Source organism: Pseudopodoces humilis, chromosome 13 (genome assembly GCF_049639895.1).
Source record: "Pseudopodoces humilis isolate 2021_Gansu_Grassland_sample_001 chromosome 13, ASM4963989v1, whole genome shotgun sequence".
In the NCBI taxonomy this organism is placed as follows: Eukaryota; Metazoa; Chordata; class Aves; order Passeriformes; family Paridae; genus Pseudopodoces; species Pseudopodoces humilis.
Window position 1 is genome coordinate 10,889,979 of NC_142212.1, and position 72,089 is coordinate 10,962,067.

General features: G+C 44.5%; 1 protein-coding gene across 7 annotated transcripts; it reads right to left on the reverse strand.

Annotated features, from left to right (window-relative positions):
* Window positions 1–217: 217 nt before the first annotated feature.
* SLC41A3 (solute carrier family 41 member 3) lies at window positions 218–26,647 on the reverse strand. 7 transcript variants are annotated; one of them, XM_014251791.2, is made up of 12 exons: window positions 26,478–26,647; window positions 24,855–24,971; window positions 24,360–24,676; window positions 14,029–14,136; window positions 13,142–13,213; window positions 12,191–12,335; window positions 9,972–10,118; window positions 7,214–7,358; window positions 6,429–6,508; window positions 4,536–4,670; window positions 3,593–3,741; window positions 218–1,145 (listed from the first exon to the last, which is right to left on the reverse strand). In XM_014251791.2, exons 3-12 carry the CDS (start codon window positions 24,648–24,650, stop codon window positions 960–962), a joined length of 1,458 nt encoding a protein of 485 aa, XP_014107266.1. In that variant the 5' UTR covers window positions 24,651–24,676; window positions 24,855–24,971; window positions 26,478–26,647; the 3' UTR covers window positions 218–959. The 7 variants fall into 7 exon arrangements, with proteins under 7 accessions (XP_014107266.1, XP_014107265.1, XP_005522120.1 ...); XM_014251790.2 differs by lacking the exon at window positions 24,855–24,971; XM_005522063.3 differs by lacking the exons at window positions 24,855–24,971; window positions 26,478–26,647 and adding an exon at window positions 25,741–25,844.
* Between the last annotated feature and the right edge of the window lie 45,442 nt (window positions 26,648–72,089).

The following is a 72,089-nucleotide window of genomic DNA, read 5'->3' on the forward strand; positions in this document are numbered from 1 at the left end:
CAGTTGTTAATGAGTGGATGGTGACTGTGGGAGAGGCTTTAATTCTAACCTGAAACATGTGCATGGCAAAAAGTTCTTGGTTAGGAAACACTGATTTTCCTGAAGCCCTGTTAAAATTGTGTTGTCCAATCCTGAATGGATGAGAAAAAAAGCAAGTAGTTCTGCCTGACAAGTTAGAACTAGAAACGGGCAGAGTCATGGGAAGAAAACAGTAACCTGCAAATCCACAGCATTACATTTATTTTTTTTACCCACTTTATTTATGTGTGTGTTTCTATAAACATTTCAACTACTGGACATTTCATAAACCGTAAAAACAAACCTTCCTGCCCTCAAAATGCAATCTAACCAGCTTTTTGGTCAGGCAGCAGCAATGCTGTCAGGGCAGGTAGTATCCCTAGATAACCTTCTGCTGGGCATGAGCCAGCAACTCACTGCCTCAGATCCTGAGCCTCTGAGTGATGGAGAGGAGACAAGTTTAAAGACCTGGTTGCTCTGCTACTCCAGGGATTCAGCAGGAGAAAAGTGGGGCAAATAAAGAATTTCCCTTGATGGAAAGTCAGAGTCCGATGGAGGGATGCAACATCCACTTGCGGGATCAGACGCAGTGACCTCGGCAGGCTTTGGAGCGGCCTCAGGGCTGTGTCAGCGCTGGGGATTGAGACCACGGCCCAGATGCTCCTTCCTTCCCAGCGGCCCAAATGCTCCTTGTTGCCTCGTTTGCCAGGTGCAGGTGTGAGCAGCGGGTGCTTCTTAAAACCATCCTGCTCACTTGCGAGGGCTGTGGGTGCCGATTCCTCGGGGCGGGCGAGCCCGGCTTTAAGGCACGGTGGGGAGGGCAGGGGGGTGTCGGCGTGGCAGGGGAGGCCCAGCCCAGCCGGGTGAGCCGGCGCTGATCCCAGCGGTGCCCCGGAGGAAAGCACCGTATAGCACGAGGGATGAGAGCAGCACGTGGAGCCTCAGTTCCCCAGGTTCATATCTGTGCCGTGGATGAGCCAAACGAGGCGGAAACAGATGGCCAGGAACCCGGTGCCCAGGAGATCACCCAGGGCAGTGAGGTAGGGGATGGAGAAATTATCCGGGTCCAGAGCCTTCCTCCACATCAGGCGCACAATCAGGTCGGCCACGTAGAGCAGGATCCCCACCTGAGGGAGGCAAGACAGCCCTGCTGTGAGGCACAGGAAGGTAACACACAAACCTCGGCTCAAAGACAAAGGGATGGGGCCATGGCCAGGGTACCAGAGCTAACAGGGGGCACTGAGCAGCCACACCTTCCCCAGCAGAGCTGAGCTTCCCCAGTGAGATGGCATGGGATGGCATGGCATGGGATGGCATGGGATGGGATGGGAGTAGCTGCCTCCTACCCTTTGTCATCACATAACCCACGGTGCCAGAGTCCTCTGCTGCCAGCCACAAGTGTGGAGACCCTGCTTGAACTGCTCACCATCACTGCCTGCCAAAACCAGAGCCTGGCCACACCAAAAACATCTCCCAAAGATACGGTTCCTATTCCCATGCCTTGAATGGGAGAGCTCCCACTCACTCCACCAGATGAAAGGTTCCTGTGACTATACAGGCAACCCCAAAGGACAAGTTCATAGCCAGACTTTTTTCTCTTCATCCTTCTTTTTTCCATTAGAAATTCAGATCATGTCTACTTTGTTTTTCCTAAAAGTCTCAGTGGACAACTTGAGTTTGAGGCAGTTTTTACATCAAAGATATCCCAAGCAGAACTGACATGTTAAAAAAAAAAAAATAAGGAAAAAAAAATCTTTGTTTCATCTCGACAGTTTAAAAATTTTTGTTGTGATTTCTTTTAATTCTTATTTCATTCCCAATTCTGATAAACAGATGGAAGAAAAAAATACTTTGGTTAAAGATTAAAGACTGTGTAGTTAATTGAATTAAGAAGGGAGAGAGTATTTGCACCCCACATCTGTGGTCCCTCCATGGGAGACCACAGTACATCAGTAACCAAAGCCTGAGGCAGCATTTCTAAAGGTGAAAACTGCAAGCTGGGTTGGGAGAAAGAGAGGAGGAGAGATGGGGGAAGCAAATTAAATAACAGAATGACAGAAACTAAAGCTGGATGGAAACTCAAAATTTACATAGATAATTTGTCTTCCTCAATTCAGGATCAAATACATCCACATCTTTCCTGATGGAAAATTGGTTTGACTTGTGCTAAACAACCCTCAGAGATGGAGATGCCACACTCTAAGCAATCAGCCCCATGGCTTCTTTTTCTCCATTTTTGTTTTCCCAAGGCCTAACATAAACCTGCCTTTTTCCATCTGAAATCCATGATTTAATGTTTCCTCCGCTAGTGACCACATAGCAAATGTTATTCTGTCCCTCCCTACAGAAATTTGGTAGCTTAAAGGCTGTTAACCTTTTTTCTCAAGACTCTCTACGTAGGACTAGTTAACCCCAGTCCATTCAATCACTCCTCTGAGGTCATGTTTTCTGGGCCTCTGATCTTGGGCTTCCTCCAACTGACCCAAATTTTCCCCCCAACCCTCTTTCTTTCTGTCTTTATAAAGCATAATAGAGGGAATAATAGAGAAAAGGGCCAGGCTAAGTGTATTCTCCTCCACTGGCCTCCATGGGAATCTTCCAGGGGCAGTGGTGTTGCTGGGATGCTGCTCTTTATGCTGTCATTTATTCTTTGTATTTTCATGCTTGGCTTTGGTTGAGGAGTTACCTCAATGCATAAAGAGAAGAATAAATATTTTCCTTTACAACTGTGGCTGTGCTGCTGGGCTTAGGGTTGTGCAAAGGTCAAGAAAAACTGATTGTTTACACACACAAGGAATTCACCCTCAGACACAAGGCTGCTTGTAAGGCAAAGTGAGAGTCAGTCACCTCATCATGCAAATTAATGAATCACTGATTTAAAAGGGCAAGTGAAGTCAGAGCCTCTGAGTTCAGGCAACAGCCACATGCATTTCTGAGTGAGAAAAATAAACTTTACAGGGCAGGAAAAGCAGCAAAAGAGATCAAGTAGATGATCTGCTCATTGCCTACCAGGAACTTTTACTTTTGAAGATGAACTGCACAGGGTCTGGGCTTTCCCTTTGTGTTTTAGCCACATGGCCCTGCCCAGAGGGATTCCCTAGGTCTTCACCACAATATCTGACAGTGGTTTCTAAAATGGGTGAGGAAACCTGCTGGCTGGAGTTCACTGCTCCTCACTTGCCCCTTGCTGGGGTGACTAGTGGCAGCCTGGAAATACTTGGAGCTTAGAGACTCAAGGAGTGAACATTTTAAAACAAGGTGCTTCCTTGCTAAGACTGTCTCTGCACACTTACTGCAGCTCAGTGGATGTTGAGAACTTTTCCTCCTCTCATGCCTGATCCCCCACTCACCCTAAAGCACAGTTGTGCTCATGTGGGAGACTAGAGCCTGGCAATTTGGGTGAAGTATTACTGGACCTACAGAACGTACATGATTCTTGGTAGAAGCACAGCTGAAACGAGAGCTGAAATGAGAGGCTGCTGCTGAATGGTTTACAGTGGCTCCTTTTTAACCTGGAGAATACTGGTTTTATCTTATCTGATAGGTTCCTTTTGGATGAGAGTTTGGGGCTTACCTGCAGCAAAGCAGCAGCCAGATAGAACATCACAAAGGTGAAGGACAGGGATGTGTGTCCTCCCTGCAGCAGATGGATGGTGTAGAGGAACACGAGGTGCCCTGGGATAACCAGGAGGAACAGGACCCGGGCTGACTTGGAATTCACCCCTGCAGAGCACAGAGACAGAAACAGAGGTAACAGCAGCTGGAGAGGGGGAAGGGAGGACAGGACACTGCATATTTTAATGCATAAACCTGGGGCTGCCCCCTTCCACCAACCACATTGCTAATGCCTTCTCTAGATCACACAGACATAGGAAGCATCTGCAGGATGAATCCAGCAGCTTTGTCTAGCGTTGAAACTACATGTCAGAGGCTTTGTGCTCTGTGCCAACCCACTCTGACTCTTGCAGACACTCCTCTCAGCTGCTCTCTGCCTCCCACAACTCCTGCTCTGCAGCACTACAACACATTTTCCCAGCTTATATTTTGATCTAGCACTAACTCTCAACCTAACAGGGAAAATCAACAGGAGCTCTATAAAGACTAACAGACCCAAAATTGAGTTTTGCTGATGCTTAAGTATTTCCAGTGCTGAAGATGGAGGAATTGCTGATTTTCTGCAAGATTATGGTCTATTCACTGCTCTGTCCACAGGTGATGGCTCTAGGCTGGCCATTAGAATTACTTTCTGTTAGATCAAATCTAAGATTCTATTTCAATTACTTTCTTTAGTGCTCCCTGAAGGCCACTTTCTTTGCATGCCAGTGAGCAAATATGCCATAAGCCTTTTTTTCATGCTGCCCACTGCAAAGATGTTTCCTCTCTGATCTGAGTAGTCTCTGTGGAAGGGGAAAGTTCTGCCTTTGAAACCCACCTAGTCCTTCACCAACCAGGCTTGGGAAAGGAACTATCTGTGATGACAGGCCTTGAGACATGGACAACAAGGGCTCAGGGTCTACCTGATGAGAAGAATGTAGTGCATGGGTTGGGCCAGTTCTGCCTCATCTTGTAGGGCAGAACTCCAGGCATGCTCCAGAAGTGCAGGAATGTAGAAATTCGGCTGGCTTGGATGGCAACCAGATTCCCCCCAACACCTGTGAGGACAAAATACAGAAAACCTGTAACCCACCTTCACCACAACAGGAAACATCAATCCAAAATCTAGCCTAAGGTGAGCTGATCTGCATTCACTGAGAGCAGCAGTGAGAGAAAGAGAAGACCTGATCCCTGCATCCCTAGTGGTGCTGCACTATTCACTCTGCAGGAACAGCTCCTAAAAATCAGGAAGGCTCCAGTAATTGTGTTCTTCTGACTGCTGACTGAAAACATTTTCCCTTTCTCCCCAGGGCTGGATGTAAATGCCATGTGGCCTCTGAAGATGATGTAATTGCACCTGGTTTGACACAGTCTGTGAGCAGCACCCGAGGAAAGCAGTGCAGATGCTGCTCATGGCCACTTCTTGGATTTACTCACTCAGAGAACCATTATTGTTAAAAAGACAACAAAACATCACAGAGAGTGATTATATGTCTGTCTGAAGGTACCTAACACACTTGTTAAGTGAGAAAGCATCATGAGAATGAATTAGAACTCAAATATGTTAGCTAATTAAAGTAAATTAATTCCTTCCAGACTGATTAATTGAAGCAAACATTAAAAAGCAGCTACATTTTCCAGTAGAAAATAGAGGATAATGAGCTATGGAGCAAGCTTCCACCACCCTAAGAATTTTCAGGGTGGAAATGCCACAGTAAAGATAATGGTGAGCCAGATGCTGCAGGCTTCTCATACTTTCCCTTCCTTGGAGAAGAAATCATCATTAAATGTGAGATTTTCCAGATGGGAATCAAAGTGAAAATACCCAGGCTGTCTCACTGTAGCTCAAGATGGGACCAGTCCGAGCCATGCAGTGCCACACTTTGCACATGCAGGGTCAAGGGCTGCCTGTGCAAAGACCCAGAGCACCTCCTAACTCTGCCAGCAGCTCTGCCAAACAGGTCACCTGTCCCCACAGAGCCATGCCTGGGGCTGTCACTGCTCTGCTAAATGGCTGCTGACCTTCCCAAGCAGGTTCCTTGACTAATCATGCTGGAAAGGGTTTGTCAGCAAGGTGGCTGTCTTTATGCAGATCCAGGAAGGTGGCAGCAGGGTGACACCCTCTGGCACTGCAACAGGACACCACGCTCTGAGGGTGGCATGAGGCCCGAGGAACCTGGGTTTGCCTTGGAATGGGCCTGTCCTAAAAGTATGTTATATTAGCAGAAAAATAAGATAGTGGATCTTCAGGGATTACCAGGATCCTCTGCAGTTTGTACTGATAGGTGTGTGTATAAAAGCACTGTGAATATAAATATAAATATATATATATAGATATATATATAGGTATATAGATATAGATATACACATAAAATATGTTGAAATATATATAAAAATCCAATTATATCCACTCCATACTTATCATCTTTTAGATACCTATACATATATAATCTTATTATATTAATATTTATCAACGGTCTCTATAGGGGATGATTGCACAGCACAAATTACTGAGTGGAGAGAAGGAAAGAAGGGAAAATGGATTTATTGTGACATCCCAGTAGGTCTGATGTTATGAAAAGTATCAACCTAGCTCTCAGAGATGCTGTTAACCTTTTTTTACAGCTCTGTCCTCGCTGCTATTTTGCTCCAGAGACACTTCAAAACATAACAGGAATGTGATGGGGACCAGGAGCTTCACATCCACTCATGATGGGACTTGAACACTGTGTAGGGGCAATGGTGGATATCAGAACACTTGGGAGGAAGGGGGGGTAAAAATAAAAGTATGCATAGAACCCCCATGCCCAACCTACCATTAATCACAGGTGTGAAAACTGCCATGCCTTCAAAGTTTGGGTCAGTTACAGTTTTGTCCAGGATAAGCCCTCCAATGCTGTTAAGAAAAGGACAGGAAATCAGAGTGGATCAATCTTTTCCCAGGGCAATTGCTACACTGTGAGAACAGCACACTGACATGGGTTACTGCATCTTCTCCATTGCCAGGGCTGGACTGTTCACCATGTACTCATTTTACAGCTCAGTTTTCACCAACAGAAAGCATTACAGGTTTTTTTAATGGTATAATGAGTTCAGGAGGGCTTCTTTGTCCACCCCCAAGCAAAACTGGTAGTACTTAGGAAACCTTTATCATCCTCCCACAAAGTTTTGTTACACTTCTATACTGGCTTTAGCAGTTTTTTAAAATTCTCTTCCAGATCTCAGCTGGTTGTGAAAGATGTTGCACAGGAGGAATTAACTACCTGGCTCTACATTTACCAGTATTTTCTCTTTGCAGCTGAGTAAGAATGAGGCTGAAGTCTGACAATTTGTGATGATCATCATCTGTGCTTTCAGCTTCCTGGCTTTCACCCATGTGGTGCCTGGATGTGCAAGTGAGACTTGGAATGATTTGTTTTTCCAGTCCTTTGGGGGCTTCTTATCTGCTGTCTCACAGCCTGTTGGAGAGTCAGTGGCTGAGAAGCTCTGGGCAAATACCCTTCTGCTGTCCCTCCCAGGGTCACCTCTGACCCTCTAAGTGAGCCCAGGGTCTTTCTGCAGTGTGCTGACAGGGCAGGGCGGGGAGCAGTGCCTCGCTTACCTGCTGATGCTCATGGCAACAATAACCGGCTGCCACCCAGACTTCAGGACTTCGGCCAGGGAAGGACTTTGCTTGGCAATAGCAACCCAGAGAGGGATCATGACAATGAAGACAGCACAGATCAGAGGAGAAAGGTACTTCACATCTGGGAATGTGAATAGGAAAAGAAATCTTGATTTAAATACCCGTAGCTTCACTGGTTGCCAAAATTGTATTGCACAAAGATGGGAAGAAAGGCAGCAGGACTCTTGCTTCAATTGAGTTATGTTAGAGGAAAAATCACATGAAGCATGATAGTCCCCACAAAACCACCTCAGTCCACCACAGAAATCCATAATTAATCCCTGAAATTCACTGCTAGAGGATGCTGTTTGAAAATCAGCAGGATTCAAAGCAAGTTATATTTAAAGACGAAGAACTCTCCAATTCCATCTCCAACTAAGAAAGACAAAAAGTTACAAAATTTCTGGCTTCAGGGTACAAATAAAATAGCAGGGCAAGGGGGAAACTCCTGTGTGGAAGTTGTATCCCACGTAGGGCAGGCACCTCATACGTTCACCTAAAAGTAGAGGTAAGAAGTACTTTAGGAGGCAAGCTAGCAGAATACTGAGCAGCTGGTCTGCTCTATAGGAACAAATGTTCTCTGGCACGTATAAGCCAGTTAAGATCTGGGGTTTCTTTTGTGCTAGCTTGAATGTGTTTCCATTAGGTGCTTTTTCCATTCAGCAGAGGCATAGCCTTGGAGTGATCTTTAGAAGCAAAGAAATTAAAAAATAAGTAGATGTGCAGCACTAAAAGAAAATAAACATGACTCAGAAGCATGAGAAACACCTTCGAGCAATGGGGCTGGTGCCAACCCTTTTGATACAAAAATGCTGCTTCAACAAAGCTCTCCATCTGGTCTCTGAGCTGGGGCCAAAGGCAGCAGGATGTAACGCCGACTTTGCAGGTAATCTGGGAGATGAAGCAGCTCAAAGTGTGCATTTTTAAAAACACCACTGCCAGAGCCTTGGGCTACCTGGATGCGACAGCACTGATGTGATGGCATCCTTTGTGAATGAAAGGCTCTTACACAAAGAGGTGCAACTCCTCACGAGTGGCTTCAGTGGACACTGAAACACAACTCCTGGGGACTTTAGAGTACTGTCAGTGCACTTTCCCCCTGGAGTCATCCAGGACAAGTGGGTTGTACAACAGACAGCTGCTGTACTGGGCCTCTTACCCACACCACATGAAGTTTTGAGCAACTAATTCCTTCTTAAATAATGCAGACACAGAGCACTGGAGGTGATCAAACCTTACCAGAGCCCACAGAAAGACTCCTGGTAGGATGAATGGTCTTCAGGCTCCTCATTCCAGTTCTGCCACATTCTCTCACAGGCAGCCCATAAGCAAGCTGAAACCCTTTGGCCCACTTTGTATCTCCTTTATGCAGGACTGAGAAGGACCAGAGGCAATTTTAAAAAAAATTGAGAATCTTCTGTGGCAAGAGGATAGTCTGCAGAAGGAGAATGTGCTACATCATGTGGCACACAGTACTTCAAACATTACAGACTCTTCAGTATTTTTGAAGGATATATATACATTTTGATAGGACCCAGAAGTTTTTCAAGTGTGACCTGTACCTTTTTACACACTGGGCAGGGAAATGGATTTGTTCAAGCACCATCAGCAGTGCCATCCTCCCACCTGCTTCACTTCATGCTCCCAATGACTTTGTGTCTGTGTGCTGACTATTTTCCCTCTCAAGTGGCTCTTTAAACTACTCTGTCAACCCCAGAAATGCTCTCTGGTCACAGCCACAGAGGTTATCATGTTGTTCTGACCCTGTGCTCCCTGGGAGATATTATCTGAGGCACAGCAACTGAAAGACAGATTAGTTTTATGGAGGCAGGTGTGATGGCATCATGGAAAAATCCTATTTAAAAAAAAAGCACCTCTGAAGCTCAGGGAGGAGTGGATGGAAGCGATTCATAGGCCTCTTCCTGCAGTGTGCGCTCCTTCATTCCCTCACTTGTGCTTGCACATGGAATGAGTTATGCAAACTGAGAACAGCTGCCTCGCTGCTTCTGCTCAGTCTGAAACAACAGTTTGGGTTTCAAATGGTATGGAGTTTGCTGGATCTTTTCATTTTCCCCTTTCTTTTCTAGCTTAGGCATACAGGAAGTAGCCTAACACTTTAAAAGCCACAGACATATATCACCCATGTTTTGAGCCTCTGAGGATCATCAGGTGCCTGAGTCTTTGGCAACCAGCAGCACAGCTAGCCCCAGACCACAACTCCTACTCAGAGTCCTGCAGGCACAAAACACTGCAGACTACTTCCCTCCAGCTGAATACCTCGTTCATCCATGACTCTTCATGTGAGAGGATACAAGAATATTTTACTAGTGCCAAAACCCTGAAATTGTCTTGTGAAGAAGGACCTGCTATTAGCCATGCACAGGCAGTAGATTTGCTTGGCTAGTGACAGATTGAGGAAAAGAATCAGTGTCACATATGTCAGCCTTCTGTTGCAAAGCTGCACCATACATGTTGGTCATTTCTTTGACAAATCCCAGTTGTGTTTATTAGGTTCTGCCTTCCAGTTTGTTACTAAAAGAGAGTCTGGAAAAAGCCTCTTTGGTCATTTTTCTACCCCAGTGGCATGACAGCCTCCATTCTGAAACATACCAGAAATGCTGAGGCTGCCTGCAATAATTTCACAAGGATTTGTGAGCTCCCTTGCTGAGCTGCAATTCCCTGCTGAACACTGTACCTATGTATTTGAAGAGTGTACTGCTGATTCCTGCGAGGAGGGAGAGGGTTATCAAATCTCCAAGGCTCGCTGCTATGGGTGTGGCGACATTGTCTGGATTGATCCCAACTTTCCTTGCTCCGATGATCACACCAATCATCACCAGACCTAGAGAAGACACAGAGCTGGCATTAGAGAAAGCCTTCTGCTGTGTTTTACCCCAGAGCTGCTGTTCTGGTTCCCAGAGGGATGTGGGGGTCTAAGAGAAGCAAGAAGCACATTACCCACAACAGCACCGTGCAGCTGGAGATTGGACACCCCCAGAAATTTGTCCTCTTGTTTTCACCAACCTGAAGTGCATGACTCTGTCCTTATAAACTGCACCAAGGGCCCAGAGGCACACAAGCAAATTCCAGGGATCAAAGGAGATACCAGCAGGCAGCCCAAGTGTAGAAGCTCCCCTCCTGAGCAGCCTAATCTTTGCTGCCTTGAAGCAGGACCAGGCATGAAGCAGACTCATAGATAAGCACACAGAAGGCATGCAGCAGCCTCCTGGTGCCATCCCCTCCTCTGGATTCCACAGCACAAAGATATTTTCCATATTAGACTGAAATTTCTCAAAGTTTGAATCACCAAGGAGCAATGAGCTTCCTTACAGTAGCCTGCATGAGCCTTTCAGGCCAGCCATCAGACTGAGCCCTCATGTCCTAGAGTCTTTGGGGCTGCTTTAATTTGCACTGGGTGGATATTGGTGCAGTGAACAGCTCCAGACTCAAGGGGTGATGGTGGTGGCCCACATCTCTTCCCTTGTCCTCTGAGGTGCACCTGGAATATTGAGCTGCTTTCCAGCATTTTTGGGGAGAAGGGAAGTTTTGCTTGCCCAGGTAAATTTAGGAGCACAACCCCCAAACCCTGATGACCATGTGGGAATCCCTCAGCTATCAGATCTCTCACAGGCCTGTGGAAGGAGCACCTGGAATAAGCCCTGCTTGGCCAGGCTCCACAGCTAAGTAGCAAAGGCAGCCTTGAGACAAGACATAAGACATCCCTTCAAAGTCCTTCTGTGGCTGACAGGCTGCACCAAAGGAAGCCTGAGAAATAGTGATTCCCTCCAGCTCACAACCTCTCAGTGCCTGTCTACACAGCCCCTCCAAAGCTGAGCATGCACAGGAGCATCAGTTGTACCCCAAGAAATGCCACATGTGCATCTTCCTTTATACAACATCCCTTATACAAAAACACATCCTCACACAACATGACATTTCCACAGCAGCCCTCCCAGACACCCACCTTCCCCTCCCCACTGCACAGTTCATGCTGTCCCTCCCTTGCCATAAAACCAGCAGCTTCCTGTCGTGCACACCCACACACAGCCTGCCTGTGACCGTGTCCAGGGGAAAAAATGTCAGCAGCAAACCTGAGACAGTGCAGCAGCAAAGCCTCTCTGTAGCACACCATGCAGGGACATTGTAGGGAAGAGTAATGAAAGCTGAGCTGCTGTTTTTTAACAACTGCCTCATCCCACGTTTTCCATCAAAGGCATCTACAGTCCCACTTCGAGTCCAGCTTTGGGATAAGCACTTGTTCTAACTCGTCCCTTTAATTTAGAAAACTCGCGGTATCCTTTGTGGCAGGCGTCTCTATTCAGGGTATCATGCTGCCCTCCTATGGCAGACCTGCAAACTGGAGATCTTCAGGCCACTCGGAACTACTGTCCAGCCCATCATGTTCCCCTGGAAGAGGAAGAGCCATGGGGAGAGGACTGTCTGGTTCCCAGCTCACAGCAGGAAAGCTACAGGGCTGGCCACTGCCCTGCTCAGGTGTAGGGTGACGCAAGTCCATCTCGAGCATGGTCTGGATTTGTCTGCTGACAGACCCTCTGCTCCCTGTGTGACATTATTTCACCCTCCCCTGGGAAAGGGCCAGTGTAGATGGCTCGTGTGACACCCAGGAGACACAGAGTGGGGGTGTTTGCACACCCACACATAGCTTGGGGCATTTTTCATGTGCCAGCTGAAGGACATTTTGATTGCTGCCTGCGGATGCTGAGGGCCTAGTGAACCACAGATCATGGGGGAATAGAAGCAAAGGCAGGATGCAGAGAGGATGAAAGCAGCAGACACAGCTCCCTGCATCCCTCCTCCCTCTGCCAGACCAGAGAGCTGCCTCCCTGGTGAAAGGGACAGTTCACTCCCCACCTGAGTGCTGCATGTCTCATCTGAGGAACCAGAACCACTCACCAAGGGAAAGTGCAGCTATGAAGGCCGTGGTCACGCTGCTGGCACACAGCACAGCAGCCTGGCTCAGCTCCACAGAGCCCTTGGAGATGGCTCCCAGGATCACAGCAGCAACAGCAGCCAGAAGTCCCACCACAGTGGCCTGGACCTGGGGACCAAAGGACAGCTGGTGAGCACTCGTCCCATCTGCTCCCAGGCAGCCCTGGCTCCACACGACTGCAGCACTGCCACACAGCTTGGAGGGCAAAGCCTGGCACAGATGCTGATTGTTTGAGTATTTAAACAGCATCCCTGCAAGGCTCCACTAGATCAAAAAAGAAATCCAATGTCAAAGTTTGGAGAAAAACTCTGGGGGCCTGCAAAGGGCAGATAACACTTCAGCAAAGGACACTGAGTCCATTGGCATAGGAATAGCCCTGGTTGATACAAAAATGGGCTCCCCATCAGCACTGCACTCCTGGGGAGCTTGGAGCTGCAGAGGGAGATAAGGGAAAGCACACAGACACATGTTGCCAGCCCTGTGGTCTTGCCATGTGCAAACTCTAGGCTGGTTCCTGGATTTTAGCAAGCAGAAGGAGCTACATGAGGCAGTTTCTCCCATCTCTTCCCTCCTGCCCAAGGCTGATTCCCAAACACTGCCAGTAAATGACAAGATTTATCCAGAGGCTGCTGTGGAACAGGGATTGTGCCATAGCTCCTGCTGCAAAAGGAGTTTTATTAGTTCCGTTTGTCCACAAAGACAATGAATGCTTAGATGTGTTTTACAGCTAGACTACAAGCTCTGGGGCCACACAGAGCTTTATTGGAGGTCAAGTCCTGGCTCTGCTTGGCTGTGTTGAGGATACCTGCCCCAAATCACCAGCTCTGCATTCAGCACTGCTGGAACAGATGCTGCTGATCTGCAGCACAGCAAGAGAAAAGGGACTTTTTCATCTCCCAGCTGAAGTGACTCACCTGGATAAGGGCTAAATTGCAGGTGGCCATTTTCCATTGCTTCTGGGCATCATCCATCTGTCCAGTGTTAGCCTAGGAGTCAAGAGAGATACCCTGAAAAGCTGTTTACAGGTACACCTGTTGGTACAGGTGGCTGCTGAAGGCAGTTTCACCTGGTCCCTGGGGGTCAGAGAGGGACAAATGCAGGTCACCATCTTCCAGCCTTCCCTGCACTTCCTTCTTGATACTTTTCTACCAGCCCAGTGTGCCAGGGGCATCAGAGGCTCAGTCTGGAGGTCCAGAGGTGTTGCAGGGCACCCAGTTAAAGGTGGAGTGGGCATATCCACCATAGCACACACACACAAGAAGCTGAACAAATTAAACCATTTTTCAGCCTTTGTTCCCCCTAAATTGCTCTGGTAAGCTACAATTTCTCCTGAGGCATAATAAGAAAAGGCCAAAGTAAACAAAATTGCGTAGGGGACACAGAAGAGATCAAATACAGAGCAGCAAAAGCTGCTGCAGGCTCCAGGAAGCCTCAGTCTGCTCCCCCCGAGGTAGGATTGCTGGGAAACCCTCAAGGATCAATAGGCACAGAAAAGCAATCCAGTACTGAAGCTGACAGCTGTGGAGCCCTGGCTTTGTCTCCTTCATGTGTCACAAGGCCCCAAATATCAGCAAGTGGCCACCCAGGGATTAATTCACCTTCAAAGTGCAGATGGAAATTCTCTGTTCCAGTTACAAAATGAGGGCATACACATTATTTTAATGCTCACACCCCACTAGTTTCTACTTAGCAGAAAAGGGCATCTCTCATACACGGTGTGATTATATAAATGAAGAATCTCCTGATGTTTCCTGCTAATCACCGCCCTCCCAACACCCCCCACCAGCTTGTTAACACTCACAGCAGTGGAGAGCCTGGATGCCAGTGTCATCTCCAGATTACCCTTCAGGCCAACCAAGGCAGGAACCAGGATAAACACTTCTGTAATTGTCCGAAACACATCCCAATGCTGGAAGAAAACAAAGGCAAAGACCTCAGTTTGTGATGCTGACCAGTCCAATGCTGTTGCACCCCAGGGCAGCAGGTTTTTGTCTCACCACCTCCAGGCATCCTGTGCACACAGGGGCAGATGCTGCCCTGATGCATTTTATGTTTTGCATTTTGGGAGTGAAGGAAGGAATTTTCAGCTTGCAGTATTCTTTCTCATCTCATGCACAACAGAGCACTACCCTAATGGGGAAGGATCTTTCTAGGGGCAACAGAAGATTTTGGAAACCCACAAATTAAACTCTGCCTTTAGCACCAGCCAAGACCAACGTTAAAAGTAATTAAGGTTCACAAGCCAAATTAAATAGAGCATGTTCTCCATCCTTTGCACTGACACTGGATACAGGAGACTCTATTGCTAACCAAACTCATAACAAGAAGTTGTGTCTGTCTTTTCCTACCAAACTTCTAGTCAAGCATCTAAGACTGATGGTGGGAGGGAATGGGAATTTTGCATCTCTTCTGCACAAGCAGCTTCTAAATCTTCCTGTTACCAAATACATTCTCATTACAGCTGGAAAAAGGTTTTGAATTAAGGTATCTCATAAGCCAAACTGCCAGGCCAATGTCTTGGCTGTTGTTGCTCCTCAGAAGCTGAATTGTACAAACCTGTTGAATCAGCTGCAATAACAGAGACAATCTGGAAATGTAAGAAACTTTGTTGACTGACATTCCTTCTCTAATTTTGCACTATACAGTGCCTTGGAATAGAATTCAGTCCTCCTCTGTGCATTCAATGGTGTTGGCAAAGTCCTGCTGTAGCCAGAGAGGTTTAAATCAGGATGAAATCACAGAATGGGGCCACTCAGCATGAAGGAAAAGTAATGAGCCCAACATCTAAGAACAGAATACAAGGAAAAAAGGGTGGCTGCAATGAGTCAGATCAAAGGTCCATCTAACCATCCTTAGGTCTGCCAATAATCCAGTCTGGGTGTGTAAAACAAGAATCTACAAAAATGACAAGTAAATGGGGTAATTCCCCTGTGTGTTTTCTGGACTATAACTGTCTACCACAGGGTACTGAGCTGGTGGGGGTTTTCTGCACACTTACCAGTGTTGAAAGGCTTTCCCTTTCAGATCCTCATCCAAACTTCCCCCTCCAACCCATGTGCCATCCTGTGGCAAAAATTTCCATGGTTTAGCTGCACATCACATGAAGAATCAATTTGTTCACTATTTCCAACTTGTCACTGGCTATTACCCACAGTAGTCCTGAGTTCTGGCACTAGAGGACAAAACAACAGCACATCCCTACCCACCTTTTTCACATCCACTGGGATTCTATAAACCTGAATATCCAGGCAGTTGGACAGACTCAACAAATGGTGACACATTCAGCTGCCAGCCTGTTAGGAAATATATACAGGCTGTAACAGCTTGGTGTTTTTCTCTGGCTGTGCCATGGGAAGCTGTGGGAAGCTGTGGGAAGTTGGTGGTGTCTGTCTGCTGGGAAGACCTCACAGCTTCCTTCTCAGACAAGAAAATTGAAACTGGGGCTGAGCCAGTTCTGAGCATGTGGTGCAAGGCACCTCAGAAGTGCAGATCACAGGCGAAATGTTATTATCAGTATAAAAAAGGCACTTTTCCTGGAAGTGGTGACCTGGAAATAGGCACATTTCAAAATGTTTCAAGGTATGTTACTGTTGAATAAACAACCAACAACACAAAAATTGTTCCCTTACTCGACACACTGCAGTTTTGCTTAAATTTGTTAACATAGAACTTAAATACCTGAGAAAAACTAGGGGTAGATATCTCTTTTAAAGATTCATATCCCCCTCTCTCCTCTCTCTTTAATTAAGAATAAAGATCCAAACACATCTCTGAAACCTTCAAAAGAAAGAGGAGAAAAAACAGACTTCATAGTCACAATGTAAAAATCCTCAATCACTTAAAGCAGAGAGGCATGCAGAAATTCATACTTAAGACCTTGCATATTTTGCACATAAAAAGACATAAATAGAAAGCAACAGAAAAACTCAACTGTTTGTATTTTCTGTGCATGTCACCTTTGGGAAATATGACTTTGGTATATCTAGGTAAGCTCCAACCCTTGTGAAATAATAGATTTTGCCCGTCTCAAGCCATCAGAACAGAAGTTTCAGCATCTGAGGTATGATTTTTTGGGACTCTGCCTTACATATAATTACACCTGAAAGCTCTGAACAATTAATAATCACACAACTGTACTAATAAAAAAAAGCTGACTTAATTGCCTCAATTTGAGTCTCATTAGTGACTCACCGAGAGCCTGAGGACAGATTCACAATGATTTCTACCTCAACAGCCAGGACTCCATTGTGCTAGTGACTGGGAAATACAGAATAAACAGATGATGCCTGTGCCATCACCTTGCAGGACTGTCAGCTGGAGGAGTGGCTGAGTGGGGCAGTTTGGAGCCATGCAGGCAAGCAACTACCCGAATGAAGACAACTGGAGAAAGCCTAGGAAATGTTTCTGTCCTTTGAGATGGAAACTGGCCTAGAAAGAACAAAAATATTCCATGCAGCATTGCAAACCCACACAGGGGGACACAGAGACAGAAAGAGACTCTTTCCCACTTCACATTTTCATAATGGAGTTCCAGCCCTATAATTCAGCTCTGAAGAAGCTTGGTGAGCCCCATGTTCTGCCCACAGCAGCTCGATCTGCTCGTGGGGTCCCTCAGAGGAGGAGAGGTTATCGTGGATGCACTGAGCCAGCCCCCCCAGCCTCAGTGCAGCCCTGCTGGAGCTCCTCACACTGTCCTCACAGACCCAACCACGTCCTGTCACCTCCCCAGGACATCCAGCTCCCATGCAGCATCTCAGAAGCCTCAGAGGTTTTCCATTGCTCTGAACAAGTCAACAGAAAGATCAAAATATCCTGGAGTACAAAATGCAAGCCAATTCAAAATCCTTTTCAAAGTAATCATCTCATGGGCTTTTGTCAACAAAGAAAAGAGATACCTTATATCTGTGACTTTTATTTGGACTGTGTCCCATTCCAGTGGCATGGAAAGGGAAAATGAAAGGGAAGCTTTCCTCTAGAATTCTATGGTTTGAAATCTGATCATCCAGCTTCAATATGATTCTTCACCTTACTGTAAAAAAGTGGGCCAAACACTGGCAGGGCCCTGCAAGGTCTCCAGCAATGCTGGCCAAGGATCACTGGAGCAGAGGCAGAAATGTCCAGAAGGAAAAAACCTGTGCCATGTTATCAGCCCTGCAGAGAGTCTGCATCACCTGCACACACACAGGAAGAGACAATGGCAAACATCTGCTTCTTTGGGCATCCTTTTCCTGCAGCATGGGAGACCCAGGTCTGAGCCTTAGAGTCTGGGCTAGATTAATCTCTTCTGCTGATTTTTCTTTTAAACAATAATATGTACAGTTCTTGGTTTCATCCCAGAGCAGATCAGAAACTGCTAAAATCCTGAGAAGTTTGATAGGATATGAATGAGTAATTTACACTTTGTTCTCTTTACAGCAACGTGAGCCTTGCAAAAGACAGCAACAGCTGGACTCACAGCACAAAATCAAGTTATTTCAAGATATTTTGTATGTCATAAAAGAAGGGCAGCGGGATTAAACTCAGTATTATCTATGCTCTAGATACCATCCTTAAGCTTGTCCATATATCTCCCTGTCCAAGGCAGACGCAGAGTTTCCTAAGAATGTTTTGCAGTCACTACAAATAGGGGAAAATGTTCCTTAGCCAGAAGAACCACTAGAAAATGGGCAAATCACACACTCCTGGACTTGAAGAACCTGTAGTTTCAGTATGTGAGCCCTCATGACTGGCAATATGAGTCTTGTGGTACCTGGCCTCAAGCAAACAAACTTAATGTTAGGTTTTTGTTGGACAGGACTGTGAGTTTCTAGCTCTCACACTTGCAGGAAGTTGCAAATAAACAGCTCAAAGACAAAGAAGCACAGAAGAATATCCTAAACCTTTATAGGCTAAGATCTCTGCATTTTCCCAGCTACTGGTTTTGTTTTCAGCTATGGGGTTGTTGGTACCATGGCAGCTCACCACACTAACATCTCTCCTGTGCCAGTTGTGACTCTCAATGCATAGCTAAAAACTGGGCTCCCTCCTCTGGGAGCTGAACCCATGGACTGACGGTTTCTATTTCAACATAGTTCACCAAAATATAAACTTCCTGTGGTTGTGGTTTACACCTGACCCCATTTCTAGGAGTCAAGTGAGCAAATACACAAACTAGATTGCACATTGTTAAAGGACAGGTGCAATGCAGGCATACATGGCTTGTGTTTCCCATTAGTTTGGATACAGTTACATTTTTGAACACAGCTCAGTTCTTAGCAAGTGAATTGATTTCTTCTAGACAAAGACCTATTCACTCCCAGGTACAGAGTGGGTATGTGCTACGTCTTTCTCCTTCTTTGAGACAAATGCTAACTATTAACTTTACATCTTGGGTAGTTTGAGAACTCCTGTAATGCTGCAGGACAGGTCTGTGCATAAGCACGGCACAAGGTGGAGATGACAAACACAGCACAGCAACAGCCTGTGCCACTCCAGTTAACCCTTCTTGATATTCCTTGTGTTGCCTTTAGTTTGACTTCTCTGCCTTCTTTGTTTCTTCCAGAGCAAGGAAAAAAACAAGCAAGGTATTGTCTTTCCAAACATTCAAGTATCCATATTTAGCCCCTCCTGTGGTATTAATGCCAGAGAATCCAATGTACTCCAGTGAGCTCAGAGTGCAGGATATATCCTTGGGAAACTCTGCCAGCCTTTTGATCTGCAAATCCACCAGCACGAGATGCCCAATCTAGATCAAATTTTTCATTTCTATTTGTGCCACTGGTACAAAGGAAAGACAGATGGATGGGATAGATCCTGGTTGTGGGCACAATGGTGTAAACACAGCAGCACTCCCTGGCAGTCAGTGGAACTTATTCTAAATTTATACCCACTTCAGAAACTGCCCAAGAAGCACTCAGTTTGTAGGCAATGCTAATCATTTTATGGTGGCATGCCTCTCATTACAGTATCTAAATGCATTCTAGACCAAAGATTACATTACATTGTTTGCAAAGAACTGAAGGCATGAACTTGCCTCTTAGTAAAACATGTAGTTAATACCAACCCTGACCTAGATCTCATCAGCAATTTTTGAAGAAACGATATCATGCAGCAGGAGAATATGCTGCAGCCTGATCCAGTTGCTTCACAGGAATCTTTACCAAAGTGTTTAGCTCGATAGAGAAAAGGGAGCACCCAGTCTAGCTCACCCAGAGCAGTGTTAGGCAACCATCTGAAAACCAGTATCCCACATTACAAGGAGCCCAGCTACTGATCTAAAGGAGATGGATAGTGTCCCTCCAGCACAGAAAAAGCCTACAGCCACACTGCTGACTGGCTGCTGGGACTACACTCATTAGAAACAAACAAGCACAAATACTCAAGGTCAGAGCCTTAGCCCACCCTCTCACTACAAGTTGCCTAAGCACAGGTACCTACTTGAACAACATCCATCAAGAGGCCAGCAGCTACCATTCCCAAGCCAGCCAGAAGGAACGGCACAAAAATCTGGGAGGCAATGGAGAATGAAGTCTCTGGGAGAAATCCACTGGCTGACCTGGTCAACTTGCAGGTGAAACCTCTCAGCTTCTTGCCGTGGAAGCACAGTTCCAGCTGTAACTGAGTGACCACCATGGTCACACACTGTTACCCCATGCTCAGCAGGAAATGAAGGAAGATCAGGACATCACCCAGATCCTCCTTGTAGCTGTCTCCAAAGTCAGGAGGAATGTTTTTCCTCAAACTACAGCAACGATGCCAAATTCCTTTAGTTTCTTCTCCTCCTAGGAGCACGTCCAGACGATCGCAGCAAGGGTATCCTCCAAAATTGGTTCAGCTGGGTTGAGCCCAGGTGGCAGCAAACTCGATGGACACAATTTCTCTGATTTAGATCCAGGGGGGAATTAAAAAAGAGAAGAGAAGATTGTAGAGATGCCTGTGGACGAATAGAAATGAGCCCACACCCCATTCAGCTCCCACCACTTCGGTAAAAACCAGTAAGACCTGCTCAGGCTACAGCACTGAAAGAGTGACAGGTCATACAAGAATCCCTCAGCGTGCTCAAACACACTGGTGTCCTTTCTCCTCGGGTTACATTTCTTGTCAGAGCGCGGAGTGTGTTTGATATGATGGTTTAATGTGTAAGCCTGCTGCAAACCAGCCCAGCTCCCTCGCTCCCACCACAAGCACTGCTGAACTCTCCTCACTGTCCCGAGGCCCGAGAGGTGGGGAGTTACCAACCACGATCCATTCTGCACTTCTCCAAGGTGAAGAAAGGTCAAGGAAAACACGAGCCCGCGTTTCTCTCAGCTGACGGGATCATGCAGGTCTCATCCCCGGGCAGGTGACACAGCTGAGACAGCTGGTGACACAAGATCTGCCCTTCCAGACCCCAGCCCCTCGTGTCCGCTCCGCGGGCTCCGTGGGGCAGAACAATCGGGCAATGCCAGCTGAACCTCTGAATGACTGGCTCCCAGGGGAAAAAAAAGTTCAGAGAACCAGCCAATAAGCTTCAAAAGTGAACACCCTTATCTGCTGTCATCACTTCAACTTTCTGCTAGTTTGCAAAGGCCAAGATAAGAGTCCTAGCTGGAGCTTATTTAAGGTAGCTCCATAATCTCTCTGCACGACAGGCAAGGGAGAGAAAGGACACGCTGTGAGCTGCTCACCCTTCCTGTTCCAAAGTGAAACACGCTGCACGCTCCTGGGAAGGTACTGTTTTTGAGAGAGGGGGTCTCACCCCAGAGGCTCCACGGTTAAGCAGCTTATACAAGGTCAAAAATCAGAGCTGCACCATGGCTACATACAGCCAAAAAATTGTATCATGCTTTGTAAAGGCTTCAGCTCAAATTCAAGCATGTAGGGAAAAGAGCCATGGTATTATGCTTGGGCTTCTTTCTAATAAGTAATTTGGGCAAACAAATTGAATCAGAGGGTGCAAAAGCTTTTAAATCCACCATTCAGGATGGATCAGCCTCTTCCCTCATTCTCTGCAGAGAGAAAAAGGCTAATATAAAGTTCAGGCTTGTGGACTCTGTCCTTGTGACAGGGTCCCCGGCACTGCGGGGGAGTTGGAGAGAACACGACATGCTTGCAGCTAAATTGGGAACTGAGGAAGCTCTCGGCCATTTAGACAGGGTTTCTTTGGTCTGAATTCACACAAACTGAGGTGACAGAGCAGATCTCCCTGGAAGCAAGGCAGAGTGGAAAACAAATGCGAGCTACAGAGGCTCTGTCCTTCGCTGCTTTCTAGGCTGGTATTTTGGTACAGCCCCTAAAACCTTCTCCACTCCCAGCTGCCTTGGTGTGTACATGTGTCTCCACCACCTAACAGTGGTCCAGTTAGCTGAAAGCTAACACGAGAGCACATTTCAGCTAATCTAAATGTAAAAATAGTCCTACAATATCTGGAAGAGTCAAGTTAATAAAAATCCCGTAATAACCACACAACCCAACCTCTTTATACCAGCTGGGAAGAGAGAAATGACAGCATGAAGGCCCAGTTCTGGTTAGTCATTCACAGAGGCTTCAAGGAAAGAAAAGACAATTTCTGGACAAAATTTCTGGACAAAAACATATGTTTTTAAGTTCCAATAATGTGCCTACCTAGTCCCACATGCCATTGTATCAGCCAACTGGATTGATGACAGGCAGAAACGTTAATGTAAAGGAAATATCAATAAGCCTAAATGACTCAAATAACATTAAAAAACACAGCAGCAACACATCCTGTACTAAAGCGTCAGCCTGACAGGGTTTATGAGTTTATCACGCTCCATCTGTCTCCTTCTAAGCAAGCACCATAAAAAGCCCTCGAGCGGTAAATCAGTATGCAGAGAGGTAATTGGTTCAGGTGACCCATGTGTGTACACTGGGTCATTTTATTATGCATTTAAGGAGCCTCTGATGAAGAGCCATACCATATTTATCAGCAGAGAGATGCATCACATTTTCCTGGCAAAGAAATATACCTTATTTGTCCAGAAAAGATACATCAGGTTTGAGAAGAAAGAGAGCATTGCTCAACAGCGGAAAAAAGATTGTAACTAGCTAGTGAAAAAACTAAAAAAAAAAACCCAACAGCTCATGGCTGTACCACTCCAGATGGCAAAACCTGCAGAGGTGCACTGCTGCCCTTCTCCACACACAGATACACCTTATCCTCATGTTGCCAGCTAGTCAACAAGTAGCCCTGTCCTGGAGGAGTCAAAGCAGAAACAGCCTTTGGTGAGTCCTGACCCTGATCTAGATCCTCCATCCACTGGCACAGTACAAGAAACAGAACAGAAAGATGGCAAGTGTCTGAGAGCACAGTTTTCATACATACCTTGTCATCCCTGCAAAGAAGAGACAGAAATACCCGTGAATGTTCCCACAGTGGGGCAGTGTTAGCAGCAGGCAGCACTGTTCCAACACCAAGGGCTCACTGGGGAACGATGCTTCTCAGGGACTGCACGTCCCAGTGGCTCGAGCACTACCACTCCTGACTCTGTGAGCTGCCTGCTCCATCAAGCAGTGTATTTTTGTTTCTAACATTGCTCTTCTCCTCCCCACTTTAGGAAAGGACAAAGGACTTTTGTGGAAAGCAGGCAGTTGGAAAGTGCCTGGGGCCCAGGGACTCTCAGGGATCCAGTGCTGTCCCACAGAAACAACAGCAGCAGCCAGGCAAAGGCCAGGGCTGGCTCAGGAAGGAAGGGCAGCAGCAAGTCCTTGATGAGATGTGCTCAAGCAGTCCATGGTCATGCCACTGTGCCAATTGCCAAAAGCCACGTTTCCTATGAGATATTGCATGGGTTGCATGGGTTGATTTCCCATACTTTAAACACTAATATGATGGCTTTTAGTGAGCTCTTTATTTGCAAAAACAGAAAACAGATATATGCAGTTTCAGAGGAGAATGAGGTTTGCCTCACATTCTGTTCATATTAGTAGCTCAATTCCTCCTAGAAAAAAAAACCTCCCAGGGAAGAAACATTGAAGGAAAAGTCTTCCTCCAACATTATAAACCCATCTGCAATCCATTTCACACTTTAATAACTCACAGTAGGAAGAAACATACATTTAATGTCACAGATCCATAGGAACAGGCAGCTCTAAAAAGTCTAAAAAATAAAAATGGTGTTTTTATTTGCTCAGTGTTCAAGACTCTTCGGAATAATGTCTAGGGAGACAAAAAGTATTTGACACTGGGTTCTGGATTTGCCTGGTGTTCTGTGATCTGATTAGACATTCTGCTGTGTATCAAGTACATGCTAAGGTCAGTTAAGGATACTGTGTCACTCCTAAGCCTTTATAGCTCTTCTAACTCAGAGAGCTCAGCCCTGGGTTAATGACAAAGGAACACAGCTCCACATTTGTGAAAGTTGTCAATGTAAGCATAGTAGTTTCCATGTCACTGTATCAGATAGGGCAGGGTAGTTTGACCTCACAGACAGTTAGTCAAACAACAAGGTTAACAAAAAGGCACGCTGTTAGAGTAACCCAAAGTGCAAAGGCATGGCAAACTATAATCTGGAAATTAACTGCAGCTTTAAGCTGTCTAAAATTAGGTGATGGTCATTGCCTTAAAGGTCTGTATTGCTGTACCATAGGAAAAAAGGTCGCATCCTGACCACCAGAGAGTCAGAAATGGGACTTAAAGAATTCAAGTCATCTGCTGTGAAGCCCTAGAAAAGGATGTGGTGCACAGGCAGGGCTGTGCTGTTGTATGAAGTGTTAAGGGTGCTGGGCTGGCTGACGCCTTGTGCAAGGAAGCAGCGGGTGCAGGACTGTCCAGAGTGACATCCATGACAGATGTCACCAGCCTATCTCCTGCAGGAAAGCACTGGGCCACCCCAGCCATGAGGCTGCACTCACCCCCCCTCTTCCCAGGACCTAGGGGAGATCTCTGCATAGAACTACACATTCCTAATCATCCTTCATGTACTCTTTAGTACCATGTTCTTTTTTTTATCCACAGGAAAGGAGCCAGAAAAGCACCACACATCTCTTGAGAGCTGCACAGTACATAATAGCTGACTTTGAGGGACATGCTGGCATAGGAAACTGCTGCAAATCCGCCCTTACTATGCCAATCTCAGAGCAAATCCCCTGCCTGGAAGAAAAGTCCCCCACTTATCCCATATCAGGTATGTCAGATGAGTTTCCTTCCCTTACCTGAACATAATCCAAAACCATGCCTGCCAAGACCATGCCAAGCCCAGCTAGGAGGTATGGCAGGAGCACTTGCAGGCAAATTGAGATTGCTGACTCTTCCTGTGACTTTGCCGTGGCTGCTTTCTCCTCAGCCAACAGCTTCTGCTGTGCATGCAGAGAGACATCCTCTGCCTCCTGGCTGCCAAGCCGGCTCTCTCTGTGTTTACCCTTGCTCTTTCCTTTGTGCCTGGATCGCTCTCCGTTCCTAGACCTGCCCTCTTTTCTCCTCTGCCGAACTTCCTCACCTTTCATGGTGGCTTTCTTGAATCACACTTTTTCTGAAAAAAAAAAAAAAAAAAAAGTCAGAAGCAATGAGATAACAAAAATAAGTATCAGGTAGGTGAGAGACAGGAAATTCTTTGGCATTGTGTACACTCCATTAACCTGAAGGCAAACTACCACTTACTCCCCAAACCCAAGATACTCTGCTGGCCCAAGTACTAGTACTTAGTTTACCTTCAAGTTTGTATAGTGTCAAACCAATCTCCCTTTCCGTAGTTGCATCTCTTGCTAGGCCTGTGTTCTGCACGCTGCAGTGATTGCTGTACATCCTGGCTCTTCCCCTGAGAACGCCTAGAAGAATGCAAAAGATGCTGCACATGGCCTGAACTCTTGACCCACCACCTCTCACACTGGGAGACACAAGAACTTACGAGCCCAGTAGAATCCAACCTTTTTCAGAACCTGACCCCTAGCCAAGAAATGGGAACAGCTGACTTCCTCATATCCTAGCATCCCACAGTCCAGCAAAAGGACTAGCATCCAGGTGTGTACTAAGCTTGCTACCTACCATAGCTGTCCACCACTCCTCAATAACAAGACAATTCTTTGATCTTCGTGCTAATCTGGATACTTTTCCTTCTTTTTGTGCCTTAGTTGACACACATGCACTACATGACTCATCTATCTACAGGGAAGTTGCCATGACCCTACAGCATCTTACAAGAAAAAATAAACATGCAAAATTCTAACCAGTAGCCCTTTTGCTGCCATCAGATCTGATTTTTTGATGGAACTGTCACTCATACTGCCTGTCCCGCTGCTGGCCCAGGCAGCGCCCCAAGTCTTTCACCCATCACCTCCTGCCAGCCCTTACCTGGATTAACCCCTGCCAGATAGATGTTCTCTGTCCCTCTCATTTTCAGGATGGACCCCTAACACCCCGGGGCCCTGCGCTATCCCAGGAAGGACCAGTCCTTTTCTTGCCCCAGCATCTGGGGAGCGGAGGAAACAGCTGGGAGGCCCCGATCACGGCAGCGGAGGGGAGGGAGGGAGGATGGGCAAGACAAAGTCCCTCTCTGCGGGAGGAGGAACCGCGGCCCCGTCCCCGCGCGGCGCTTACCGGCTCGGTGCGCTGCCCGTGCCGGGGCTGTCCCCGCCGTGTCCCCGCGGGCGCGGCCGGGCCGATGCGAGCGCGGGAGGCTCCCGCCACATCTGGGCGCGGCGGCCGCGGGTTCGGGCCCGGCCCCCGCCCGCGGAGGCGGAGGCGGCGCCGTGAGTGGCAGCCGCCGGTCCTGCCCCGGCGCCGTGCCCGCAGCGCGGCTGCCGCACGCCCCAGCCCCTGCCGGGACCCCCGGCACGGCGGGGCCCTGGCAGCAGCACGGGGCTCGCTCGGGGGACTGCCCGCGGCAGCCCCGCTCTCCCCCCGCCGCTCCCGGAGCCCGCGGAGGGTGGAAGGGAAGGGAAGGGGTGACAGCTTCCAGCGTGGGCAGCGTAAACAGGAGGCTGCAATTAAGAGCTGCGGAAAGACGTTTCCTCTGTTTGGGTTCGTCGGGATATTTTTTGTTGGCTTGGTTGGCGGGTTTTTTTTTTTTTTCCTCCTCATTTTGGCACTTGCAAGAGCTCGTGTTGCAAGCTTCCTGCTCGAATGCCTGCCCTCCACCAGCGGCAGGGCAAAACTCCTGTTGACTTGGTTCTTCTCCCCCTCCCGTTCTGAACCAGCGTGTTAGAAATGTGATTACAGCATCCATCACATTTAAGCACATAAATCTCATTAAGCACTGGAGTAACCATACTCATGCAAGTCTCCTGAATCATGCAGCTCAAATTTCCAGAACAATTGAGGATATTAAATCATACCTCAGTACCAGAGCAAACTTATATCCTGCTGAAGTCTTTCAGATGTCATGCTATGCTAAAGGGCTCTTACAGACAAAATGGTGCCTCTGGCTCAAAGTAGGGCACACCAAAAGGAGTTGAAGGTTTTTGTAAGTGGCAGTAATGAAACCCTGCAGCTGCTGCTGTGTCGAGGCCGCATGGTGACTGCTGAGCGTCACTCTGTAAGGGCAAGGCTTTAAATTTCAGCTCACTTGGTGTAATTTTACGTCCATACTTTGCAACCGATGCTTCCCTGAGAGTGGTCAGAAGACAGCGTCTTGGTGTGAGAAATAAGAGGGGAAGGAACACGGTTTTAAAAAGTAACAACATTGCCAAGACAGTTTTAGACCTGTTAAGTGTATTCTCCTATCATTTTACCACTGCGCTGCAAAGAAAAATATCTACAGAGCAAGCACAAAGTCTCCCGGGGATCTTGACTGCCAAGGGCATTTTGGTAATGCTTCCAGCTCAGGAATGTCACTGTTCTGCAAGGGATCTCACACCTGTGTCTGAGCAGCAGCCACAAGAGCTCCCAGCTCCCTGCCAGAGCTCACGGTGTGTGCAGAGGGCCTGTGTGGCTCATGTGCCATGACCTGATGTGGCAGCTGCAGTCCCCAGAGCATCCCCAGTGGGTGTATATTTGAGTAGGCTGCCTTTCAGCAGCGGCACAAAGCTGCACTTTCTCGGAAGTGCAGCGACACTGTTTGGATAGATCCTGGCTTTGACGTAAGGGATCAGTGGCTGGACCTTGATTGCAAACAGAGCTCCGGTGACCCTTCAGATAGGATAGCTCAGCTGCTCCTTGCAGCCTGGGAAGTGCCTGTCAGCACAAAGCTGAGCATCCTCATGCTAAAATGTTTTATCTCCCCCCGAGTTATAATTCGCATGTGCTGCTTTCCAATGCTCTCTCACAGATGTGCAGGCAGCACCAGCAGTCACAAGGTGAGGACTCAATACATTCATTTTGGTTTTCCCCACAGTGCTTTTGAAGGCTGTTTCCTTCAGCAGGGGAAAAAAGAATAAGATTGGTATTCCCTTTGTTGTTGCTTCACAACTGGACTTTCTTTCCAGCACTTATTCCCTCAGCCAAGAAGAGTGGAATTTTACAGCTTTCTTCAGTATTCTGTCTGAAGATGTGATTTATTTTTTTTTCCTTCACTGTTTTCCCCTATAAAATGGCATTTCTGGGGTGACTAGGGACTACTGGAGACACTTCTCAAATATAAATCTTGCTTCATTACTTCAGTTAGCCCTGGTCACAGACTTAGTTGGACTGCTGGGCCAAGCAAGCTCCCATGTCACCAGTGGGGCTGTGTTAAGGCTGCTGGAGACTGCTGCATGGCTCATGAGGCTTCATTCCCCTCATGGGACTTGCCTCTGGACACCCCCTGCTGCAGCTCAGGGATGCATAAAGGAATATGCATTCTCCAGCCTTTCTCCTCTGTGAGACAGTGTTAGCTAGCATGGCTTAAAAGAAATATTTGGAGATATGTGCATGGGCAGAAACAGGCAGTGCAAAACTGATACATGATCAATACTTTTTACATAATAGATCTAAGGGTTTAGAGACAGAAAACAGTAGGAACTTCCTGGAGCCAGTAAAGGGAGAGAAGGAGAGATCTCTTCTGTTTTATTTTCTTTCATGTAATATTTGAAGGAAAGTGAGCTTTATTGTCTGCTAGGCCAAGCCAAATTATTTCTAGGTAGTTGGGTTAATTTTGTTCTAATGTCCACCTCCTTCTCCTTCTCATACAAAGTTCTGGGAAGCCCAGATGTTTTATGTGCACCAGTGGTACCAAGAAAAATTAAAAGCCATCTCCTACCTTCTTTTCTCCTCACCTCCCCTTGTTATAGGCGCTCACCGCTCAGTTGCCATTGCATTCAGGACAGTTGTTAAGCCAGGCTACAATCACAGACTTTCCCTCAGGTTTCCTATATGGAAACAACCCAGCAGAGAAGAGCAAAACCTGGTGTTTGTAGTGAGACCCTTTCGTGTTGAGCTGCAGCACAGCAGCCCTTTGTCAAACTGTTCTTTAGAGGAATAAAACTAGCCTAAATCTCCACACTTCCCCAGCACTCTGATGAGAACCATCCCTGCAGGTTCTACCACCTATTGGAGTCCCAAGGGTGAGATTTATGTTGCTTTCTATTGCTTGAGGCCTTTCCACTCCCGATCTACCATTAGATGGCAGCAACTGAATGCGAATGAGGCTCTGCAGGTCCTGTTTATCCTGTGGCTTGTGCAGGGATTTCAAGCTTTTCGCTTCTAGGTCAATGGTTCAAATCTGGCCCAGGTCAGGAGGGGCCAGAGATCTTTATAATCCGACAGCTGCTCAGCGTCCTCTGTGAGACCAGTTTGTGCATTTCTGCTTCGGATCTTGTGGACGAGTGCCCTTCTCATCACTGGCACTAATTGGCACCAGTGCTTGACACGCCAACAAAGAGGTGGAAGATGCTCCAAAGAGACTGAATTCTCCTCCCTGAACTCCGTGTGATTGGACAAAGGGGAGCACTCATCCCTGTGCACAAGCCTGCCCTCGGTAACGATGCCAGAAGAATGTGCTGACCCCATTCCTCCTCTAAGCGAGTAACTGCCCAAAATTATCTCATTCCGGACAGGAGGGTGACAGTTGGGGTCTTGCAGCAGATAAAATTAATTTGTTATTAATTTGAGATATGATATTCGGATAGAGTAGTGATGGCGCAATGAAATCCTGTCAAACATGTTGTAATACCTATGTTATTTACAGCCTCTATAACTGCAGGGACAAACTCCATCCAGAACCGCCTTACAAGGTGACCTAATTTGGAAAAGAAAACAGATAGAGAATTTTCTCACATTAGAGGACACATCACTGTGACTTCTTTCCTTACAAATTTAAAGCCCTGTGAAGGACTGGAGCAACTGATACTCTCCAGAGAAACCCATGAGATAAGAACTGAGCCTAGCAAGCATGTGATTGTGATACAGTTCAAGCCCCTGTGTGTATCACTCAGCTTGTTCTATAAAGATTTGAGAAGCATGTCACTACGTAAATCCCTCTGGGCAGCTGGGCTCCCCTCCAACACACAGATTTCCCTTGCTGCTAATGAATCAGCCTCTTTTGCTAACTTACCTCCAAAGCTCGTTTACTTGGAAACCAAGGGAGCTTAGGGAACAGGGTTCTCTCCATGCATAACAATGACCTATTTTAGATACTTCTCCTCACGAGGTCACAGAGAAGGGGCAGCAAAAGAGTGCTTTTATCCAAAAGGCATTTGCTGGAATCAGTCCTAAACAATGCCAGCCATTTCCATTTTGAGACCTGACATTTCATGGTGCCAGTGCCACCACACAACAGAAAATGCTGGTGTGAGCCAGGGATGGGATCCAGCTGTCTCATTCCAAGGACACAAACCCTGGCCCTTGCATACGTGGGTATTATTCTCCAAACAGCCCCCTTCCCACAGAAACCGGTAACCCTGGATGGAAATGCTTCACAGCGCTCCCAGAGCGTGGCAGATGAGGCCAAGGGCATGTTTCACACATCTGGGTATGTTTACATCACTGGGCTCTCTGAAGTACCATGAGCAATGCCGTAAGGAAAACACAGAGATGCATTAGGGAATCTGTCCTTCCTCACCGAGCTCTGAGGTGCTTCCCATGAAGAATTAGCAGCACAGCTTACTGGACTGCAGGAAAGGAGCACCTGGTAGCGCCTCAGGAAAAGCTTGGAAACAGGAAATGTTTCATATGCCATCTTGCCTCTGAGATGTGTGCCCGAGCTTGGGATGAATTCAAGCACTTTGTGATTTTCCCACAGTTAGTGCCCTGAAGCAAAATGGGAGGAACAAACTGATTATAATGTATTCATTTTGTATTTTATTTAACCCAAACCTCACCAATCTGATTACGAGGCTCAGATCCCAGACTGGAAATCTGCTATTTCAGCCCATCTATGGTTGATATCCTGCAAGGCAAGAGAGGACCAGTGTCCTGTGTGACTCAAAGAACACAACATGTCTTTAATTAGCTCCTGGTTGCACTGGAGCATTTCTGTTAGAAATTCTGTTAGAATGTCTTTATGAGGCTAAATTTGACCCATTTCAGCTTTCAGCCCCTGAATGCAATTACAACTTTATGACTGTATGAGCTCATTTCCAAGCTGCTTTCTCCCTTGTCATTCTCCTTGAGTCCCTCACATTAGGACAAGCAGTTTAGCTTCCACTCACTCATGTGGGTCTCCCAAAACTTCCCTCACTTAACTATCTTTCCAAATAGTCTGCAAAACAGCGGGGCCCACTATTGTCCAGTAGTGCTGAGTCTAGATAGAATCAAACTATCCGCACGGGCAGCAGACTTTGTTTGTCAAACCAGTGACCATTTTAGTCCTGCTAGACCTTTAAAGACTGGCACATATTTTCATGACTAAAGTGTTGGTTGTTTGCCTGTGCAGCAGGAGACTGTCACTGTGTTACAGTGTCACTTCAGCCCGTCAATAACAGATCTCTGCCTGTAACCCGTCAGCCTAACTGGATTAATTTGAAAGGACCCGTTTTTCCTAAATCAATGTTCACTGGTGTTAATTACTCAGTTATTTTCACTCATGAGTCACCTCTGAGCTCTTCCATTATTTTGACTAATAACGCTGTCACAAGCAGTGACACACAGCACAGCCTTTTCTCCGTTCTCCTGGAACATACCTGTGCTTTGCTGCCCCTGCAGGGTACATTTCTCATCACCACCGACAGCTCAGGCTACTGAGTAAGAGAAAAAAAAATAAAACCAGTGTTTTCACAGAATCACAGAATAGTTGGAGTTGGAAGGAATCATTAAGATCGTCTATTTCCAACCCCCTTGCCATGGGCAGAGTTTCTTTCTAGTTAGTAATAGGTAGTTACTCAGTCTGCTTCATCTCCCAGGTTTACTCATGGCAGCACCAAACATGCTCTGTTCAGTTAATGCTATTTTTAGTATTAAAAAGGGGGTCATCTGACCCCTGAAAATTCAGTAAGATAGCACGATGAGTAATTATTCTTAGTCATCTCAGCATGTTTAATTTAGCATAACTGCACCTTTGCTAAGAAACAAGATGGCTGTATTTATGCCAAGCACTACAATTAGTTCCCTGTAGCTCACACAAGTGTATGAGGTAAAAGCTGTACTCAGTATTTCTGTTTCCCAGCTTGAAGTGATCACTTCAAGATACCTTGCAGAACCATTAAAGAATACTTACACTTGCAGTGCCCTGGTATAGGACAGCCTCATAAAAGATTTTTTGGGTGCTTGAGTATGATGGAGGCAGCAGTAGGAAATCTTTCTGCTGCAATGTGGCAGCTCCAAATGTAGGTAACAAGAACATCATTTCTTCCATTCAGTTCTGTTTGGAACAGATGCCTTAAAGTAAGGCAGTGATCCTTCTACTCAATTTTTTTTATAGTTCTTAAAATAAACCATCTTTGAAAACCACTCAGTTTTGCAGAAACTTGGATACTATTGAATATATTTGGAGCTGTGTCACTGCCCCCAAGGAAGATGAACAAAGCAACCTTTCCCTACAGAAAAATGCCTCTTGCTTAAGAGGAATTAAATATAGACACTTATTCCTTAGGGCACAGCTGTACTGAAATGAATTTTATTAAGTGACTTTAAAATGATCATTTTGAAATGTCGTTCTGGTTTGTTATGATATTTCCTCAGGAAACAGTTTCATTCTTACCTTTTGCTGATCTGTATTATGAATTGTTGCCTTTGATTTCTTAGCTGTTTGCTGCTGCAAATAGCAACAAACTTTCCTCTCTGAAGCCTTTCCAGAAAAGCTGAAGCTTTCTTGAGAAAGGATCTGGGAAGTCCAAACAATATTGTTTAGCAAAACAAAATATGCACTGAAAGTGTCCCAAAGACCACCATAAGATATGACCTCAAGCTTGGCAGTCTTAGCAGAAAACTCAGGGTTTAAAGAGGATTATGAAGTCTGAGTGTGGATGCATTCATTACCAAAAACAGGCTTTTAAAAAGCATAGTTATAGCCATAGGCTTTCAGGGGCACCTTTTCAAAGGAACTGTCTAACAAGGCAGGTGCATTTTGTGTGCCCTGTCTCAAGACTTGCCAAATGAATATGTAAACTGCACGCAGTTATTATGCAAACGTATTTTAATCCCCAGACATCTCAATGCAAAACTCCCACAAGACAGCACTCAGACCTTTGGGAAGCCATGGGAGGCACCAGGGTCTGGGCACACACCTCTGGCAACACTGTGCTCTTTACTCAGCCAGCCCTTGGTCACCTGGGGGACCAGTGTGCTACCACTGCCAAGGGACAGGCACACACAAATGTCACAGATCACCTTCCAAGAGCAGAATCTGCTTCTGGGTTGGGTGGCAGGGAAGACATTTCAGCAGCATGAAAATAACAGAGTCATATTTCCTCCAAGGATCCTTGAGCAATTTATGAGCTTCCTCAAAAGATTTATTTGTTAAGTAGTATTCTGAAAAGTTGATAAATGTTACATACGTGTCCCGATGCTGCTGTTATTAGGCCCAAAAAGGCAGATTATGGAAGCAGACCCAGTCCCCTTCAAAGTGCAGACACTGAGAGGTTTTTCTCCCCATTAGTCACCGTGCACTTACATGGTGCTTCCCTGGCTGCAGGCCTGCACACCTGCAAACTCTTGCTCAGGGTATCATTTATTTGTGCAAGTCCTAATCTAACAAACTCTCCTCACTGAAAACCAACAGCAACAACTTTTTCAGCACTTTCAGTTCTATTTCAGTCATGACTTTTCTCCTTTTTCTCCCACACACCAAGCAAAGCACCCAGTTTCTTTTCCCCATCAATGTGTTTTCCACTGGCAGGAGAAAGGGATGTTGCTCATCCTTAGTCACTGCAGCCCAGTTCAGAGCACGTCACCCACAGGCAAAGAGAAATGAGGGGGAAAACTGTGTCCCTGCTGTGCAGCTGGGCTGCAGAGTGTCAGCCTGGGCACATATTTAGTAGGTTTGCAGCTGCCTGTTACTCAGCTCCACAACAGAGGCTGATCAGGCTCGCTGGGGCTGTGCCAGGCTCTCCTGAAAGAAAAAAAAAAAAAAAAAAAAGGAAAAGGTATTTATTTATAACTGGCTTGTGAGATGGAAAAGTGGTTTCTATATTTAATAGAAAGTGTTCCTGGCAGATTAACCCTGTTAGTATTAGGTTTGGGGACTTGTTTAGCTCTATTAGAGCATTATCTACGATACTTATAATTTTCTAGGTCCAATCCTCCACAGAGTGGAGTCCTACAGCATAATTGTTTACTGCTTAGAGAGGGGATAGTTTATTGTCAACCTGTCAGAAGATCCAGACTTAGAATTGTACAGTCAAGAGGAAAAGAAGACAGTAATTTTCAAGGTTTTGCTGAGTTCTTATTTTATATTTGAAAGAGAATTGGTGCTTTGTGCTGCAGCCATCAGTACCACATGAGCCCTGTTGTGTGATCCTGTAGTAAGATCAGTTCTGCCTTTTGAGGCGAAATTCAAGGGCATGTTCCCGCCTAAACATCAAGTTTAGAAACATTGCATAAGATCTTCTGGGGGGATGCCCACTTCAAAGTAGGTTTGAGTACATATTTCTCAGTAGCTCCAAGCAGTGAGGCGATGCAGTAGCTGCAGTGCCCATGTGCAGAAAACAGCTGGCTGCAGGCAGACAGTGCACTCACAGACGCTTCTGGAGCTGCCCTGCCAACACCTCACAGTCTCTGCAATCAGTCTCCTGCCACCATAGCACAAAGGCAAAAGGTATTGTGAGACAAAGGCTGTCAAACGTGGCTGCAAACTGAAGGAAAGAAGTTCCTTATGTAGATAATCTCTGAGTTCCAGCCTGGGTAGATTACACTCTTCAAATTTGCATCACCATTTCTTCTTCAAAGGTATTCAGTGCATGATCCCTCTACCCTGCTGTGAACTGCTGTGCCAGGCTGTGAAAAAAGCACTGCTGTAACATTCAGTCCCAGACATGGGTACATTCCAGAAGCAGGAGACACTATTTCTGTGCATTTCCTTCTACTCTGTCCAGCTGAGCTTGTTTTGAAACTGACTTTCTATTTGTGAGAGACTTTGGGGATACTTGGCTAAAACATACGCATAGATCTCCCTTTCCAACTTAGGCTGCATTGCTCTTGTGGTGCATCAAGGAAACTGAGGCACAAGGAGCTTTAATTAACTCACACAAAGCTATGGACATATCTGTAGAAGATTCCAAGTAGAAAAAAAGCTCTGTAACCTCTAGATTGTATCACTTTTCATTATTCTCTAACCTCTTGTTCTCCAGTCCCTTCTCCCTAATAATGAACCTCTTTCCAGACTCAGATTCTAATCTGGAGTGTTTATATACCCCACCATGCAAAGAGATCCCATCCTGATAGGGCAAGCTCAGATACTCTGTCAAAATAGTTTAGAATTCTGATTATGGGCAAGTGTGTATATGTGTAACATTACAACACCAGAGACAAACATGATTCTAGGAAATCTTGTTTTTTTCCTTTAATTTGCAACCTGGACAAAGGGAAAAGGCCGCACGCCCTTGCTTGTGTGTCACCACTCATTTGGTGCAAGGAAATTCTCAGTTCCTGAATGCAAGAAGTGCATGGCTGGAGAGAAGCCTGCCCATGGGTGTACAACCCATGTGCTGCATCCAAGTCTCATTCCAGCATGCTGAGAGTAGCCATCACATGCCTTGGCTTTTCAGGAGCCTGTACCTAGGATATTACTCAATCCCCTACACCCCTGGCCATAGGGAGAACCATTGCTTGCCTGTATCAGCAGTGAGAGGTTTATGTTAAATGCAGAGCCCTTCTGGTTCAGGAACAATGAGCAGCCATAGCACATGATATGTGCTAAGTAGCTCTTCAATCTGTTTACCAAAAGCTTTGATATGATTCTGAAGGATACTGGCAGTGCTGGGCACTTCAGAGGCAGCACAGCCCAGCTGTTGAAAAAGCAGCTTTGGAGGAGGCAAAGCAAAACTTACATTTGCATGTGCTGCTAGTTTGAGCAGCATTTTAAGTCTCCTGTAGTCTTCTCATGTATACTACCAGGATAATTGCAGTTAATAACTGAGCACAGTCTGTGGTAAAGCTTTCTTAAACATTTGGGTGATAAAAGCTGCTGACAACATTTATGGATTTTCATTCCATTAGCAGTTAGCTTCTACCACAAATAGGACCCAAACCAGCTTTGATATCTTAAGACAAGATCTATTTATGTATCTGTGTGCTAAGCAAAAAAAAAACAGAGTCCTTGAAATGACAGACAAACAGGTTTCTCTGTGTGGAGAGCCAAGCTGCTAAGGGGAACCAATCTGCTGAGCACCATGTGTTTAATGTTCTCCTGTGCCTCAAGAGACAGACACTGGTGAATGGGCACTGCCTTGCCCTGCCTGGAAGCCCTGACCTGGCAGCAAGGCTGTTTGAAGTAATGGGAGCCATACTAAGTATGTGAGCCCTGAGCTTTCAATATTTGTGGGGAATGTGGAGCCTGTGGCAGCACTGTCAGTAGTATGTTACATCCCATGACCTGCCCTGCAAGAATAAGACTGAATGTACGGTGACATTAAGACCAGGGGTAAATGTTCTGCAGTGTGTACTCCAGGATGAAGGTATTAATTTAATGAGCTTCTGAAGAATTTGCACCCTTCCAGAAAACTGCCTGGGAATGAACTTTAAAACAACTTCCTTCCCATCTATAAGGGACTATCATGCTAATTGAACAAATACCACATCACAAGTAGCAGAGAGAGTCTTGTGTTCGGGTGCAAAAAGGATCCTGCTGAAGCTCTACTTCCTTTTCAAATTGCTATGTAATCAAATATACTTCATTAACTTGAACTGGAAGAGCCCTCAAAGTCACTTGCAGATTTTCCAAGCAAAGTAACTTAAAAAAAATGTTCCAACCTTCCACAAACAGAGCACTTCCTAAAATGTCTCTTTACTACTATAGACAGTCACTATCTTCTCACTGTCAGAATCTCATTATGTCTGCAGATAAACTGCAACCTCCCTCCTCCTCCCTTGTCCACTTAAACATCCTTTAGGATTATTTTTTTCTCTATTTTGTTTTCATTAATACATCAGTTTAATTACCTATGTTGAAATGCTAACAAGCACCCAGAAAAGCATGGTAAATTTGGCTTCAGCTAAGGAAGAGCTTTCAGACTGCAGAGATAATAAAGCATTAGTCCAGCATGCCCCCAATAATTGAGATCTTCACAGGCAAAACCATCTATACACAGGTAGCTGCAGCAGAGGATGGATGAGAAGGCTTTTAGAGTTGCCTTCCCATTGCACAGTTTGTTAATTAGCTATGATAAACATCAACTACCCAATTTCTGAAAGTAATGAAGCATAAGCAACTAGAGCTACATCCTCTGGTATTTTATAAACTGTAGTTAAATGTGTCTCGTTCTCAGATGCTCAATTGAGTTGCTCTGGTTTACTGAGCTACTGCACATCAGCTGAGCTACATAAATCTTTGCTTTTCATAGATAAGGGGGAAAAATGTAAACTGTGAGCACTGTTAACCCAGATGAGTAATGCCTAAAGGCCCTGACTCTATAAGTCAAAATTGGAAGAGTCTGGATCATACCCATTAAACATTAGGAAGGCTAGAAAGCCAGGCAGCAAATCCATCTTAAATCCATCAAATCCATCTTAAACACATGTCTTCAGATGGGACCCAGTAAAAGTGCTCATTGTTCTCTGCTGGATACAGAAGGAATCTGCCTTAAACACTGAATTTTAAAGTAAACAGACAACATGAATCTTGGAAGAAATCTTGGGCACTGAACAAACCCTATTAACACTGCCCACCTCTGCTTGTAGATGGATGTGCTGGTTTTGGTTAAACAAGGACAAGGAGGAAGGCTTTTTTTCTCAGTGAACACAAGATCCAAGTGGCTTCAGGGTTCATGCCTGTGGACTGAGGTGGATTTCATCTCATCTGGTTAACTACTGTTTTGGCAGAACTGCTTATCTCAGCCCTGCAGCTATGCAGGGAGGTTTGCATTCACAGGAACACTGTGAGAGCCTCTCAAGGGAAACCTGCCCAGCATTTTCCCACATTACAGCCTTAATCCTCAAAATTCACACTGCCTCAGCTCACTGCATCTTTTGCACATGGCAATGGATTCTGTGCAAGAAAACACTGAAATATGAGTGTTTGGCATTCCTTTCCTGATGTTGACACTGTGATCCTTTTAGAGCAAGGAAAAAGTAAAGCCCATGATGAGATATACAGATATGGCTTGGTAGAGTTTCCCAGAGTAAAATATAGATCACTTACTCTTCCTTGTCAGGCAGCTGTTTTTGCCAGTATCTGCCCAACATCCTTCCCTGTCCCAGGCAGCAGAAAGTTCACCTCTGTCTACTGACAATCCATCCTCTGCACAAGTAGTACAGACACTTTCATAACATGTTCATTATTCAGTGTGTTACTTCTCCTTTACCCGTGCCCAAAGAAATTAATCCTCAAGCTCAAAACTCATCAGAAGATTAAAGCCTTAGGAAATGAAGACCAAAGTTGGAAAGGGGCAGACTAGTGTGGTTCAGTGTTGCAGAGAGCAGGCTGGATGTCAGAGCCCCGCACTGTGGGCACAGCCAGCGCTGTCACGTGGAGGCACACAGCAAGCATTGTCACAGGACAAAAACTGGAGTTTCTGTTCTGGCCCTTGTCCATGGAACTGAAAGCCAGAACTATGATAATGACAGCAAAAATATTCAGCAGTTCATCCTCACAGGGTGTGGTGGATGGTTCAGTCAATGCCTAGCTAATCAATGGCACAATATGAAGCATACCATCAATTATTCATACAACATCTTTGCAAGCTACATATGAAAATATCCTGTGGGCTTGATAGGTATATTTAGATTTCTTTTTCTTTAGAGTTTCCCCTATTTCTAGATTTCCCAACCATAGCAGCAGCAGCAGTAATTTTTTTTAAAGGGTGTTGTTATGATCTAGAGGCAAGCTGGAGGGGAGGTGTGAATGGATACTCCTAAAGTGATCACTTTTTACTTTGCGAGTGGTTTTCTAAGCAGTTCCTGTGTGTCTTTTTACCCTCCTGCTGAGGGACTTGGCTGGAAACATCCTCATCAGCTGCACTGCCTCCTTGATTGTTGGAGGCATTTCCTTGGTGACCAGAAAGTGGCACAGAGGAGTAATTGAACGTGAACTCTTTAAAGGGCTGGCACAATCCCAGTAAATGAGCGATCAGAAAAGCCACTCTGCTGAGCAGCCTGAGAGGAAGGAGCATTTTTCAAAGCAACCAGACTGGGAACAGAGGCTCAGGCTTTTTAAGATGGAAACTTCTTGTCCGGAAGATCAAAGTAGGTGCATAAAGACATGCAGAATGAGTGTCTCGGAGTGCATGAGATGCCTGGAGAAGATGCTTCCTTTCCTTCTTGGCTCAGGAAAGGGAAATTTTCTAGAGTCACATCACACTACTTATATTAAGGAGCTGATCTTGCTATGTGCTCAAGACCTTTGGCTTTCACACTCATCAGTGACTGGTGATCACCCAGTATTTTGCAGGAACATATTCCATGGCAGGGCCAGGCTCTCAAGTGTTTGATGTCCAGTCCTTTCTTTGCTCTTAAACGTGTCATATATCTGTTTAAAAAAGGATCAAGTTCCCTTCAAGGCACAACACCCTTAGGATTTTTCTCAGTGCAGAGCTGTGCTATGTGTTTACTCTTCAGTGCACTCCTGTGGATCACATACACATACACCATGGACTGGAAAAACCTCACTATATGCCTTGTACTGTCTTCAGCTCAAGACCAAAAGGTTCTTCTATTTATATCAGAGCCCAGTTTAGATAATTTGAAATAATCTCCTGAATGTCAGCAAAATCTGGCTTAATTGATCTCATTACCTTCCTTTCCATAGGCAGTTTGCATTGATTTCTTGAGCTACAGTCAATCCACAGCAATCTCATTCCTGAAACTCTGCAGGTTTTGCTTTGAAATTCTCCTTCTGAAAGGGTGCAGTGTTAAATGATCATGTTATTGTTGTCCCCTCAGCACTTTGGCTGCTGGCAGGGGGATGTCATAGCTTCATGGCAATTACTACAATCAGAGAGATTTTCCAGCACTTTAAATTGTGACCCTTCTTCTAAAATGTATCTTCATAGCTCCCATATAAATAGAGGACTTGCTCCAGGAATTTTTGGATATGATTGTTTGGCCTATGTCATGGAGGTCAAAGGAATTGTTCATAATGGTCCCTTGTGGCCCTAACATCTATTAATACACGAATAATTTCATTTAGTCCTGTCATCTGGTCTCCATTGTGGCACTAGCTCTTTTCATAACAAAGCAAGGGGTCCATCATGTCTTGGAGAGTGGAAGGAACAAGAAATTCCAGCAGGAACACCATGAAATAGCAAAGAGGCTGTCACTGGTCTGATTTCAAGTGCACCTCATTATCCAAAGGCAACTGGTGATTTTTTCCATTAGTTTTTTTCCAGGCTGAAGTGGATTTATTGAGCTCCAGTGTCAGTTTATAGTTAATGTACCTTCCTGAGGAGCTGAGGCCTTGCAGCACTGTGGGGCTGTTCGGTGTGACTGACAGACCCAGAGCAAGCCTGCTGTTCCCAGGGAGGCCTGCACCTCAGGTGTTTAAGTGTATTCATTTTGCATGGGCTGGTTTTTGGTAGCAGGGGGCCACAGGGCTTCTGTGAGAAGTTTCTGGAAGCTTCCACCATGTCTGGCAGAGCCAATCTCTGATGGTTCTGAAGATGGACATGCTGCTGGTCAAAACTGGGCCAATTAGAGATGGTGGTAACGCCTCTGTGATGACATATTTAAGAAGAAAACAAAGTCACATGCAGTGTTAATTCCAGCTAGAGAGGAGGAGGTGAGAACATGTGAGGGAAACAACATGGAGACACCAAGGTCAGTGGAGAAGGAGGGAGAGGAGGTGCTCCAGGTGCTGGAGCCGAGGTTCCTCTGCAGGCCATGGTGAAGCAGCTGCACCCCTGCAGCCCATGGGGATCCAGGGGAGATACAGAGATCCATGTGCAGCCCATGGGGATCCACAGGGGATGCAGAGATCCACGGGGGATGCAGAGATCCATGTAAGGCCCATGGGGATCCACGGGGGATGCAGAGATCCACCCACAGCCCGTAGGGGAGGTGCCCATGCTAGAGCAGGCGGGTGCCTGGAGGAAGCTGTGATCCAGTGGGAGACCCAGTGGAGAGAGGGGGCCCTGCTTCCAGGCTGGAGCAGCCTGTCCTTGGAGGGCTGCACCCCATGGAAGAGTGAGCCACATTGCAGCGGTTTTGGAGGACTGTGTGCCTGTGGGGGGAATTCACGTTGCAGCAGGTTCTGTAGGGCTGCTGTTCGTGACAGTGGACCCACACCAGAGAATCCCAAGGAACAGAAGCTCACAGGCACTCAGCTTCACTGGATACTGAAGCTCTGTGGGGCTCCTTACATTTGAATGTGTGAAATTTATCATGGATATATGCACATATATTGAGTCTTTCCCTCTAGCACCAATCAGCAAAATTCTCCCTAGCATTGTATCTGGAAGCCCTTTGAGCAGGGTAATTTAAGAAACCAAAGTCATTCCTTGGGAGTGATTAATCCAGTCACTGCTCCACATGGAAACTATGTCTTCCCTTATACTTTTTCATGGGCATGAAAATCTAGATTTGGGGATGGAGTCATACACAGATGTTTCTAAACACAGAAAGTCATGTTGCCCATCCCGACACCAGGAAAACCACCTGCCTGGGGAGCTCATTTAATCCTGGAAGCTTCCTGGAGGGCTCCAAAACATTTTCAAATGTTGTGAAATGAAAAACCAAATTAAAATCCCGAATACTTAGTGCTTAGGTTACAACACAACTCCAGCCCTGCTCTAGGAAAGTCATGCTTTGCCTGCTCTACAGAGATATTTCAGAGATCTTTCTCTGGAGGTTCAGACACTAAGAAGCATGAAATAAGACACTTGGAAGTGGCAATTCAATTCCATCTTCATCAGTAACACGGAATTAACTGCTAATGGCTAATAGCTGACTGTAATTACATATTAAGTATAGTAATGAATGAAGATGAGAAACATGAGAGCCTTCATATGCAAAATTACCCAAATTACACAGTCCTTTCTGTTTTCCAAATAGTCAGCAACCTCATGAAAAGGGCTTGTAATAAAAGGGATTTCTGCATTTTATTGTTTCTACAGATATCTCAGGAAAAGCAGCATAGTTTCCCCAGAAGTCCAGGCCTGCATCTGAAGCCTAATTTACCTTCTTGCAGCTGAATCAGCAGTCTGGGCCAATAGCTGGGACAACATGTCATATCAAACAGTAATAAACCCAAAGTCTGATGGTAAAGTTGATTGACAAAGAAGAAATTTCTTGTTCTGTGGATATTGCCAGAATAAAAGCATCTCTCAGAAGAGAGATCCTCCTTCTGCTAGTTCCAGAGAACTTCATGTGCCACTGAGAATAACCAGCCTGTTCATTTCCTGATCTCTTCACTACCTCTTCTCAAAGGTTGTTCTGGCAGGATGGCAGCTTTCTGCAGATGTGGGAGCACGGCTGGATATGCCCCTTTGCTGGAGAGGTTCAGAGACCTGACACCGGCAAAGAGGTCTGTGAGTACCACTAAAGGTCACTGTGCAGTTGGGAATCTTCTCTGCAGGGACAGCAATAAGCTCTTGGCAGCTCTCTCAAACTCCAGGGGATTTTGGGAACCGGTTTGAGTGGTGGCACCAAAAAAGGGAAGCACAGGATGTGGAGAGAAAGACAAGAATAAAGCCTGTCGCCATGTCCCGTAAGTAGCTGCAACTTGATGACTCTCATCAGTGCCACTGAAGGGAAAAGCAAGCCCCTGTGAACTCACACAAGTTTCTTCTTGTTAACATGATTTTCACGTACCACAAGCTCCCTGGCTCACTTCAGGGGCTGGCTCACATCATTCCTCACAGACTTGCTTGAGCCTGTATCAGACATACTCCCTCTCTCCTTTCACACCCACTTCTCCCTTTGCTTTCCTGCCACCTCTCTGCCACCCTTTTTTGCAGCACCATCTGTCCAGAATGGATTTATCTCTTTTTCCTCAAACCAAGCTCTTCCTGAGAGGCACACACACAATTTGAGCGAGTCCAAAATCAAAAACCAGGCTAATGCTAAAAGAAAACACATCTTTCTGACTGCCCCTCATTCAGAGTTCCCACCTGGAAAATATTTTCAACTCATTGTCAGAGAATTGTTGCCTGCTGGATATGCACTTCACTCCACAAGCCAGTTTTTCCCCAGGTGTCTTTCACGTGGGGTCTTCCATGCCAAGTGACAAACTGCCACCTTTGTGTGAGATAGTGGCAACAGCTCAAAGAGAACAAGCTTGGAAGCAGCAGGTTGGAAGGAAAAGAGCAGGAAAAGCTTTGAGATTGAAGGGGACTTGTTTGAATCCCTTCCATCAAACTCCAAATGCCTTCAGTGATGAAGAGAGAAAAGAAAAACCAGAAAAGTTAAATACCCTGCATGCCAGAACTACAGCCAGTGAAAGTCAGCACTGCTCCACTGCCATGTGGGTGACTTCAAACACAGACCCTCCCTCACCCCTTCCATGGGGAAAGTCCTACAAAGTGCACATCCACAGACACACAGGACACTCTATCCTAAAGGCAGAGCAAAAGAGATCCCAGCTGAAATAAATCAATGTATGGCTCCAGTGGTGCAGCGTTGAACTGTTGAATTTGAACCAACTTTAAACTTGCATTAAGTATATGTTATATGAAGTAAATCTCAGAAAAAGGGTTCTCAGATACCAAAATCAAGCCAAGTTACAGCCAGCTTCTCAATTCCCTCATCATCCTTTCTTAGGCAGCTTTCCAATTAGTGTCAATGAAAGTTTTGCCTGAGTAGTGACACAGTAAAAATAGACTCAGAATTATCAGGATTTGACCCAGAGCCTTTAATACACAGAAATAGACAGACCCACACCCCAATGCACACGGAGAGGGCAAACCGCAGGAGTGATAATGAGCTTTGATTTTTCATCAGCCACAAAAATATCAGCTATGCTGCCAGTACATTCCACAATAGGGCAATATTTATATTTGATCCCTGCAGTGGTTTCACACTGCACGTTACATAAGCCAGTCATTCCCCATACAGTAATGGAAACAGACAGCATTTGCCATGGTTTATTTTTTGCATCAGGCATTCTTTGCCAGGTACTCATGGGAAGCAAGATGGCAGGGGAATGGCACTAAATTTCCCCTGTGCTGACTCCAGGGAGGCCGTGAACAAGCAGTGCAGGAGTTTAATTCTTTTTTTGGAACTCTTGCAGGAGCTTCTGGCTCGTCTTGCTCCCTTTGCATACCTAGAAGGTGTCATGTGCTACGAGAGTGTATTTGCTGACAGAACAAATTTGGCCCCAGTGCCCAGAAAAGGCTGTTCTCTGCAGGGAGTGCCCCTCCTCCTACCTGTGTGAAAGGGGCTCAAACAAACCTTGGGGTGAGATCACCCTTCCCACAAGTGCCATTATCTTCCTGTGATCTCTGCTAGAAAAGCACCGTAGATAATGAGCTCAAAGATAGGTTGAACCCTTCACTGAGCCCTAGTCTGTGGGATAAATTTCTAGGCAGAGTGAAATGAAAATTCAATATTATTGAAAGGGACTGACCATTTAATATTGCCACCAGCATTAACTTCACAAAATAGCTACTTAGTAACCTTTTGTGAGTCCATCCACCACCATACTCAGGTTATATAAACATATGACTCTGAAAGAAAACTTGGATCCAGAGTGAAGACACCACAACTTGACTTCAGCTCTGGGTTTAGGTGGAACCCACTACAGATGTGGGATCATCCAGCAACATTGCTTGTTCTCTAATTTTTTTTGAATCTGTGCTTCAGGGTAAGATTTGGACAGTTTATTTCCTGCTGTTAGACATTCTTAGAGGGTGAAAGCTGAACTCTCAAGAACTTCACAGAGCTGTAGTATTGTTCTTTGAGTCTTTTGGAAACAGGCTGGAACAAAAGAAGCTGCCTAAGCCATGTCTCCCACACTAAAGTAAGATCACTCAAGCCTGGAATAAAAAGCACTCTCCTTATTTCTGAACAAGCCACTCTGTGCACCAGGTACAGAATATCCTGAGCCCCAGTGGCAGCCCTGAGGAGCTGGGAGCGTTTAGCCTTTGAAATGCTAGGCCCTAAGCTTGTGCTTACACAGAACAACATATTTCCCTGTGTAATCTCAGCCCACCCTTGCACAGTGCTCAGAGCCTTGCAGAGGGCTTGGCAGACAGGGGACATGTTGCTCCACAATGTGCAAGCCATGCCCAATGCTGCCCAGGCAGACTGCTAACATCTGACTGCAACAACAAGGTCGGGGAAAGAACTGCGGTGGGAGAGCTCGGAACGTGCCCCAGTGAGCTAGAAGGGCTTGGGAGCAGCTTGAAGGTTTTATTGGCAAGGATCAGAAGATAGCAATGCACTTAAAATCTGCCTTTCTTTATAACCTGTGTAAGCTCTTTTTCGTGGTGCCTAATTGCTTACAAACTGTGAAGGGACACAAGGGCTGGCATTTTATCATGTCTTTTGCTTCCAGCAAACAGGCTCGATTATTTTTTGCATCCTTGCTGGAAAGAACAGAGCAGACTGTACTCCAGGACTTTGTTACCTCAGGACATATGATCACCATTCGTATGTGTCACACTCAGACTTACGCCAGCCTGTTAGCAGAGCTGGAATAGTAAAGGCAGTGAGAGACAAGTTGCATTTCCACAACCCTCCAGCTGTCAAGAGGAGCAGAGACTGACAGAAATAAGCTGCATAGAGGAGACAGGCCAAACCAGAAATAATCCATCATGTGCCACAGTTCCCAGATTCCTCAGGATCCTTTCCGAGGAATCTGATGTCAGGCATTGGGCATGTCAGCACGACTTGCACTTTGGTGATTTTCCATCTGTAGCTGCTGTTTCTGATATTGTATGAAGGGTTAACGCTGACATAGAACACTTTAGCAACAGCTGGAGGAGCAGTGGCCAGCCCTCCTTTGCATACTGAAAGTCTTGCACAGCCAGCACCCACAAGGCACATTGTGCAAGGCTGGGAATATCTCAGAGAAAGAAGGACAGCAGCTCCACTGGGGGCTCACTGCTGTCCTGTGTGCTGGCACAGGTTGAACATGCTGTGGATAGCAGGCTTAGCCCCCTTCTGGCTGACTTCCAGAGACAGCTGAAGTCACAGAGAAGCCCTCAGAGCCCCACAGACCTCACTGGTGGGTATGAGGCAGCTGTGGCCCCAGAGCCACACCAGCATCTTGAGAAAGATCAAGGCATTAATGAGGGGAATCAAGTAAACAGCCAGAGAGAGGCAGATTTGTAGTTCTTAGTCCAAATGGAATATCTGGGCTATTTTTGTGGGGAGAGTAACTTGAAGTTTTCAATATCTGGTTTGACCAGCAAAACAGACCTGAGAAAGCAAGAGCAAAAGAGAACAAGGATGTTACAAAAACTCCTCCCATCTTTCCCTGTTACAACTTTCTAAAGAGTCATTTAAGATCCTAGAAGATCCCTTTGTTAAAAATTCTTGGAAGCTACAGAAGTCCACGCAGGTTCCTTCACCAATAGACAACACAAACATTTCTTTTCTACCCCAAACCTGGCCATCAGTCTTGTTCTGCTCATTCCCTCTAAGGCAGATGCCAAATTCCTGCAGATCTTCCATGGGACCAAACTCTGCTGCCAGCCAGTTCTGGCCAGTCATAGAAAGGGAGCAGGAATCCAGAGCATGGCCCTGCCCTGGACACACTAGTCAGCAAAACAATCCCACAGAAACTGAAGTTTGGATCACTCTGACTGCTCACATGCACATTTCACCATCACTCCTCCACTTGCTCTTCATCTCCATTCCTATCTATTCACAATCATGTTAGGCATTTCAACAAGTATGAGGAGAAAAGGATCTGTGAAAAGAAGACAGTTGAAAAAGAGGTAAATTGGTATAATTATGTTTATTTTGGAAAGCAGAATACCCTCAGGAAGTAAGAGTACTCATGACTGTACAGTTTCATCTCATTAATCCTTGTTGTGGGGCTACAGCACTACAAGCATTAGAAAATATGGAAAGAAGCAACTCATGTTCAGAAGTAGAACACTCAAAGTCATCTGGATAGATACTGAACAATGCACTGAACAAGAAATTAAAAGGTATTCAAGAAATGCCAACCAGCAGAAAGAAGAAACACACTCACATTTCTCAGCCTCATGTCCCAGCAGCTGAACTTTCTGTCCCCTTCTGTCATTTAATCCCAGCTTTTCCCAAGTCATCAGAGGGCTTCAAAGGAAACTGTTCACCAGAGTGCCCAGCACTGCCCTCCTGTCTCAAATTTAACACCTTTTGAGCTACTGGCTTTCATACCATTAAAAGGGCCTTATGGGTATATTTTAGGCACTAAGTGATCATTTGCAGCATTTACTGCAACAAGCTCACTGCTTCCTCTCTGGCCTTTATAGGGGGAAGTTTGTTTTTTTATTTTAAAATCTTGCTGTTCTGGTTTTAATTGGCTTTTCTTCCCTTCCCACTCCCTCAATGATGTTTTGTATTCTTCCACGAAGTCATGCTGCCTTGTATGCCGCTCTCCTCATTCTGTTGTTGCAATTGAGTTGTTGCAATCTAGCCAACTAGACTGAATGGACAGATTCCTGCACAGGGCTCTCCTCAAGGTGTTCTCAGCCCTCTCCCTACCCAAGTGCACTCCCTGTTCACACAAAGAGAATTAGGTCATCTGGTTGCAAGTGTACACAACAAATGCTGCAGCAACAGATGTTATAGAGCTGAGGGCTGTTCAGTGACGCAGTTTACCATGACCCAGTTTTCAGTCACCATCTATACCACTGGTGTTCCAAAACATAGGAGCTTGCCTTAAAAAAAAAAAATAAAATCACATTCAATCCATAGACAGCTCTGTGGAAGGTTCTATGGCTGAAGTGCTCATACAGCTGAACAAAACAGAAAAAAAAAAAAAAAGGCATTTGTGCAAAACAAGATGCAGAGCTGCAGCTGTCAGTGTTGTCCAAGCCATGATGTTAATGTTTGCCACGTGAGGGTTGGGCAGAGCTGCAGCACACGCTGCACTGCAGCAAAAATCCACACTTAACTCAAGACTGGGGTAGCCAAGTATGGCAATGGGGATCATCTAGGGCTCAGTTCTATCACTGTGTGCTGGTTTTGGCTGGGATAGGGCTAGTTATCCTCACAGTAGCTGGTATGGGCCCATATTTTGGATTTGTGCTGAAAACTGTGTGAATAATAGAGGGATGTTTTCATTAATGCTGAGCAGCATTTGCACACGAGTCCTTTTCTGTCTCCCAGCCCACCTCACCAGCAAGGCATCTGGGGGTACACAGGAATGTGGGAGAGGACAGCTGGGACAGCTGACCCCAGCTGACCCAAGGGATATCCATGTGGCATCATGCTCAACTCACAAAACTCAAGGAAGAAAAAGGAACAGGGGACATTGGGAGTGATGGCTATTGTCTTCCCTGGTGACCATCACACAGGATGGAGCCCTGCTTTCCTGGGCATGGCAGAACATCTGCCTGCCCATGGAAGGGGTGGATGAATGCCTTGTTTTGCTTTGTTTGTGTGCACAACTTTTGGGTTACTTACTAAATCACCTTTATCTCAGTTCATGGGTTTTCTCACTTTTCCAATTCTCTCCCCCATCCCACTCCCCCATCCTTGCTCTATAGCACTGCTGTGAGATGCCAGAGCTGGACAGTTCAGCCCTCCATATCATCAGCTCTTTATTATCTCACGTACTATCAGCCAACAGAGATGGTCATAGAAGCATAATCTTTTCGTAAAAATAAAGAATATCAAGCTATAATATCTAGAGGAGTTATTGGAAACAGTCCCTTCCCTTATTAATCAGGAAACAACACCCTCTGAAGTCAACAGCACAACCTATTGCTACTAATTCCCAGCTCAGGCAAAGGAGCTGAGTTTCATATTTCTAATCAACTTCACCACCAATGTTTGATTTTTCAGTGACTCACTTGGACACAGCAGGGAATCCCAGAGGAGAAATCAAGAATGGAGATCCCATAGCATCAGCATCCTTTTTTTTTCAAGTAACTTCATCTAACTTGCTTCCATCCAAGCCTTTCCCCCTTTCAACAAAACTTTTCACCAGTCCAATTCTAGCTCCAAAGCCTTTCTGTTTCTCTTATGGGGCCCTCGTGAAAGTCTTGGACTCACCAGCACTGGGAATTAGACTGTACATGGCTGTCCTAGCACAGAACAGAGAGAACATGATGTAATTTCCATTTTTCTCCCATTTGTGCTCTTTCAAAGCCCCAAACTACTTATGGTTTCCACGCCACGTATTCTTCTGTCCGTTGCCATGGTGCAGCCACTGGTTTGTCATTAATATTGTGGGTAACTTCAGATCCTTGACCTCAGGGCTTTCAGAGCTTTTCATGGTGTATTTTCCTCTTGATTGAATTGCTCTGCATTCCCAAGCACAGCTAAAACAAAAATAAAACACTGCTGCTTTTGAATGGTGAAAATTCATTTCACAAAGACGGGCTAGCAAAGGCTGGAAACCCATTGAAGAACAGCAGATTAAAAGGAAAACAGCCATTCTCTGCAGACGTAGCAACTGTGGCACAGATTTAAATTTACCTACAGCATCTGAGTCCAGCAATGGTCCCCAGGGCCTAGGCATGAACTCAATATCTGGCACAGTTCTGATCCTAATAATATGCTACCCCACTGGAGAGGATCTCAAATCATTCCATAAATTCTCATCCATGAAGTTTCACAACTGTTTGAAGAGTTATTTGTTCCCAGATCACAAACTGAAAGACTGAGGTATAGAGACAGCTGAATGAAGGAGAAGCTCCTGGCTTCCCGTGCATTTGCCCTGCCTTGATCTGTGTTTCTTGCCTTAGGGCAATTTGCACACCCAGGGATGCCTCACTCCCCCTGCAGGCCTGTGCAAATGATTTCGTGCCTGTGAATTTTGCCCAGCTGGATTACTATTTAGACAGCAATTAGTAAGTCAAGTGCTGTCTGTCATTCTCTATATTCAAGACTTCACTGGGTTTACTGAGAGCAAAATTTCATGTCAAGTATTCTTTCATGCTTGTGATTTCACTTCTGAAAGCAGTCCTTTGCTAAAGTCTCTGAGAAATCAGAAAGTTTACAGACACTAGACTAAGTCTGTGGTATCCCTGAATAACAGAAGTATGACAACTTCTTTCTTTTCAAGCTTTAAGAAAATAGCCATTTTCATTACCATGAAAAATGAATTAATTGTCATATGAACAGGAAATTGCTAATGCAAAACTATTCTTCAAGTGAAGAGATTTTAAAAAGTGCACATAGATCCAGTTTTAAAGATGGTGCTTTCACACAAGCTCTTTCTGTTAAATGGGATCCCAGAAACATGGATTTGCATTTAAAAGGCCTAAGCCTCACATTTCTGAAGGTCCAACCCTCCTGCCCAGCCTGGCAGTAGTTTTTTTGGTGAGGGGCCCTTCAGGATATAAAACCCCAAGGGAACAGCAGCATTAGCATTCTCCTTTTTTTCCTGGGGGTATCATTTGTTTAAAGGGAAAAATTCATCTATTACCTGCTTGAGGAAACTGCTTCAGAGGATGCAAAAATCCTATCTGAGTCTACAGGCAATGCAATACCGCATGTACCAGCCAGGCAGTTTTGTGCACTTAAAAATGCTTAATAACAGCACTGGGAATGACACCAAGCACTTGATCATATCAGAACCCATAAAAACACCTGTCAGAAGAAATAAAGAGCAGCAAATGCCTGAGGGGTTTCCTGGAAATGCTGAGGGAGAGAAAAACAAGCCAAGAAGGACAAAGTTATATCAGTTCTCAGATTTGGGGTCTGGTTGAACTCATGTTGCCACTGAAGCAATTTTAGAACCACTCTCACTTCAGAAGTGTCTCCCCTAGCCCCCTTCCTGGGCAGGACAGCTCTGTCCCAGACAGAGCAAAGCCATATCACAAGTGCTTAGGGACAAAACCCTCCCCTGCCACCAACACATCCCTCTTGCCAGAGGCTGGGAGTAAAGCCAATCCCACAGCTTCTTCCCAGCAGAATAAGGACTCCCTTTAGGATTTGCTCAGTCAAGAGGACACTCCAGCTGGCTCCAGTCCCTCAGCAGGCTGCACTCCTGTGTATCCATCCTGCCAGGACAGTTACAGCAGGGCTACTCTCGCTCTTGCAGTGAGGGTGAGTTGGCTGTGAGGTTCCTCAGGCAGCCCATTTGAAAGCCTTTCATTGGGAAGGCCAGGCACATTCCACTTTAAACAAAAACGCTGCCTGACAAACAGCCTTGTTCCTCAGATCTCTGGCTGGAATAAAAGGGGAAAAAAAAAAAAAGAGGAAAAAGAAAAAATAGAAAGAGGAAAGGGAAAAAAAAGGCTGTGAAATCCCAGATCTCCTCAGGGAAAAGTGTCTCTGTGTGCATCAGTGTATCTGTACCTGACATTTGTTCTTATAAAAGCAATTTAAAAAAAAATATTTTATAAAAAATCTTATGTTGAGGATTTATAGACACACAGTAGAAATGCTGAGAAATGCCAGATGTCCCTTCCTAGGTTAAATCCTGTGAGATGCTGAACACTGTCATCTCCTTCTGAATAAGCCAATTTAAACCCCTGGATCATAATTTAGTTTTCCTCATATTATGAGCCCCATGCTCACAATCAAGATGCTCGCTTTGGATTCAGGTACCAGCCTACTGCTTCCCATTGTCAGAAGTGTTGGGTTTTTTGTTTGTTTGTGGGGATTTTTTAATACATTTATAACAAAATTATGCTGTAAGTGTAACCTATATATCTATATATCTATATGTCTATATATTCCAAAAAGCCACATTTGCTCCACAGAGTGAACCATGCAGGATTAGCCTAATAAATTCTGCTATGAATTAGATTAATAGCATCTTACTACACCTAGGAAGAGAAAAATGCAGGCTACCTGCTGAAATAGATCTGCCTGGTCTTTCTCAGGCCCAAATCCATCCATCCATCCATCCATCCATCCATCCCAGAGCAGAACCAGTCCTACCATGAAGCACATAGAAGCATAAGAAAATAATTTCCATACTGTATGCTTTGGCACCTTCTCTGCTCAGGAGGGGTCAGAATTCAGTGTGGACATAGAACTGCACCTCCTTATCACAGAGAAAAGAGATTAAAGAGCCTCAAAAAATAATTTTTCAGTTGAATGCATTTCATTAAACAAGATTTTTCCCACATGGCGAACAGGATGCTGGAATGGAAATAACTCAACCCATTTTATAAATTGGCATGAATCAAGGTAAACAGCAGGCGTTAAACAGGCTCCAGTCATGCTGTTTGTGTGCTTCACTTACTCTTTGATGATATAATTTCATCACTGTTGATTAACTAATTTTGTTAGCATCTAGAGTAGTCATCAGTGACAGCTGCAGCCGGCCTGAGGCTGCCCAGATAAATTTGACCATAACTGACCAGTCCCCAGGTGAGCAGTGGTGGGATGGATTCTAATGCAAACAGGGAACCCCAACCGATCCCATTCAGCCCTGAATTCAGACACACCATGGGCCAGGGAGCTGGGCAGGGCTGAGACCCCGGCCAGTCAGGTGTGTGAGTGCGGGAAATTTGGAGCCCCTATAAAAAGGGACACCCAACACTGAACTCCAGCTGTTGTCGCATGAAGTCGGTGTGCTCAGTCCTGTGCCTGTCTGAGACCCCAACAGAACAGTCATCTATCAGGGCCCTGAGGTCTCCAATTATTTCTTTGCCAAAGTTATGACCTACTTATACATCATCCAATTACCTCACAGTGACAATAAAAATCACACCTTGTAGTCAAACTGCAAGAGTGAAAGTCAGGAAATAGAAATTTTGCCCCAACTCTGTTATTCGCTTGCTGTTTGTGGCCAGCTCAGGTCACAGTTTCTTCATATCCACTAAACTGGGAATTCCTGTTTCAGACAATCAAGATCTCTATCTGACATCAAGAGAAAATATGGACACTCAGCAATTCAATCCCTCAGTGCCTCCAACTGAGCTTCCAAAAGCAGTAGAGAGTACTACAGCTCAAATCTGTAATGATTATTTAGCCTTTTAATCAGATATAACAAGCTTCAGCTTGATTTCTGCCTAATGTTCCCCCCACAAAAGATGCCTGGAACAGCTGCAGTGCAGATTCCTCTCTCCTGATGCATCATCCCATGCATTGAATGCACTGTAGCAGCCACTCAGCTTCATTTCGTACATGGAGACAAAACAAGGGGTCATATCTTTGCTTGGAGTTGGGCCACTTAACAGCCCCGAGGCCAAAGGAGCTGCAAAACAAAAAACAAACATCCCCAGGTGCATCAGTAGGGTGAGGAAACCCACCCTGTGTGCTGCCTTGTGGAACAGGGGGAAAAGAGCTCTGCAAAACAGGGATGGTATGTGTGTTTACATCACACAGCTGTGACAGATCTGAGGAGTGCAAACAGATTTTACTTCCTTTATGGAAAAAGTGCTGCACAACTCTCCATTCTAGTTCTGTTCTCTCATGTAGCACAGCAAGTTTTTAGCGCTTGTTTTCAGTCCTGTAGCCTGGTTAAAAGGGAACACTGTTCCACTAAAGACAGAATGTGCTCTGGGCAGCTGAGCTAAAAGCAGAGCTTCGTGCTGCAGCTGGAACAAGGTGAATCCTTTGCACCATGGCACCTACTCATGGCATAATGTGCAAGCATGAAAAATGAAACCAGCTGAGCTCTGCACAAAGCTTTTGTGTGTGTCTGTGTCTGATGTGCTCTGTGAATCTTTTGTCACAGCTCGAAGTGCCGTCCCCAGAGAGGGGCAATTTTTTCCTTTCCCTCAACGGTGTTTTATGGTTTTATTCTAATTTTACAACCAGTCTGTGACAGCTGGTCACACAGTGTGTCTGGGTTGAATAAAGCCTAGGGACCCTTTGCCAAACTTCCACGCAATGTGCTGAGCTTAATGAAATGTGTCAGCTCCTCTGTGAATCGTGCATTCATGGAACTGAATGAATCCGAGTTTTCAAGGAAAACTTAAGGGATACATAACTGCACGCAGCAAATTTGGGGGGGGGTGGAGAGGGGAGAGAAATCCCACAGAAACACTTAGCAGCTCTACTAACAGCCAGATAGATCCTGATAGATGGAATTTAATCAACCTGTTTGAGTAAAGATTTAAAAGTACCAGCCACTGCTGAGGCCTCAGGGGAGACCAAGTGTGGTTCAGTGGCTGAGTTCAGACACTGTGTCCCAGTGGTCGAGGTTATAGTGCAGCTCTGCCACACACATCCAGCACAATCCCAAGAAAGTCACATAATTTTGGGGCCTTTCTCTCCCATTTATATAACAGGAACAAAAGTGCTTCATTCTGGCTCGGGTTGCTTCTCTGATCTATTGAGGTTTTCAGCCCGGCAGGACACTGACCACTACTGACACACAATAGTGTCTAGTCAGTACTTGAAGCTATTTTCATATTTGGGAGAGGACAGGCATCTGAGAGATGAAAGGTACACAAAGCAAATGCATAATGCAAACTGGATTGTACTCTGGTGAACACAAAAAATGCTAATTTTGACAGAAAAAGAGGACTTTCAAAGGTTTAAGATTTTCCTGCATGATACCAATATGTGAAAATCACGGTGCCATTGCATTTCTCATCCTTGTAGTTTCTTGCTAGAAATCAGTCTGTCAGTAAATAAATTAATATTTTGATTCTGTGGTGGAAGGAAAAGGAAACAGGAGTGCTCAGCATCCCTGAAAATCATGCATGGTCTGGGAATTTTTTGCCCTAAGAGATTCACAGGGGCTCAGTTTTCCTTTTCCTTGATATTTTCAGTTAATTGTCAGCTAAACTGCCCCAAAACCAGATTTAGTTGTGCCATACCAAACACTCTGCCACAAAGTGGGGAGATCTGTAGGAAGGCACCTGATATCTGTCCATGGCTGGGCACTGCTGCAGTTTGCTGTCAAAGTCAGTCTGACATTTCTGGATTAGACAAGAAGTTATCTGACCTTAACACGTCAAGGAAAACAGCAAACACACTTGCACAAACATTGTAAAACAAGAGGACAGATGTCAAAACGTGTATGTCCTTTGGGGTAGAGTTAAAAGTCAAAGACAGGACTCCTGGATAGGTTAACACTGCTTTCAAAACTTTTCATCTCTCACCAGCAGCTTTTACCTTAGAAGTGCTTTACTAAAGAATTTAGTCTTAAAATATCCTTTTAGATATTCTATTTTACATTAAGGGAAACAGAAGATTAAATTACTCCTGCAATCTTTACACTTGTGTTGGAATCAGATATAAACCCCAGCTATCTTTGCTCCACATCTTGGCTTTAGCCCAAGGCCATATTTTTTCACCTCTTAAAACAAGTCCTGCAGACATGTGCTCAAGAAAAGAAACTTCCTCTGCAACCAAGAGCCCTTGGGCTGTAATCACAGCTCTGAACTCTGCCAACCTGCCACATGCACTAACAATGAGAAGAAAAAAATAAAAATCTACAGCCTTTTGAGAAGACACACTCAAAAGTAGCCCAGTTCCTACCATGCTGTCTCCAGCCACCTTCTTTTTGCACCTGAACCAACTGCACCATCCTCCTTGCCCCTGAACTCTCCTTCTCCTTCCACATCTGTTGCCTGCAAATCTTCCTGTCACCACCTCCTTTTTTTAAATGCCAAGATCTGGATTGCATCCCCATTCCTCCAGGCCTTGATCACTTCTGGCCACGAGGAACAGCAAACTCCACTTCTTCCATGGAGCCTCCCCAGTTGCCCACGGCACTGACCGTACCAGGTGCAGTGTATAATTTTCCACCTCCTCGCCCTACATGGAAGGGTGAGATGAGGGCCAGTCCCACCCCAGACAGAGCCTTGGGGATTCAGATGCAGCAGGAATATGAGATCCCACATGTAACAGGATGGAGTCCACTGCTGCTGGATCCAGGCTAGCACCCACAGCCCTCTCATTTCACCAGCAAGTCTTTGATACAAGTCTTGCCTGCAATGTATTGCCTATATCCCATTGGTTCTGGGATCCAGTACAGAATAATCCTTTTGGATTTTCTACTTCTCTCTCTTTCATTGCTCCCTCTATTCCCTAATGCTTTTCATCATGACACAAATGCACTGCTGGTGCAAGACCTTTTTATTGTACAGAAAGCCACAGGGTCTTCCTCTTCTGCTCTGGGGATAAGTTTGTGAATACTTAAATATATTCCAAGTATTTTTAACCAAAGATTTATGTAATTACTAGCACCAATTCTCACTATCCTTCACGTCATTCTGGAGATGGTTTCGGAGTGAGACTGATTCTGGGCCATGGAAGTGTGCTCTGTGTTGAGCCTAATGAAAGCAGGGTTTACCCAAGAGGAAGGATTAATTCAAGTGTCCTGTGTCTCAGCTATAGCAATACTTTTAATTCATGTTTGTAGACAAGCCAGCCTGTTCAATTCTAATGACCTGTGCAAAAAATACATTTTTCAAACAAATTCTCAGTAGGATACTTTTCTTTATCATCTCTGGCAAGAAGGATCTGAGGTGATTTAGTTTTGAATTTTATAACTTGCTCTGGAAGTGCCCTAAATGATGGTTAGGTTCTGAGTTTGTAGAAGTGTTTTTAATTACTAAGAGAAGAAAAAAAAGAAGTCAAAGCTTAGCCAGCTGCCAGAGCTTCCAGAGGACTGACTACATTCACAAATCTTGTAATCTTTTTATGTTCATTATGAGGATACTACAAAAAAAAGGGCAATCAGATTTTGGCCAACAAATTAAATGCTTATTCAAAGATTAATTCACATCATCTGTACTCCATTAGATGTTTTCCTCTGCCAGAGAATATAATGCAATATTTTCAGGGGGAATAGTTGCTGCTATTGCCAAGAGCTTGCAGTTTACTGGCTCTTGCAGCACTGACATGGGAGTCACTGGGCTATGGGCACAGCTAGAGCAGATAGTGGAGCAATATCCAGTATGAAACATATGGAGCAAATCTGCTTCTTTCTGGTGTTAAAAGGTACTGATTATGACCCTGAGAAGCATCCAAGTGGCAAGGGCGAAACAAACCCTTAAACCAATAAAAGTTTATCTTTCCTTGTATCATGAATGAACAATTTGTCGCAGCTGGGTTTGGGCTCCCCCAGATATAAATACGTCAAGATTTCATTTGAAAATCACAATATATGGCTGAGGGGAGTGGGACTTAATTTCAGTGCATCTGTCCTGGAACCTCCTAAGAGGGCAAACCTTCCAAGAATAAATGCATAGTACTGTTAAAGGCAGATTCCCTGAATAGTAATTTAAAAACCAGCTTTCCTAATCAATTTGTGATTCCTTTCAGAACACACAGTGCCACAATGCAGTTCCCCTATCCTGCCTGTTTATATATTTGCTAAACATGAAGATTTTACCTTTTGTTTCCCAACAACAAAGGCCAGCTCTGCAGTGCTTACTCTTGGATAGATGTTAGATGGGTTCACATACAACAGTGAAATTCATGAGAGCCACTGTGTAGTGCAGAATTACCTATGTTAGCCCATAGGAAATCATAAATACTTGATTTTTGTCCCTTAGGGAGCTGTTACTAGTGGATTTAAATAGCTACAAAGGCAATTATACAAGGCAAAGGTGTTTGCACATTTTACTGGATTTGGTTTCTGATCCCTTTTCTAGGGAAACCTTCTAGAGCCACAATAGCAATAATTATCCCCAAATAGTCCTTAATTATAAAAAACCCAGTTTTATTTTTGGGGTTTTTCTAGGTTGTTTTGTTTTGTTTTGTTTTGTTTTGTTTTATTTTGTTTTGTTTTGTTTTGTTTTGCATCCAGGGTTCCTAATATAATGAACACAAAAATCCCAGAGAATTAAGACTTTTGAGGAAAAACTGGCATCTAAATGGCAAAGATGGCACTGCAAAAGCAAACACAGAGAGTACATCCAGGAGAAGGGGCAGATAATTCTAGCCACTGAACTGATCTTGAGAATTCAACTGATAATACAGAGGCTGACTCATACTACACCTCTGATTTAGGAAGGCAGTTCTTGTTTGTGGAGCACTTGGTTCTTCCCAGATGTTCTATTGCATCTGTGTGTTTGAAAGAGATGAATTTATAGCTACTACAGAATTTGCCTGCAGTTATTTTTTTATTTTTATTCTGCAGTATTTACAATAAACAAATCACCATAAAATTTAGATGCCACAGTGCCACATAATATGTGCCTCTCATCTGATTTGTCTGAGGTTCAAATAAAAAACAAATTATATCCTTCTATTGACTTCCCTGGGTAGGTCCTGGAAAGGACCCTTCTTGCATTTGGCTCCCCATATGACAGATGCATAAAAGTGGCCATTTCAAATGGCTTAAGAGCAGAACTAAGTAACAGGAAGTTGTTTTTTCCTGTAAAAGCCATATAACATCTGGGATGCCTAGCCTGGCTTTTAGATACAAAAGTAAATTTAATTCCTGAAACAGTTTTGTGTAAATTGTTACTTTCTGCCTGATCCATGAAGATTTAATCTCTGCTCCCCACTATAATGCACACTGCCTGTTTCTCCTACTGGCCTCTCAGGAGTAAGGTAAATGCAACTGCTCTGTTTAATGAGCTGCTATTATTCTTATTATGATGCCCAATAAAAATTAGGATTTATTTTCCTGAACTCTTTCCTTCAGGAAATGTCAGCCAAACATAACCCTGCAAAAGCAAACACCATGTTTGCCTTGGCTTCTTGGACATGCCATGTTCCCAGAACAAGAGCAACACTAAATATTGGGGCCTAAGCACATTGCCTGGCTTGCAAATTGGGCACTGACTGAACTGAAGCTGCTTTGCAGATACTGGAAGCCAAACCTGTGTTCTGAGGTTTGCCAAGTCTGGTGCTTTTCCTCCACTTTCCCAAGCCCATGGTAGCCACATCAATATATGTATTTGAGAAAAGCTTGAGTGCATTTAAGGTGTTATGCAAATATCCTGCTGCAATAACTGTACTGAATAACATCTTGTAAAGGTTTTACGGACACCAGGGTTTTTGGATTCGCTACCAAGCTAAAGCCAACCATTTTCCTGTGTTACTGTACATTAATATAACCAATTAGCAGAGTCTAGTTGTCAAGCAGCACCAAAAATAGGATATCTTGCCAGGTTTCTGAAAAACCCTGTTCTCTGGTTTTGGCCCATGTACTGTTAGAAAGAGGACACACTTATTTCTCTAAATTTCACTGATGGAAGAGGTTCATACTATAAATTACTCCAACTTATATTGTGATTTTATTTTCTGCATTAGAAATTCCAGCACATGATCCATCTTCTTGTCACTGTATTTTGACATGAATACAGCTCCTCCACAATCACTGGAGCCAGACCAAACTGGGGTGATAAAACACCCAACTTTTAGGCAACTTGCTTTTTTCTAAGTCCATCTCTAACCACTTTCTACTTTCACTAAGAGGACAAGTTTGAACTACAAAATTTTCCATTCCATGATGTTTATTATCAAAAATCTCACAATCCAAGTGTGGAATCCTTGAGATTGAACTAAAGCCACACACAAAACCTAAGCTAACCACAAGCAGGGCACGAAGATTACCCAAGTCTCCATATCCCAAAAGCTTCATCTGTGAATGCAGCCTGAAAAAGAAGATGAGTTTTAAGAATTGTGTCCCCAGCCAGATTTCTCAAGGAACAAAACAACTTTGAGGTTTGATCCTCAGATAAATAAATTTGGCTTGGTTTTCAGTCATATCTGCCAAGACTACCCATTCCTTCAAATGCAGGAGCTGTCAAAATAGAGGTACAGTTGCTATTTTCAGGATACACAAGCATAATCTGCTAATCCTTCTGTTTATCTCCATCTTGATTAGAACAGAAAAGTAGAAACAGATATCATTTCATACCCTTTTCCAAGGGACTCTGTTAGTCTTGCCCCCATTAGTCTCTGCTCTAGAGCCCTTCCTCCAAAGTGGTGTCTGCAGAATCTTTTAGTAATTTACATTGCCTAAATCTCATGCTGAGATTTAGAGTTCCTGAAAGCCACATGAATTTGTGCACTTCAAAAAAATCAAAATCAGGTCATGGTGTCAAGCTCTTTCTTGGTGCTTTCTGAGTCTATGTCCTGACATCTCTGCACATCTCAGTGTTAGACCAGAGAACTTTCAGCAGAATCACTCCTTCCAAACAGAAGAAATCTCCAGTGTGGTGGTATCAGACTGATTTACCATATGCTACATTTAAATGCAGAAGTTTTCATTGGCACAGCATTGATCTGAAATATTCCTCTGGAAGGAAAATAGAGAGAGAGATAAAAAAAAAGAGAGGGGAAAACAACCTCATTCCTCTAACAAGTTACCTTATAAGCAACCAGCTTCTGGGATCCTGGCAGACTGGGACCTGTTCTAGGGGAGAGAAGGGGATGCTGAAACTTGCACATGAAATACAGTCCATCACATGGACTGCTTATCTTTCATATTCTACTCATATATGGTTAATAAAACTCACAGACACTGAAGTTGCACTTTACCAGCAAGTTTCTGTTCCTACACATGACCAACATCAAAAAGCTCTGACAGCAGCTAAAGCAATGAACAAGAAAAAACTACCAATAATCCCAGGCTCTGTAGTTTTCTCTTAAGCAGCTTTGACAGGACTTGTTGAACAGACAAGAGAGGCCTGAAACTTTCAAGATGAAAGCAGAAATACAAGCAGAACTGTCAAACTTCATTTGAGTTAACACCTCTAATAAATATTGTGACCAGAAATACTTTTCCAGAAATGCTGGCATGAGACTAAATATATAACTGAAAGACATTGCTCCTGGACTGTAATCCCAGCTCTGCCACTGACTTTTTCAGTGATTTCATTTGGGGTATTTAACCTCTGGTTACACCACTTTCTCTATTGGCAAATGAATGTGAGGACACTGAATTTACTGGGGGAGGCTAAGATGTGTTCTGAACACACTAAGATGTGTTCAGACATCTGTTCCCAAGGCAAGTACCCTACTTGTGTAATCAGTAAGTTACATGTTAATTCCTGTCTCCATTTTGCTAGTGCCAGCAGCTCTGCTATTTATTTTAATTGAGAAACTTCATACTCCTTTTTCCATGGGTGCCCAAATTATACTACACCTCGTGGGAAGCTGATTCTAATAAACATCTGTAAATCCATCTCATTCTTGATTTATATCCTCACACAACAGCAATTCTGCCACCCTAAAACACGACAATGATGAGGCAAGCTCATAAGCTGACACCTCCTCGTGTTGTGCCAAAACCAGCTGTGACTGCAGTGCAATGAAATCACGAACAGGAGGTGTCTGAAGCAGCACTGTTCTGCACATGTGAGTCAGTGTGCTCTGTACAGAACCATCGGGAGAAAGCAGCCTCAGTCAGAGCAAACTGAGAGCAGCTTTGAGACAAACCAGAGGAAGAAGTTTTCCACACAAAGCAAGCTGTGGAGCTTGTGACTACATGAGCTCAAAATGGGATTAAACACTTTCACAGGGTCACAGGCTATTAAAATCTCTAGCTCAGAATTGGGCTAACCTGCCAGTCAATGTTCTGTCAGGGAACAGACCACTGAACACGTGCCCTGCTCCCTGATCCTTTCCTTCCAGCCCTCGTTACCAGGGCGGTAATGCTCAGAGAGAACCTGTGCTCTCACCCAGTAGCATACCCTTACATTTTTAGGTAAGCTAGTAAGAACTGCTTTTTGGCAAAAGATTATTCCATCTGGCACAATATCATGTTATATTGCTTGTAGCACTGCGGCAGCTTTCAGGGAGCTCAGTACCCCTGCACATTCTTTGTGTCCTCATGTTTCTTGTCCCCACTCACTTGCTGATACATTTTATTTAGTGTGCATGTTATAGAGAGCAGGACATTTGTTCAGTCTTGTTTACTGAATGCTCAAGATGACTCTGTGTAAATACTAGACACTAAGGTGAGCTGTCAGAGAGCCCCTGTTTGCCCAGACAGCAAACACATGCAGGCCCAACCTCCAGACCCCTTGATCCATCACCCCAGGTTAGCTGATATGATAAACAACATAAATAGAAACTACTTGTTCTGAGCAATAGCTGTTAAACCAATAAACATCCAAAACTTTGGAGAAAAAACACTGCTTTTCCTCATTTATCAAACAAGACTCTGTATCTATTTTTTTTCTCCCTCTTCTTAAACAAGTTCAGTTTGTAAAGACTGAAGGAAAACAAGACATCCTTTCAAATGCCTCCTTTGGATCAAACCTCATTGGGTTTTGATGTCAATGGTGCATAGAAGGCTGACCACTGCCAGCACAAGAATTTGGCAGCCGGGCTGTTATATAATACAATCCTGTCTTTCACAGGAGAGAGATCTCTGTGCTACTCAATGTGCTAAAATTTAACCCACTGCTTTGCTCCATCCAGCCAAAACAACCTTGTACATTTTTCCATAGCACTAAATGATGGCTATTAAAAAAAAAAAAAAGGAAAGCTTCTGCTTGAAAAATAAAATACTCAGGAATACTAAAACTACATATGGGTATTTATTTAAGGAAGTACACATTTCCTTTTCCCCACCTCTGACCAAAATCTGCTCTGAGAAGGGAGATGTTTATCCTGAAAATAAGGGTATTTAAAAAACTTGTACACCTACAGTAAGAAATATACTAACAAAAATAAAAGAAGTGTGTTACTCTCAAACTGTGTCACTGCCTCATGTAAATGTTTGGATTCAGTACTTTGGAAACATAAAATGTTTTCCAAGGCTGTTTACAGTAAGTTTGAGTTTTCAGCTCCCATGAGTAGGAAGAAAATGTCTAACTTCAACTTTTTTTCCAGAATGGTTTAGCTGTTCCTGTGTACCCTGTGATGCTAACAAAAAACAGTATCAGCTTTGAGTGGTGTAAATCAGGGGCACTTATAGTCTCATTCGTAGTTTCTGCCAACAAACTGACACGGCAATTTACAGTGCCAGATGCTGACAGGTGATATTCCCACTGAACCCAAGTTTTAAAAAACAAATTATCTTTTCTGAGCCCCAGTATAAAACAGCCCATATAATATCACCCAGCCATCCCTGGACCAGCACCAATATCTTGTGTTCAGCTCATGAATACCCTCCAGCAATAGTGATATTAGCAAATCTGGGAAAGAGAAATCCCAGTTATGGGACTTACTGGAACTGGAAGAAAGCCTTCAGGATTTGCTCTATAGAGAATGAAATGGAAAGAGCCCAGGAGGCCCAGATTTTCACAGTCATTTTGCAGTCACCAATAAAGATTACCCAATGGGATTTTCTCAGGGAGTTGGAGAAATACTTTGGGGATACAAATCCATACTTAAGCACAGAGATAAGGGCAACTATGGAGCAGAGCAGAGGGAAGAGACGTATACTCCACCCCACACTGAAGACATGAAGCATGATGTGACCAGCCTTCTTTCTACTCCACAGATAGTGCCAGGCAGACAAAATCCTTCTCTTGGAAGCTCTGGTGGCAGCTGCTGCTGGAAGAAGAGTTTAGAGTCATAGGCATTACTTTATTGAGTGTGGACACAGGTAGCCACAGACATCCGAGCACAGCACATATTGTATAATGTCTAGAATTGGTGGCATCCCCTGTCCTGGGCTCCTACAACAGCAATGACTGATCCTGAAGAAGGGAAGATGTCCAATGAAGCATTTAAGGAAACTTCAATCCATAAGCCCCTCTGATAGGAAAGTCAATATAGGATTTATTATAATGATTTATATAGTCTGAATTACCTACAGAAGAAGGCTCTTGCACCACTGAGAGCAGAAGCCTCAGAGAAACCAGGGAGACCTGAGTCCTGGGAACTGAGCTCACCTCTGGGAACACACCAGCCCAAATGCCGTGGCTCAGACACCAGACAAGCAAAGCACCATCTCCCAGTGGAGAGTGGCTAAGCTGGCCTGTGTCACTGGAGAATTCCCTTTCAGAGATTGCGCTACCATGGTGTCCAGCAAAATCCTCCTCAGCACAACCTGGAGATCGTCTCTTGGTGCTCCTCCAAACCCCAGTTGAGCCCAGAATGTTTTTAATAGAGCTGTGTGTTTCATGAGTGGCCATTTTATTGTACACAGGGAGGAGCACAACAGGGGAGAAAGTAGGTGGGAAGTGTTATTTATTTAGCTTTAGGGAAATTTAGTTTACTTAGGAATTTATCTTTTGTTTCCCTGAATCAGGAATCAATTAGCCCACATTACTCTCTTTGTTTAGATGTTGTGTGTTATGCTTTTTGGTCAGGAAGCGGCCTAGAGCAATAAACAAACACTTGTGCCTTGCGCGATGGAAAACCTGGAGACACAAACCAGCCAAACGGAGAGACGGAGCAGCCCCAGGCTGGTGAGCGGCCTCACCACGTCCAGAGCCCTCAGTGCCCCCCTTCCACACACACGGTCCCCTCGGCCGAGGTCCCGGGTGACAGATCCCGGGCAGAGCACGTTCCCGAGGCCTCGTGCTGCAAAGGCTGCCAGTGCAGGACTTGGGGAGAGGGCTGAGCTCCTCTCAGCTCCGGGAAATGAGCGGCCCCCCTGAGCCCCAGCCCTGGCCCTTCCTGCAGCCTGCCCAATCCCTTGGAGGGATGATACAGCAAAAACCTGGCTCCCACCAAGTGTTGTTACAGCCAGAGAGCTCAGAGGTTTCTCTTGGCTCACTGGCTGACTTGTGTAACCAGGGTGAGGTGGTGTGGGGAGCACGGAGGACGAGAGGCCAGATCTGCAGAGCTACGGGGAATGGAGGGAGCGTAGCTGCACTTTACTGGGTGTGAGGAACATAATTAACAGTTTGGAGTCACTATGGCTGTGCAGGGACAAGAGCTGGGTTATGCAGAAACACTGACTATACTGAGAGAGCTGTGGAACACCTCTGTGGGCAAGGGCGTAAGGAAACCTTCAACCAGCAGCCCCCGTGCAGGTTCCATTCCTCTTCCTACTTCACTCAAAAGCAGTGTGTTTCTTCCCTTCTTCAACGTTTTCTTTTGGTTTAAAGTTCAACCTATTGCACAGATCTCCACTGGGGCATTATTAACATTTTGAATAACCACAATTTCAATGCCATCTGTATGTGATTCCCTGATATAATTGGGCAAAAACCAAATTGCTCTGACTTTTTAGCGAGTAGGCATTTAAAAAGATCAATAGGAAAGGCAGTACTTACTCAGGAAAAGGACACTGCTCTCTTATGACATGACCATTCTAGAAACCACACTGCCTGCCAGAATTTGTCTGCTGAAGTCAGAGTATTTATTGTCTTTTGATTATTACAAGTTTGCTTCATGCTCTCTCTTTGCAAATGACAGGTACTGAATAGTAATTTTATGAGAGTCCCTCAGTGCAAATAATACAGCAGAAACATAATTGCTTGTCATTCATGCTTGGATATTATTAAACTTCCATCATCAAACAGAGTAAGTCTTTATGACTAAAGATCTAAATGGGGAACTATTTCAACTGCTCACAATATTATATCATGCAAACACTACAGGTTACATGCATCACTCAAGGTTAAAGCATGCTGAAGAGTATTCAAAAACTTTGGTGCCTAAATCACTCAAAATCACTTGATGAAGTATTTTAAATCTCACTGAAGTCTAACCTCTCTCAAACTCCCCTTTTTCCCTCCTAATATCACATTACACACTACTCCAGCCTACAGACATGTTAGGCCTGAATTTTAAATCATATCAAGAACAACTCTGATCAACTTACAAACATCTATGACCACATAAGAGGGTTACTTGCATGTAGAATATTGTTTTCTGGCTGAATTCACCAGTTTCTAGAAACTTTGGGCCACCAACAGAGTCCTCATTTACCCATAAAATAGAAAATATGGCTTTGGACTGCACTTCAAAACCACATGACACCTTTGGTACTCACAACCCAATTTGGCTTCCTTGCCCTTGCCTGAAACCACAGGAGAGGTTAAACTCAAGAATTAATTTAAGCCCTCTGTCTTCCCTATGATTTGGGAAGAGCTGAACAATGCAACCCACAGGCACGTTAGCTGAGCATGAAGGTACCATGTAAGCAATGATGTTCTTACTGCTACTTGGTGCTTATTTGTTTTCCAGATAAACAAGCAGATAGAAATGACCAGACAAGAGCATTTTTAAACTACTGTTCCATTAAATTATTCAAATACTGCAGAAGCACTTTAACTGACCACTGATTCATCCTTTGCATCCTTGAATTTGGACTCCTTTTCTAGACATGTCCCCTTATAACTATTAGATATGCTATTCTTTGCAGATAGTATGTTCAACTGTTCAATTTATCAAATAAAGATAAATTCATATCCCAGAAAGTCTACCCAGAGACAGCCTTTGGCTCTAGCAACTCTCTCAGAAGTTAGAAACCAGGCTTTCAGCTGGTCCATAGGCACCATAATTTATGAGCCACTAGTTACATATACCTGAGGGCAAGGAAAGCCCTGAAAAATCATCCTCCTATTTTTTTCCTCTAACGAAATTTTTGGATTTAGTCCTAGTTTTGTGGGGAGAAAACCAAAATCACATCTAAATGAAGGTTAGCAATCAGGGCTTCAGGCTGGAAGCAGATTTGACCCCCACACAAACAGACATTTCTGCAGTAATCTTCAGTGAAAAGACAGGTGAAACATTCAGATCAACCAATACACGAGGGATCAAAGCAAGATCATTGGAGTTTAAGTGATTTGTCGCTAGAACTCAACCTAGAATCTGAGTTTCTTTGAGCTTAACAGCCTCTAGAGACTGAGCAAAGATCCCTGTACTGCACACTCAGCACATGGAAACGCTCCCCAATGCCCTGCAGTGGGGACTGAGGGGGTGCCAGGACTCAGCCCATCTTGCCCACACAGAAATCCCCTGCTCCGCCCTGAGAGAGAAAAAGATGTCTCAATAATTCATGAGTGCTAAAAATAAACTGAGAATTAAATAAACAGTTTATCAGGTTGGGACATTTTGTGCTACAACAGATATTTTCTTTTTTTTCTTTCTTTTTTTTTTTTTTTTTAATAAAGCTTCATTTGGCAGAGCAGCTCATTTCCCAACATGGCCCAGGCACCCTGGGTTACTTCAGAGACGATGTAAACAAGCCAATTTTTTTCAGATTTGCAAATTAGCTACTGCACACGTACATGTAGCATTTGCAGAACGATTTCCCAACACGTACATTTGTACCAAGAGCCTAAATGTCCCCGTGGTGCAGAGTGATTTATATCTGAGGCGTGTGTGCCTGATTCATGTTGCCTGCCCAAAGAGGCTGTGGTATACACCATATATCAATTCTCAGGCTTATTTTCTTTTCATTTTCTCTTTTAAAAAATTAAAGAAAATGAATCAGGGAATAAAGAAATGCAATTTGCCAGACTTTTCACAGTGATTTGAATAAATCAAATCACTATTATAAAAGGGCCAAGATCAAGAATTGCTATTGCATTAGAGAACATTGCTCTGAATCTGAAGCAACTAACAGAATTAATTGCCTTGGGTCTTGACTCTTTGAATACAAACTATACAGGAGCAGCTTCAAGAAATTAGCTCAAGCAGGGAATTGTCTTCCTGAAAATATATTAAGCCCCAACTTTTTAATATAACAGCTAGATATTTGCAGCTTTATAAAAAACACCACAGTGAGCCACACTGTCTCTGGCCCTTGCATGGGACAAGCACAGATGGAAGAGGAAGACACAAGGAGGTGGCAGAATTGTGCATCTTGTTCAAAATCTAAAGATGATAACAATTCTGCTGAGGAATGTTAAAGCAGGGGCTCTATCAACACGGGATGTTCAAAATCAACTCGTGCACGTACAAACGAGCATTGCATGTTCTCGTCAAGGGGACGCCAGATTTAAACACTCCTGAGTTTTGGGAACGTTTGGATGAAAAACCACATGGCTCAAGTCCACTTCTCACTGCAGCCAAGTGCCCAGTCCTGATCTCATTGAAAACAATGGCAAAACTCCTGGAGAACAATCCAGGTCAGAACTAGCCAACTGTCTGTCATTTTTCTCACTACTTAAGCTCTTATTTTTACTATTATACCTGACTAGACTCTCCAAGTTGTGGGTTTTTTCCCACCCTGATCTCACTTGAATGATGTCAGAAAGGGAGGTAGGGAGACAAAAACAGAAATGTGGTAAATGACAAAGCTGGAAACAGCACATCCAAGAAATAAATATAATAAGTAGATACAGTGCCAAGGCTGGATACAGCAGCTGAGGAAAAATGGGAAATGTAAAACTTTTTTGGCAAGGGCACATGGATTCATCCAGCTGAAAGAGGCACATTCCAGCCCACACCATTGTAAGCAATAATTGATGTCTCCCTTGAGAAAGTACAGATGTTTGTAATTTTTTTGATTTTTTCTTGACTGCTCAAATGAAATAACCTTGTTGTCTTGAAAAATTCCTCTAGGACTTGGTATTGCAAATGTTACTTCTGTACAAACTGTAAACTGCTGATTCAAATCAAACACACAATTATATACAAGACAGTTTTGAAATGCATTCTAATAATAAAAACATACTTGAAGATTGACTGATGTTAATGAATTAAAAATTCATTCAGGATAGATAAGATCCAATTAATAATAATAATAATAATAATAATAATAATAATAATAAAGAGTCTGCAATCAGATATTTTTCTTGTCTGCAAGTGTTCTCCTCCTCTTCACCATTCATTTCACCAGAATTTTCTTTGCAGAAATGATACTCATGAATACTGAAAAAAAAAATTAATTCTTTTATTTTAACTGAGCTGATGCTTCAGTAACTTAATTGTCTTTTAATTAGATATTGCTGATTTACAGGAGTGCAAGTGGTTGAAGAGTACAGTCATCACATTCTTAGAGAGGCTTACTGAATTTGGCACCAAGTCCTGGCAAACTCGCATGATCTCGGCCAGAAAAAGACTTTAAGTGGAAAGGCCCAATTCTCCTCTGTTTTATTTACATAAGGCATATGGTAACTGTTGACTTCAGCCCTTCTGATTTTCACATCTTCTTGGGGATATGGACAGCTGTGTGCTGGGAAAATACCTCAATGTTCAGGTGAAAAAACTTCAGTGCTCAAACACATTTTATTACACAACTTTTCAGTTTTCATATTTAATCTTTCTCTACATTAACCAGAAGCCTGATTTGATTGTTCTTTTCTTTTTTCCTTTCTGGCTTACAGCTGCTGTAGCTTCAGTCAGCCTCCTGGCTGAAAGTCAGCCTTTAGCTTTTGTCTAGTTCTAGGGAAGATGATGAATTGGGAGAATTTAAAATACTTCTCCACAAAAGGTCCCAGGAGTCACCACTCAATCTGTCAAGCTCAGAACTGAACCCCAAGGCAGTTGCTGGGGACAAGTGTCAAATCTGCTGTCAACCTGCTGGAAACCCTCCTGGCTTTGTTGAACGTTGACAATTCACACTAGCAAAAATCCAGCCCAGTATTTCAAAAATGCCCATCATTAACCCCTAGAGAAGGGTTAACCTCTGAGTCCCTGGAGATGAAACACACCTTCTAAAGATCAGAGCACAACCGTCAAGAATAACAACTTATCCCTTCCTGTGTGGGATCATCACCCCACACTGAAAGCACACACTCTTCTACAAATAGATTCTAGTCCTTTCCTTGAAGGGGTGCTTAGCAGGATAAGGTGTCAGGGAATTATCCAGGTAGCTTATAAGAGCTTTGTGTAATCTTCTTTAGATATTCCATGTTCTCTTTTACTTGCAGAAAGCAGCTTCTTAACAATAGCAAGACAGGAGGATGCAGGTGAGCAGAGGTGCTTTTTCACAATACTTTTCATTATCTGCTTCAAGCACGTTTCAGGTTAATCTTTTTTTACCTGAACACTTCTCTTGTCAAGTTCTCAGTGACCTCCTTGGTAAACAATTCTAATTTTTAACTGATCATGGAGTCAAAAGCTTTTCATAATTTCTCACTTAAATCTGTGTTTAATTTTATGGTGTAAGTCTGCATACATCACCTGTGTCTCTCTCAGACATCATCTTCTCCTGGCTTTAGTTTTTTCCACTCTCAGTTATCCATGTCTCCGTTTTCTTCCTAAGCCTTGTAGGGTATTAAAATTGGCAATTTAGATGCACTGTAAAAATAAGAACACTCCTTCCTGCTAAGAGGACACATGGTTTATTGTTTTCTAAGCTCTGCTGTGTCAGCTCCTCCAACCAGCAATTATAAAATTGAAGCCGCCAAGGTTGGTAAAAGTCACTTTCTTATTAGCATCTAATTATCTACCAGTAGATCTGGGTCCAGCCTTCAGTGCCATTGAACACATATGATATTGGCTAGGGCAAGCAGAAAAGTTATGATTTCATTTTTAAGGAGTCTTGTGTATAGAAATGGAGAAAGAGTTGGATAACACAAGGAAAGCAATTAAAAACCTAACACAAATTTTTGTATTGCCAGAACCCATCCCCTCCAATTCTTTTCACTCCACACGTCATCCATTATGTCCAACAGACTCAATTCCCATGCATGCTGCAAAGTCCCACTGGTGTAAGCCCTCTGAACTGAGAGTGCTCTTGAGTGTGGAGCTGCATCCACTCTTTCCTTCATCTGCAAAAGTGCAATCAGAGAGTTTCAGACTGATTTCCTAACATCTCCCAAAATACCACGCTGACCTGACATAACAGATGCCTGTTCTCTCTGAAGAAGAGACAATTCAGGGGGTGTTGTTGCTCACACAACAGGTAACTGATCTGTGTGGTTCCCTGGCAATGCAAGAAGTTTACAGAGGCTCAATGGAAATAATTTACTTGGGAAAGATCTATTCAGGGTTACTAATTAGACTATCCACAGAAGGCTCATGTCTCAGGGAAAATAGTTGTGTGTTAAAAGACTGCCTTGGGCAGAATATCATGTGTGTTTGTACTGTTCTTGATCTTCCCTGAGTATGCACTTGGACACCATTAAAGATGGGGTATTAAGCTGAAGGCCCTTTGGCATGTTCTCAGCACAGTTATTTTTATGACTTTTAAAATTAGGATGATATACTTAAGTACATCAAGTGCTGAGACAGCATACAGAAAACTGCAAACACACTGGTTTGTACCAAGCATCTACATGAGAACAGGCATGGGAGGCCCTTCCTGGTTCCAGTTTCCTCCCAACCTGATAGAGCAGTGGTTTTCAAATAGGGCAAATGGGACTACCTGGATATCATCACATAAGGGAACAACTCCAAATTCAGCACAAAAATGAAGCAGCTTCATTTACCTCTGGCATGTTTACTCAAACAAGGCTGGGAAACTGTCTAAAAAGCCAGAATGACAGAACGGGGCCCCTCTGCACAAACAGGCTGACAGGCTTTGTCAGTAGCTTGAATTGGATGTACTTTCCCCTGGTTTTCCTCCACTGAGGAGAATCAGAAAGTAGGCAAAAAATCAAAGCTTCACAGAGTCTGTCCAAGCACCCTGCCCATCTGTGTGCATGCCCTCATTTTCTTTAAGGACCATTTCTGTCCCTTACATGCAGGAACACCCTGTGTTGTTAATGGCTCTGTCACCTTAGCTTACCAGGAAAAGCAGGACTAACCCCAAATCCTATGAAGTTGATTAAAGTCTTGTAAAGGGACTTTGTTCAAAGTCTTTACCCACTTTCAATCAGTTCTTTTTGAGTTATACCATGCTGATAGACCACTGTGGAGCTTTCCTTCATGGATTTAGGACCTTCAGATCATAACTCGAGAGTTAAAATTAAGTATTAAAAACCCTACTATTCAAGTAGATAGTGAATTACCAAAGAATCATGGAATAGTTTGGGTTGGAAAGGACCTTACAGATCATCTAATTCCAAGCCCCCTGACATGGGCAGGGATGTCTTTCACTAGATAAGTTGCTCAGTCTAACCTGAACACTTCAAGAGATTGGGCATCTACAGATTCTCTGGGCAGCCTGTGCCAGTGTTTCACTGCCCTTTCAGTACTGAATTTCTTCCTAATGTCTAATCTAAATTTATCCTCTTTCAGTTTAAAACCATTTCCCCTTGTCCTGTCATTATCTACCCATATGAAAAAGTCTCTCTCCCTCCTTTTTGTAAGCTTCTTTAAGGTACTGGCAGGCCACAATGAGGTCTCCTTGGAGTCTTCTCCAGGCTGAACAAGCCCAGCTCTCTCAGCCTATTTCCACGGGAGAGGTGACCAAGCCCTCTGAGCAACTTTGTGGATCTGTTCCATCAGTCCATGTCCTTCTCATGTTGTGGGTCCCAGAGCTGGACACACAGGTAGGGTGGAGTAGAGGGGCAGGATCACCTCCCTCTCCCTGCTGGCCACGCTGCTACTGAGGCAGCCCAGGATGTTCTTGGTCTTCTGGGCTGCAAGTGTGCCGTGGAAATGGGTAAATTAGGGTATGTAGCTTCAAAGGTCAGTGCAGAGTTCTCAAAACTGTTTTTTAATAACTTGGATAAGTTCACATGAAACAATGGTTTCTCAGTGTATTGAGAACTCAGTCATTTAACAAACAGGGTTATTTTCTGTCATAAGTAATAATTAGTGATGGTTAGGATCATTATTTTCCTATCATCAATGGACTCAAGACACACAGTTTGGATCCAGTTCCAAACAACCCCCAAATT

Bases quoted from the DNA above. Each gene is read 5' to 3' on its own strand.
- SLC41A3 (XM_014251790.2), bottom strand. From the start codon at position 24,650: ATGAAAGGTGAGGAAGTTCGGCAGAGGAGAAAAGAGGGCAGGTCTAGG. The intron at 6,509-7,213 runs GTAAGCGAGGCA...TTTTCTTAACAG, and splicing joins GTTGCCATGAGCATCAGCAG to CATTGGAGGGCTTATCCTGG. The intron at 4,671-6,428 runs GTAGGTTGGGCA...TTGTCCTCACAG, and splicing joins TTTCACACCTGTGATTAATG to GTGTTGGGGGGAATCTGGTT.